Source organism: Alosa sapidissima, chromosome 20 (assembly GCF_018492685.1).
Source record: "Alosa sapidissima isolate fAloSap1 chromosome 20, fAloSap1.pri, whole genome shotgun sequence".
Taxonomy (NCBI): domain Eukaryota; kingdom Metazoa; phylum Chordata; class Actinopteri; order Clupeiformes; family Clupeidae; genus Alosa; species Alosa sapidissima.
Genome location: NC_055976.1, coordinates 12,831,590 through 12,903,678, shown reverse-complemented (window position 1 = coordinate 12,903,678; position 72,089 = coordinate 12,831,590). Strand labels below are relative to the sequence as shown.

Sequence of the window (72,089 nt, the reverse complement as noted above, 5' to 3'; positions counted from 1 at the left end):
GTGTGTGTGTGGCTGGCAGTGTTGAAGAGACCATTGTAAGAACACAGGGGTCACGGCGTTAGCGGGGTGGGGGGATTGAGAGGGTGGGAGGTGTGTGGGGGGAGGGGGAGGGGGAGGGGCAGATGAACGAGGGACACATCTGTTCATGGAAAGAGGGAGTTGGAGTAAAGAAGAGACAGCAGAGAGCAGAGGCACCGTGAAGGGAGAAGAGTGTGGTACGTGTATGTGCATCATACCTTTGAGATGATTTAAAACATGCTGATCAGTACTAGCCTACAAAATCTGTTTTAAATGTTCTTTCCCATAGGGAACAAGCGTATGTTTGTTTTGTGCGTATTAGATTAGAATGTGGTCACACACATGTCTCATGTCGTACAGCGGATTTGTGGTTTGCATGCACTGTGGGCCCATCTGTGTGATCTCTTCGCAAACATATGCACGAGCATCCATTAGTTTTCTGCTGGTTAACTTCACTTCTGAGGCAGCATTAGTTGTTTGCATGTTATAAATGTACCATTCAGAAGACTAACTTTTGTGCATGTTGTTAAATTTTTATATTCTTACAAATTGAATCCCTTTTATATTCTTGGAATTAGTGCTTTGTTATTGTCTGTTTTTTTATATCTATGTCTGTCTATGTTTGTATGTATGTGTGTGTGTGTGTGTCTGTGTGTGCGTGCGTGCATGCGTGCGTGCATGCGTGCATGTGTGTGTGTGTGTGCATGCCTTGGTGGGTGTGCAGAATACTCCTATTAATTTTTACTACCACACCGCTATTAATGATAGTTGTGAGGATGACCCGTAATTAAACCCATTACACACACACACACACACAGAGAGAGAGAGAGAGAGAGAGAGAGAGAGAGACAAACAAGTGCCTTGTTTTGTTACATACTTCTGTCTTTCTTTCCTTTTTTCCGACCTATACTCAGTTTCACCTGAACTGTATGCCTCCATTTTAATATGTGCTAATAGCATGTGTCTTTATGTCTTTGTGTTGTCTGTCCCGTCTCCCGTTTTATCACTACACTTTTACTCACAGTCCCCCTGGGGAGCTCTGAAGCCTCTCAGTTTAATTCCATTACTGTATAGCTCTTCGGTTCGTCCTTCTCTCACACACTCGTTCTTCTGTCCCTGTTCTCTGTGTCCCCCCATTCTCTCCAGCTCCACATAAACCAACGCTGCTAATTTAATTAAAGCTCCTCTCATCCTCTCCTCCTCCCCTACTCCTCCGGCACCCCACTTTGGTTTTCCCAGTGAAATGAAATGCATTGCCAGTGTCAGCCTCGTCGCCACATCTTATATGCTAATCCCATCTCCTTCCCGCTCTGATCCCACTAACACATCTCGCCTCTTATGCTAATTGTCTCTGCTCTGTCCCAAACATGCGTACACACAGGTTCATACACACAGACACACACTCACACATCCTCACATCTACAGTAGTGCATACACATATTGATACTACTTTTCCCCTTTCCCATCTGTCTGTTTTGAGTTGGTCTTATTGTTACACCAGTTACTGCAGAAATCTCAATTCAGGCATGTGTCATGTTCTGGAATCATAATCGTCATCTTCCTAAAATAATGGCACAAGTCATTTTTTGACAATTTTTGTTTTTATATTTTTTTGCCTAAATCATCATCATTCAATTTTTGGTCAACTTTTTTTGTCTTTTCTGAAAAACCTGAACAAATTACTTATGCCATTATTTTAGGAAGGTGACAATATCTTAGCTGTAGTGTTGCCAATTTCAAGTGGAAATGCAATTTCTATTTTTAATATTTGTAATGATTGGAAATATGCATTCAGAAATCAGTGTATGAACAGGAATTCGGTGAAGATATGCAACTAGAAATGTTTATAAATTCAACTAATCTACTTGCAGACCAAAGCAGTTTTGAAGACCTACATGTACATCACCTCCAAAAATGAGGACCTCAAGGCTTAAGTCTCGGAACTGAGGACATATTTAGCAATCTCTGCGCTGGACCCTCGCTCTGCTTCGAACCACCACACGCTTGTTTAGGAGGGACTATGTGTGCGGGATGAGGGTCCACTTGTGGAGCGTCCTTGTCCTGTGTGTGTGTGAGCCTGTGTGTGCCGCGTCCCTCGCCGCTGCCACCACCGCCACCACCACCACCACCCTGCCACTGCCATCCTCGTCTGGAGGCACCTCTCATCAGCCATCAGCCACGCCAACTGAGGACGAGAGCACTCAGTTAGTGGTGAGGGAACGAGGGGGGTGTCCTTGAGCATGAGTGTATTGTGTTGGCCTGCATGTGTTTGCATGCTACATGCAATGCAATGATGAACATTGTCTGTGTGAGTGTGTATGTGAGTGGGCATGTGTGTGTATGAGTGGGCATGTGTGTGTGTGTGTGTGTGTGTGTGTGTGTGTGTGTGTGTGTGTGTGTGTGTGTGTGTGTGTCTGTGTGTGTGTGTGTGTGTGTGTGTGTGTGTGTGTGTGTGTGTTAGTTTGTGTGTGTCTGCATGTGTGTGTTATAACAGAGGGAATTGTGGGTAACCATGTACAGCAAAACAACAGGTGGAAGTGAAGCAGGATAATTAGTTTGATCTTTAAACAAAGACATGACTTTAGCGAGCTTATCATCGTCTGATGTTTGAGACATAACATGAGCAGCACACTGATTGTGTCCTATTAATGTATTATTGTTAGTGAAGAATGCTATTAAAATTGTCTCCTTAATTCCAAATGGAGACACAGTTGACCGAGTAGATTCCAGTGTAGTTAAGTACACCAAAAGAATGACATACAGAAAACCACTAAAATCTAACATTAGTTATAAAAAACATTCTAAATAAAGATCATTAATGCATTAAAATCTGATGCCTAATATGGCGGCAATTCCTTCTTTTCTCAACTCGTTCAGATAATGAATTTACAGTATATACATGCTAGGAACATATGACTACTGATCTATTTAAATCCATCATCATATTTATGAATTCATCTCAACACAGGATTGGCTGTCAAAGTATGGATACCTCCCACCTTCGGACACCTCTACTGGTCAGCTCCAGACATGGTCAGCTGTCACTCAGGCTGTGAAGGCCATGCAGAAATATGCTGGTCTGGAGGAGACAGGGATTGCTGGTGAGAAGTCTAAAAAACACGTGGTCCAGCTATTTTTTTAATCATTGTTTATTTAATAAATATTAATTCATTCTTCTGTTGCTGTTTTGCTTTCATAAACACACACACACACACACTCAGATGACGAAACTGTCCGCCTGATGCACACCCCTCGGTGCTCCCTTCCTGATGAGGACAGGACAGCCAATCAGCCCGCAGGCATCCATGTTAAGGGGCGTGGCCACAGGATGAAGAGGGCAGCGGTCTCCTGGGCACGGCGCAATATCAACTGGAGGTACGCACAGTATACGGAGTGCCAGTTACACAATTTAAGTTATTTCACTTATTTCCTTTTTCATGCAACCTCTTTCTCTGTCAATTATAAGTTATCAATAACAGCTATCAAACATATCTTGTGAAGTTTCTTATTCAACATATTCATGGTTCTATATCTATTAGTAGATATCAACATGTGCCAGTTTTTGTTTGTGTTTTCTCGGGATTTGACTCTCATGTGTTGTCTCATATTTGTCAGGTTGAGCTCATACCCCAGCTCCTCTGCTCTGTCCCATGAAACAATCCGCTCCCTGGTGTTCTACGCCCTAAGGGTTTGGGCGGAACCAACCACTCTGGAGTTCCATGAGGTCAGTCCCCATGCGTTCCCTAAGACATACAGCAGCTTCTCTGTCTATGTCACATTTCTTTTGGCCATTTATTTATGAACACACTGTGCACACACTCTCATGTTACATTTCATTGTCAGTATGGACCCTTTCAAGAGAGTTCCATTATCAGCATCATAGTTGGCCCCACAAGACTTCCTTTTGAACATTCCATATGTTATCTTAATGCAGAGGAAGTAGATTGGGGCCCAAATAGAATGTTCAAGCATTGTTTTTGTTTACCTTGTTGAAAGGGTCTATAGCTGTTAGAGATTAAGGATTAAGGATTAAGACCTCACTTGATTGTCATCTTCACAATGCATGCATGGATTGAATGAATCTGACTTCAAGTTCCTCACTGCTTGCCCCAGGTAGGAGGTCCCGAGGCAGCAGATCTTCAGGTGGACTTCCTTTATGGTCCCCATGGTGACGGGTACCCTTTCGATGGGACAGGGGGTGCTGTGGGCCACGCCTTTTATCCGTCTGACCCCGACAGGGCCGGAGGAGTGCACCTGGACGCAGAGGAGGAGTGGGCTTTCAGGCAGCCAGGTTAGAGGCTGTTGCACTCGCATACATAGAGACATAAACACAAAAGCACACACACAACACAAATACATGCATGCACTCTTTGTACGGTACGTATTCACATGCACATACTCAGTCTCTCACTTTCTCCCTCCCTCTTTCCCTCTCTCTCTCTTTCGCACACTATGTGTGTGTGTGTGTGTGTGTTTGTGTGTGTGTGTGTAGCTTCAGAAGGCACAGACCTGTTCACCGTGCTGATTCATGAGCTGGGGCACGCACTGGGCATGTCCCACTCCTCTGCGCGTCGCTCTGTCATGAGGCCCTACTACCAGGGGCCCCTGGGGGACCCACTACACTTCAGACTGGGAGCCCCGGACCTGGAGCAGATCACTTCCCTCTATGGTCAGTGTGTGTGTGTGTGTGTGTGTGTGTGTGTGTGTGTGTCTGTGTGTGTACGTGTATGTGTGTATGTGTGTCAGAGAGAGACTCTTCGTGCATGCATGTTTTTTTTTTGTAAAGGAGCAAAAGTTGACTTATCTAGTAGTTAAAAATAGCTTACTCTAGGGTGCAATTGTTTTGGATTGATAAGGTAAAAAAGATAAGGTATTCTAGTTTATAATAATATGTAGTAGCTAGTATTTAAGCACTACCCTAGTTCAACTTAAAAAGAGCTCTGATCAAATGCTACAGAAGAGGAAGGGCGGAGAGTGAATGCTGTGCGTAATTTCTCAGAAATAATGATGAATCTGTACATTTGCTTTTTTCAATTGGTATTTTATAATTCCATGGTATTCTACGACTTTCACATACAGTAAGTGATGGCTCAAGAGAGGATTATTGTGCAAGTCAAGTTAGAATTTTCCTGGCAATTCTCTGTAATCAAGTTTCTTCACTTAACTGAGATCATCTCCTCTCTGCACTCCCTTTCTCTGTCAGATGTTATATTTAACCATTTAGCATACCATTTGAAAATTTTTGAACATGGGGGGGGGGGGCATGTACCCTCAAAGTATATTATGATTACGGCTTTATAGTAGGCTATAGTATAACATAGTATGTACCAATGTATGTGTTTGTGCAGCCATTCGCTTCATAATAAAACTCTTCATTTGTGTTTGATCAGGGAAGAGGAGTAATGACCTACCACCAGATGACACCAATGAGGCACGAGAACCTTTGCTGAGACATCCAAGCAAACACACACACAACCACCACCACAGACACACACATGGACACTGGCATAGGTACAGAGAAATTGTTTATTTAGTTCAGACTTTAGTTCAGAATTTCCTGTAGGTGACCAGATGAAACAAGGCCCTAATAACGCTAAGTAATGAACATATTCTGTAAATTACCATGGTAAAAATCAGCTAAACTGTGTTAAAGCAAGTGAAATGTTGATGTTGGAGATAGCTACTACTACTACAAAGTGACTGTTGGTTAACTTTTTCTATATCTTTCTCTTTCAATTACAGCCATGATGACATTGATCGCTGTAACACAAGTTTTGATGCAGTGGCAAAGATTCGAGGAGAAATTTTTTTTTTCAAAGGTGAAGTTTTCATTTTTCATTGTGTTTGTGTGTGTATTTATGTGTGTGTGTGTGTATGTGTGTGTGTGTGAATTTGTAACTTTTGCGGTCATGACAGGACTGGTGCTGGTGCATTAATCAGACTCTGTCCATCTGGTCATCTCCCATACCTCCTTCATGTTTTCTCCCATTGCTTTTGCCCTTCCTATCTTTCTCACACATCCTCAACCCCCTCCTCCCCTAATGATCATATTGTGTTTTATGGGTGCTTTAACTGTCCTCTGTCTAAGCCAGTCTTCTGTCTTTTTCAGTCCTTTGTCTGAGCCTGTCTTCTGTCTGGGGCCAAATCCTAATCAATCACCTTGATATGGCAGCAGAGTATTGAATCTTGAATGTTGAATCTTGACTCTCTTTCCTCCTCCCTTCTTCCCCCTTCTCCTCCTCTCCCTCTATTCCTCGACCCCGTCCTTCATCCTCTGATAATCATGATCTGTGTCGCTCTCCCTCTCCTGCTCTCTGTGCCTCTGTTGCCCATCTCAGGTCTAAGCATGTGGAGGGTGAGTCGTGGGGGTCTGGTGTCGGGCAGGGCCGTGTCAGTGCGGCGGCTATGGGGGGCTCTCCCTCCCACCCTCACCTCGGTCAGCGCTGTGCTGGAGAGACACTCAGACCACAGCATTGTCTTCATCAGTGGTGAGACACACTCTATTTCTCTTCTTCTTTCACTCTCTCTATGCATGTGTGTGTGTGTGTGTGTGTGTGTGTGTGTGTGTGTGTGTCTTTCTAGTTTATGGGTCTTATTTTGCATACCTGACCAAATATTCAAAAAACTTGTGCAACATTTACATGTCTGTTCTGCTTTCTGGGTATGCCTTTATGTGGCTTTATTACCATGGCTCCATGTAAGCATGTAAACAATATTCAAACTAAAACAACTAGACTCACAACAGGCATGCCCAGAAAGCAAAACAGACATGCAAATGTTGTGCACCCAAGTTTCTGGAATATTTGCTCGACTTATTTTCTATACCAATGCACATTTACCCATCCATCCCGCCCCGTCCAGTCCAGTGTTGACTCCATGGATATGGCCTTGTAGTGGACAGTGAGTGAACCTCCATGGCTAAAGCCCTCAGTGCTGGGATGTGGGCCCAGGTGCCTACAAGGTCACAGTTGATTAAAGAGATGAGAGGGGGGCTACTCTATTTCTTCTTTCTTTCGTGGAACCCTCCAACCACTCTGTCATAAACCTAAATCATTCAATTTAAGCAATAAACAGAGACATACTAAACACATACAAGCAAAGAAACACATCACACGGTGTAGTTGGCGCCATACTTTCAAGTCCTGCGTGCATGAGTGAGCTGGGCTGTTTTGGTAATGGTTTTGTCTCTCTTCTCTTGTGTTGTCATGCAAGACTCACAGGTCTGGCTCTTCAAGGAGCTCTCCCTGCAGGAAGGCTACCCTCGGCCCGCGTCCGATCTCACCTCATCAGGAGAGGGCTCCTCCGCCGGGAGGCAGGGGCTGCTGTGGCACCAGAAGGAAGGAGCTGTGTGGGGGGACATGCCAGGAGAGATAGAACAGGACACAGGAAGAGAGGGAGGAGGAGAGGGAGGAGGAGAGGAGGAGGAGAGTGAGACGTGGAGAGAGCTGATCCGAGGAGGGGTGAATGGAATTATCACAGAAGACGACGGTAAGACCAGGGAGGAGGGTGTGTGTGTGTGTGTGTGTGTGTGCATCTGTGTTGTTCTACCAAAAATCGACAACAACTGAAGCCAATCTTAAAGACCTTGAAAGTCTCATGGAGCCAGGGGCTGGGTGGGGGGTTTGAAACATGCCAAGATGTTGTTTCTATTTTGACAGGTTAGCCATAATATTTAAGGAGAGCACACAATTCTTAGCGATATCCCTTACATATGGCCTCATTTTCTGCAACAACCAATTAAAAATCATGCCTGTCGCCCACACAAACCACGCTTAACTCATTGAGTGCCAAAAACGTAAATGTAAAACAAAAACACTCTAACACACCTTATATGTGATTTTGGGAACTCTGTGATGAATGGAAATGAAATATATGATGATCGAAAACTCATGAAAACGCACAATCTGGACATTTTATCTGGACTCGGTTGCCGCTTTGGGTCGAATCAGTGACACATGCACGTCAGCTCAAAATCAGGCCATTTTCGTGGGTCTATCACTAGGTGGCAGTCTCACCAGGTCTCGCTAGGTCACTTTCCGGAAACTTTACAGGCAACACTTCATATTTCATGAAAGACGTTATATCTCCATTTCTAGAAAAAAAAACAGCGATTTTGATGAAAACTAGCCACTGTTTAGCTTGGGATTTCTCAGGAACAGAGGCGTGTAGAAATACACGGTTTGCACCCACTGAGAGCTTAAAGTCTCACCTTTCAAACGAGCCATTGTATGTGTTCATAGCTATAACACAGAATATGCTGTGGCTGTACAAAAATCATCAACAATGGTCTAGATTGCTGGCACTCTAGGACAAAGCTTCCGAAAACAGCTTGGCATTTTAATCATTTAATTTTCACTGTACTTGTTTTAGGATCTACGTACCTCTTCAAAGAAAGCTCCTATTGGAAGTTCACCTACCCAGGCTCCGCCCCTGAGGTGGGTTATCCACGCTCTCTGGCCACTGATTGGCTGGACTGCCCTGCTCCGTCCTCAACACTCCACAACCAGGACGACCTCTCCCTGACCCTGCCCGGCGACCGGCAGGAGTTCCGTGAGCGGCATGAGGAACGTGGGGCCTCTGTGGAGGAGGTGGACAATAGAGACAGCGCTGATCAGATCCGACTGAGGGGCAGACACAGACACAAGGGCAGCCACTCGGACAGAGACTTGACCAGAGATAGCCCGCTCTACTGGACCTGTCCTTGCTTGAACAGGGCACCAGGGCGCGCTGCAACACTGCAAATGATGATCCAGAACCTCCTCTGGGTGCTATGCGTTGTCACTCTCGTCTAGTGATGGCCAGGCTGACCTTAATGTATTTATGGGAGAGTGACGCCTTGTGTAATTTTCCGTATCTCTCTCTGGTTTCACACAAATGTTCAGAAACACATGAAATATTTGCATTTTTCAACTCCCCCCCCCCCCCACCACCCAACCATTAGAACCATGAAATCATTTCTCCAGTTTATATCAATATTTATTTATTAGTAAGCCCTGGATTTACTGTAAACATATACACATGTCTCATGTAAATAAAAAAAAAATCTCTTTAATATTACTGTTTATTATAATAAGACCCTCAGTGTGTCATACTTATTTGCACACATACCGATGCAGACTGTGAAAATATAGACATATGATATATACATCGCCCTATTAGTTTATGAATGAAAATAAAGCCCAACATTTGTTCATTCCCAACATTTAAAACATTTACAGAAGGCATGTGCCATGTTTTGAGTGTAGAAATGAATTCATTAGCTCTGCAGTCAATTGTCACTGCAGGTGTGTATTGGGTCACAGGTAGTCTGGGATGCAACAGAACCTCTAGGGAGGCTCGGGGTCTTTCAGATTAAAGGAAATTTTGCATTTCATTTGGAAATCAAGGTCTTTGAGTCTGGAGGAAGAGTAGAGAGGCACAAAATCCAAGTTCCTTCTAGTCTAGTGTGAAGTTTCTAGCCTAGAAATCTAGGCGCACCCTAGCGGCAGCAAATGTAATTCAGCAAATGTATATCACATCGTGTATAGAGACGTTACAGTAGGCGTAGGGTTGCCAACTTTTTGATATGAAAATAAGGAACAAGGGGGTGGGGGTGGCACACCTCAGTACACCTGCCTACACTTCAGTCAGTAGAAGGGGGGGGGGGGCGGTATGGATATAGGCTATGTGACTTAGATACATGATTTAACTGATTTCTTCATAAGTCATGAAAAATAGCTACACATGATTGGTGTGTAATAACAACCACAGTAAATCAAAAACAAACCATCATGACAATCAAAACAAGAGCTAGTAAATCAAAAGAATATATTTGGTCCACCTTTTCAGATTATCAACCAATTTAGAGGCATCAGGACATAAATCACATATAAAAATTTAGCCAGTAATAGGTAAAAGTTCTGAATCCAATACTCTCACCACTCTCACTGGCTCGTATCGGGACATTTCTCCTCCACATAAAATTAGAGAAAAACTTTCAGTGACTGAAACTCTCTCTACACAGGAAACCACTGTTGTACTGGTCCCCGCTGTGTCTCCTACCTACTCTGGCTGACTGTCTAACCAATGTCACGTATGATTTTGGTTTGCACGTAGCTGAAAGTACATTCACATATGCTGCCTGACAGATGTCACGTACATCATTCTCAGAAACTGTTTAAATGTGAGTACAGTGACATTGTCATCTCTCATGGCTCTTGTGCTGCTGCCTGCAGCAAAAGCTGTGATATCTCAGGAAGTGGGATATCTGTCAAAACAAGATAGGCCTACATGCTAGCCTACTATCAGCGTAAGCTACGTCGTGACTCACAGTAGCTGTAACGAAAAGTGGATTCTCTGTTGGGATAGTGATGACAGACAAACCGAGAGGGGTAAATGACAGCAGCAAGGTTTCGCATTATCTAATAATCGTGTATTCTTTGTTCATAGTCTAACATATTGTAACAAACTGGAATGTTTGTCTCAGAATGGTTTTTATTGGTTTAACACACCAAAACACACGAAAACATAATGCCGGGCCAGACCCAGCCCTTATGCCCCAGCACTTATGCCCCAGCACTGAACATCTGCCCTAGGCTGCATGCAAACACACACTAGCCAAACCTGGCTCTTAACACTCCAACTCACTGTAGAACATAAACACGACAGACATGACAGACATGATATACCCGCGTTTTTCGGATGCCCATGCGCTGGCAAACCTCAGTGAACACCTCTGCCTCGAAATTCCGCCCTTGGTCGCTGTGGAGCTCTTCCGGTGCCCCGAACCGGCAGAACATCTCAGTGACCAGTCTGTCTGCTGTCGTCTGGGCGCTCTGATCTGGCACTGCATATGCCTCAGGCCACTTAGTGTAATAGTCCATGGCTACGAGCACGTAGCGATTTCCCTGCTCTGTGACTGGCAGTGGGCCCATGACATCGACAGCTACCCGCTCCATGGGAGCCCCGACTGAATATTGCTGCAGCGGAGCGTGCAAGCGTCGTGTGGGGCCCTTCTTTGCTGTGCAGGTGTGTGTGGCGTCGGCTGAGTGTGGCGTCCTCTGATTGTGCCTTCCAGATCTCCTCTCTTGACATCACGTCCACCGGCGCCTGTGCGTCCGTGGCCCCGGCTGCCACTCTGCAGTGCTGCGTTGTAGCGTTGGGCTGCGGTGGGCTGTCTCTGGTCTCTTGATCGCTGTAGCTGACAGTGGAAGGCGGCGAGACGACCTCGGGGTGCTGCTGGCGAGGGTTGACTCTCTCGCTGGCGTGAAGCTGGCGAGTGGTGGCTCTCTTGTTGGCGCGGCGCTGGCGAGCGGTGAGTCTCTCGCTGGCGTGACGCTGGTGAGCGGTGAGTCTCTCGCTGGCTTGCTGCTGGCGAGCGTTGAAAGCAGCAGCTCTCTCTCTCTCTGCCAGTGGTGATGCAGCCTGTAGCCGACGAGCGGGCTCCGGTTGAGCCGTGGCCAGGCTCCTCTCCTCCCTCCGGTGGCTGTGCTGGCACTGGTCTGCTGCACACGGACGCCTGGACAGAGCGTCCGCGTTGCCGTGAAGGCGACCCGCCCGGTGTTGAATCTCCATGTCGTAGTCCCGGAGCGCCTTCAGCCAGCGAGCCAGCTGGCCCTCTGGTTCTTTGAAGTTCAGCAGCCAGGTGAGTGACGCGTGGTCCGTTCTCAGCAGGAACCATTTGCCGTAGAGGTAGGTTTGGAAATGGCGCACTGCCATCACCACAGCCAACACTTCTCTGGCACCGGTGAAGTCTGTTGCATGACACAGGATGTCGTCCAGGTAAACCACGCAGCATGTTCGTGGAATGCCCACCAGGACACGCTCCATCAGCCGCTCGAAGTTCAGTCCACATAGTGTCCTCTTGTTTGGCAGAGCCGGCCCAGCCGTATGCAGTCCATAGCCAGGGAGGTAGTGAAACTCCCTCCCGCCGTGCCACCTCCTTCTAGTTTGACTGGGGCGCGATGTGTCCCGGCTCGCCACACCGGTAGCATCAGTCTTCGCTGGCCGGCCTCTTCCACTCGCGTGGGCGGCGTTGTGGTGGTTGTACTGTGGTCTGTCGCGTCGTCTCCAACTCCTCCCCGTCTTCTTCCATCGATGTCTGGCGTACACAATGCCTCGACTCCACAATGCCTCGATGTTTTCCACCCGTTCGGCCTCTGCGAGCGCCGCGGACAGCGAGCAGTGGGCACTCAGGCGTTCTCCCAGCCGCTCCGGGTGGATGCCTTGCACAAACGCTTCCAGTGCCATCACTTCATGTAGACTCTGGCTGTACGTTGGGTAGCCCCGCCGGGCATTGTACAATTGTCTACAGTTTCATATTGTTTAACTTGGCCTGCGCAATACAGTTTATCCATATCGCACCGCATTATGATGTCATGTCAGTGACCAACAGTGTTGGGAGTAACGAGGTACAAAAGTAATGTAATTACTGTAATATATTGCTTTTTGCTGTAACGCGGTAATGTAAGGCATTACAAAAAACAATTGGGTACACTCTTAAAAGTGCTGGGTTATTATTTTAACTAAAGCACTGGGTTAATAACATTTTTACTTTTTATTGGGTTATCATAACCCATGCTGGGTTATTGTTAAGACCCAGGTGCTGGGTTAGTGGCTGAGAGCACAAAAAATCATGTAATGCACCCAGTGCCTGGGTAATTTTAACCCTGTCATTGGTCATTATAATATAGTCTTAACAATCGCAAAGACATGAAGACAACAGTCTTGTACCCCTGGAACAGTGTTCTAGAATATTTGATTGCAACCGTTGGTCCTCCACATCAAGCGACAAGCCGGCAGTGAAAGCTCGAAGGTATGTTGAACTTGTGTAAAATCCGTATGCCACAATTTATATGATGATGTATGATATGATATTTGGTAGAATGCATAGACTAATCCGGTGTAGGCTAACTTTTTGAAGATAGTAACGTTATATTAAGGTTAACATTAACAGTGACGTTAACGTTGCTACACAAGCTATTTTTCAAGCTATTTGGTTATGTTAGCTGCTAACGTTAGCTGCTAACTTGCATACTGTAGGCCAACTGGCTAACTTAGGATAACACATAAGTAAACTCATTGTAGAAGTGTTTTTAATCAGATACTGTATTCTATGACGTCTGTTGTGGTTAGAAAGTGCTTTAACGGGATGTGTTTTCAGCAAACGTTAGGTAGGTAGAAGCTAGCTAGTTAGCGTTAACGTTAGCTTGCCACTTCGCTGGCCATTGCAGGGAGTCATAGCAGAGGTGAAGTTCGGCACTTCTTTTGAATCTGAGGGACTAGAGGTGACTACATATTTGGCATTTACGTTCAATTTAAACAGAACAGAAACAGTAAAGCGGAACTTCAAGCGTAACTCTGCCAAAATGCAGCCTAGGGTGTTTTGGGGAATGTACCTGAATCAAACTTTAGTTTAAAACCATAATTACGTCCATTTTTAAGCTTCTATGACTTGTCGTTTTCGGGTGGGGTGGCCTTTTGAATGCACTACTATTTTGATACATGATCGTGTCAAAATCTGTATTTTTAAAACACTAAGAAGGCTCAACACAACTTGAAACTTTGACCGAAGTATTATCAGTGTCTATACACATGAACTCGAGCATTGAGAACATTGTTCGTGTACACATAGTTTACTAAAATGAAAGGGTTTGTTTTTAAAATAGCGCTAGCGATTTGATGCGATCATGTATAAAAGTAGTAGTGCTCCTATCATCAAAAGGCCATTTCACCTGAAAACGACAATGCAAGCTTAGAAGTGGCGCTTCGGACGTAATTTTGCTTTTATGACATCCTCTACATTCACATTGCACAGTAGCCTAGATCACAATCTACATATTTGTCATATAATGTATTGATAACAAGGTCCTCAAATTGTCTATAAACTAATGCTCCGTACATGATTATCTGTTCCACAGGCAATGTTCAGCCCCACTCATATTCGAGATCCTGCCCAGTTTACAGCTGCAACACAGGTACACAGTAAAACCTTGACCATCATCACCCTAGCATCTATAATTTGGTTCTTAGCTGAAGTTCACTTTGGTTTCAGTCATGTGAAGTTTGTCATCAGGAACACAATATATGAGCAGATATATCTAACTAGCCTACTATTCAAACATTGCCTTACATACTGAAATCCACTGCTTCATCAATCCCTTATTTAATCAAATATATCCCTGTTTGTTCCCTACATTTACTATGTGTGTCTGTTTCATAGCCATGTACAGTTACTCCCAACAGCAGCAATTTTTTTTTACTTGATGTATTGTACAGCTCAGCTGTGCTTTTGCCGTTTTCGTTGCTGTGCTGCTCAATAATGGAATAATAACCATAATTTAGGTCAAAATTGAAATCACAATTATTTAGCCTAAACCAGGAGTTCTCAACATTTTCTATCCCATGGCCCACCTAGACATACTTGTAACAAAACAGGGCCTGGTAAATAGCCTATTGTTAACATACTGTATGTGAATGTTAGCCTCTTATATTGACCTGGGTTAAGATGAGTTGCATGTGTGGCAATTACTCAGCCCACTGACTTTAGTTTATCTAATTGTGATAAACTTGACGTACTGTTCACTCCAATAATTTAGTTTTTCTTTATTTTCTAATGACACCGGATAATGACGAAGGACTGTTACAGCGACCTCCACACCACCCTCTTCCAGAGCTCCTTCAGAAGACTAACGATAGTAAGATATTTTACATGTAATGTATGTTATCATTTCATAGTGACAACTGTTAATTGGCAGAAGGAAGCCAAATATGAAGGGCTGGGCTCTCCTGAACGTAAGCTATTTAGCATGCAGATGGAGAACACACTGACACAGGCACACACACACAAAATACACAGCACAGTCCTATTCAAAATGGAGAATGACAAAAATTACAGAAAAAGTTTGAGAACCACAGGTGTGGGGTCACTCGTTTAGCTCTGTTAGTTGGACCTGGGTGATGCTGTTATTTGTGTAACGGGCCCTTTTTCTGTATTTCCTAGTGGCACAAGATGATTGGCAACAAGAGACACCCAGTGATGAGCTCTCCTGAATGTAAGTTAATTAACACGCAGACACAGAACAGAGTCTGTAAAGCAACTTTGTAAGCAATTAAAGCTGTGTCACTCACAGACACTCATTTCGGTTACATTACCTGTACAGTCTAGTCTGTTCTCCTGCAATCAAACTAGCTGTCTTAGTCTAAAACTACATACAGTCAAGTTAGTTTGACCCGAGAGCATGGTGCCTAGCTAGCAGGTATCTTTATATTAAAGACAATGTTTCTACTACTAGGCTGATAGAGATTCCACTTGGTAGTCACTAGAGTAGCTGGCTGCCTGTTTCAGTTTTAATTTTGGGTAGGAAGAAAAGTCTCTCTCTCTCTCTCTCTCTCTCTCTCTCTCATAGGCTAGGCTGTGCAGAGTCCAAAAAGGCTGCCCTCATTCATACGTCATTCTGACTGAATCCGATATGATCTGACACTGATTACCTAAAAGAATCATTAATCTTTGTTTTAACCTTTTTAATCTTTGTGTTTCAAGTGTCCCATCTGTCCCGTCCAGACCTTCCACACAGGATCCCTCAAAGTAAGACATATTTTAGTGTATGATGTGTTTCATGTGTCTATACTTTTTACTCTGTGTTATGGTAGGCTAGAGGCTGAGAGAGGGTAGTCACTAGAGTAGCTGGCTGACTGTTTCGGACAAGACACATTTCATCCATTGTATTTTTGTTAACACCTATATTTTTTCTGTTTTCCACAGGTCAAAGATTTCCCAGATCAGCTCCTGCAGGATGCACAGGTATTTTGGACAAGTTCTCTCTACTGTTGTCACTACACTACTGTATTATGAGCATTGCTAGTTAATTGTTTTTTTGTTTTTTGTTTTTTGTAAAATGTTTTTTAGATTTTAGTAAAATTGTTGTTCAAAATGAAATGAAACAGTGTTTGAATGAAATGAAACAGTGTTTTTTACTTTTGTACTGTAGCCCATTTGTGGCAATCAATAAAAAATATAAAAATTAATATAATGTATTCTCCTATGTCTATTTCAGCTGATTTTTTCAGCCCTATTTCACCTTGATGTACATAAGTAAAATAAAGTAAAGAAATATGTTTTTGGAAATCCATAAGCAAAAAAACAGAACACCCAATAGTGGGTCAAATATATAACCCAACAGAGAGGTAAATATGAACCAGTAATGGACTGGTAGGTCATATCCATTTTTCTGGGTTATTTTGACCCATCATGTTAGTAAGAATGACCCATAGTTGGTTTGATAAAAGTAACCCAATTTAGAGTTAAAGTCACCAACCCAATGGATTATGTTATTTTAACCCAACATGAGGTCGGTCCAATAGTGACCCAGGTACCTGGGCTAGGAATAACCCAATTTGGGTTGTTTCCAACCCAGCATTTTTAAGAGTGTAATATTTTACTCGGTACAAACTTCAGTAACGCGCATTACAATGCATTTTAACCTGAAATTAAGTGGTGTTATGTTTTGATCACTTAGGACTTAGGTCGCAAAAACAGTGACTTCAGACTTGACTTGCGACTCCACTCAAAAGACTTCAGACTTGACTCGGATTCGAGCTTCGAGACTCCTGAACAAGCTGTATTTCATGCAATTATTGCTTTTTTAATCTAAATTTATTCATGTATTTCTATTTTATTTTACTGCTACATATACTTTGTGAAACATATAATGAGCGGCATGGCCCCTTTGCCATAATGTGCAATGTAACGCATGCGCTATGTGTGCACACTCACAGATATACACTCACTTTCGGTTACAAAAACTTTTGTGCACAGAGGAAATAAGCGAACAGCTACATGCAAGGTGTGTGGCACCAGGATAAATTATGCCTATTCAACAACGTCTAATTTCATCAGGCATCTTCAAATGTACCCAGATAGGTCAGACAGGCCTAGCATATATCGTCACAGGTGACAAGCTAACCATCGCACAGTGTTGTTCTAATCAGAGCCATAGAAAAAGAGAGTTGCGACCATAGACATAATATACATAGACGCCGCATTGGCTGCTGGAAACAAGAAATGCGGCCGCCATCTTGGACCGGTCATACTTGGACCGGTTGCAGCAGAAGACACAAGATGACAGCACTGTGCAGCATGTTCCTTCTCAAATCGGCGGACCATACTCGGGGGATTTACTTTTCACAAGTAAGATTTAACATAACCGTACTATTGGTTGTATTTTGTGAATAGAATATTACCAGAGAGCTGAGAAGGAGCAATCTTTGATATTACTGAATGAAAATCGTAGCCATCTAGCTAGGCTATGTTTACTCGGTGTTCACCCGGCTATGAACTGAGACTTGATAAGTCATATTCCATAACACTGACTTAGATTACAACTGACACAAGAAGGCTATTGTAGAAATAAATCATACTAGATTTGGCCGGCGAATTTTACACAAGTGGCACAGACTAGCCTATTGGGCAATCGCTAGCTGCTACTTGTAGCCTAAGTGTGTTGGTGGTAGCCTCACTATTTCCTGAATAAAGTAACTTTTCAATAGCTCAACTTCTTTATTTATCAAGTAGCTTAGCCAGACAAGCTACACTTTTCTTGTCATGTGAAATTAGCTCAATTTAAAGTAGCTTCCTATGTAGTGAACTAGCCTACTGCTGTGTTTGTGTTAGGCTACTAATACATTTGACTGGGTGGTAGTTTTGTGTAGTGTTTTATTCATGGCAGAGTAACTGATAGTTTAGCTCACTAAAATTTCGAAGTAGCTTGCCCAACACTGTATTATTCACATGTCATTTACCCTAACAAGAATAAGATGCCTCTCAAATTCCTTTTCATTCATTTATTTATTATTTTGTATCTCCAGAACAACTGCCTTGTTCAAGAAGACTGAATGAACTGAACGGTCTCCTCACACCCCTGGAACTGAGGAAGGTGCAGCTCTTCATTGCAGCACTGCAGGGCATCTGCTACACTGTGACTGAATGTTTGATTTATGAGCTCCACCTTCATCACCTGCATTCGCCACTCTGTGTCCCATTTTCCCATCGTCTGGTTGACTCAGTCCTCTTTTATGGAGTTTACCCAGTTTACTATGCCATCTTATTTGCCCACCTGCTGTCTGAAGCACTTTTGTTCTCAGCCAAAGTGTACCCAAGCAATTTTAGCAAGGTGGGAACATACAAAATGACATGCACCAGTTGTCGAAATCATAGAACCAACTGCATGACGGTAACTCTGTCTCACTGAGCCTGTGAAGACACTCCCTGATTCTTTACTGATTGCAATGAACGGGTTGATCTTAGCAGTTTCTAAAATGTTTCTTAATTCCTTTTTATTTAATCTCTTCATTGGGGCTGGAACCTTTCTGTGAACTGTAAATAACAGATGCTGTTGATGAACCCATTGACACTGTACAAGTGACAAGTCACCTTTTTGTCTTGAATTGATGAACTGTTACACTTACTATGCCAAACCAATGTCTGTTTTTTAAGGATCAGAAACAAACCTACAAACTTGCACTTTACGATATTTATGGAACTTGTCTAACAAATGCTGTTGATATTGAACCCAGTTACTCCATTTCCTTTATGCCACACCAATGTCTGTTCATCACTTTATTTTTGATGGCACTGAACTGAAAATGTTAATGGATTTTTTTCTGTAAATTTAACTCATTAAAACTTGTATCAAACCAGTTTTTGTCTATGCTGTCAAACGTGGATTAGTTATGTTCCCAGTTTTTATATTGGATGTCATCACTTTATAATATATCATATATCAGAATATTCTATTACTGTTAAGCCCACTATGAATATTAAAATACACACAACCATGTTTCCTGTATCATACAGCTTTTCTACTGGGAGGTTTACAACTTATTCTGAGTCAATTTACCCAAGTTTGTCACTAAACCACATAGGCCTACTTGGAATACCCCTCAGATGTCTGAATGGCACTGATCTCACTTAAATGTTTATGGAACCTTTCTGTGGACTGTGAATAATGCTGTTGATGGAACTTTTCTGTCAACTGTGAACTATATTTAACTCATTAAACTTGTATCAAACTAGTTTTGTCTATGCTGTCAAACATGGATTATGTTCCCAGTTTTGATATCGGACGTCAGGTCACTTTATCATATATCAGAATATTCTATCACTGTTAAACCCACTATGAATATTAAAATACGCGAAATCGTGTGTCCTGTATCATAGCTACATGTATGACCTTTGCAGCAAAAAAAACCGCGTGAGAATCTGTTCGGTATTCAGTGAGATATGATTAATTAAGTGCGCTGACAGCTCATTGCACCAGCCAAACAGATTACACTGAGTGGAGTGGATGACCGGTCCAAGATGGCGGCTCCAAATCTCGTCAGCGTGGTCAGCGTTAGTAAGGAGTAGCGGTCGATGCGGCGTCTATGTATATTACAAGCGGCAACCATAGACATAATATACATAGACGCCGCATCGACCGCTGCTCCCTACTAGCGCTGACGAGATTTGGAGCCGCCATCTTGGACCGGTCATCCACTCCACTCAGTGTAATCTGTTTGGCCGGTGCAATGAGCTGTCAGCACACTTAATTAATCATATCTCACTGAATACCGAACAGATTTTCACGCGGTTTTTTTTGCTGCAAAGGTCATACATGTAGCTATGATACAGGCCACATTGTTCGAAAATACAAAATACAACCAATAGTACGGTAATGTTAAATCTTACTTGTGAAAAGTAAATCCCCCGAGTATGGTCCGCCGATTTGAGCAGGAACATGCTGCACAGTGCTGTCATCTTGTGTTTTCTGCTGCAACGCAATGAGGAGTATGACCGGTCCAAGATGGCGGCCGCATTTCTTGTTTCCAGCAGCCAATGCGGCGTCTATGTATATTATGTCTATGGTCGCAACTCTCTTTTTCTATGGCTCTGGTTCTAATGCTGGGAACAGGCAGGGATGGGCAAAAATACAGAATCAGAATGTATTTCAAAATAAAATACCTAACACCCTCATTTTTAATGTATCAAAATAAACTACAAAATACAGTATTATGTATCAAAATAAAATACTGTATTTTTGTATTTAGAAAATACTCAAAATACTTTTTTTAAGGAAGTATGGAAGCACTGCAAAAAAAGCTTTTTAATATCCCAAACATTTAGCCTATTAAAACTATATAGTAAAAAACAATACAATTTCGCCCGTCATACCAAATAGTATACCGTATGCTAGTCCATGTAGTGTGATCAGAAGAATAATTCAAGAATTTACAATTACATTTAATCATCTAGCTGATGCTTATCCAAAACGACTGACAGAGCTTTCAATTAACCACATTATAATTAATAGACCAAAATCATAATTGTGTATCTGTGCCGAATTTCGTAATTCAAGTCCAGTGCAGAACTGAATAAGAAAATCATAAGCCTATGTATCTTGAAGTCCCAGTATGTGAGAAACTTGATATGCCTTAATATCTCCAACCTCAAGTATGCAGCTAATAAGGAAATATAATTGTGAACTTGTCCCCAAGGATGCTAAGGAAGGGAATTCAAACACACTCAACACCTTACCATCTATTGATGTCATTGTGGTTCATTGAGATATCTGACATTTTTTCTGTTAAAGATTGGCATGGAGACAATAGGACATGGTTGCCTTTGTCGGTGTCCTTATGTGAACTTGCACAGGTAAACTTGCTCATCTTTACTTGCGTACGACTTCACACCAGTGCTTCAGACCAGAGCTGATGCTTCAACAATAGCCGTCACTGAAAAGCTGTGAGTGTCTTTGAACACAGCTGTTCTCACATTAGCTGATTGCGATAAAAATAAACCATTGTTGCCTAATTACCAATTATTCATTACACCTGTGTGTAGTATCTACTTAGAGCCATTTCCTTCAACCCAATAAAATACAAATGACAAAATACTATTTTGTATTTGAAATACACATATTACATGTTTCAGAAATACCCATCCCTAGGAACAGGCAGATTACATCTTTATAGTTGGCCATATGATGACATACTTAGGTTAATACTGTATTTCACCAGTTAGGGCACCAAAATGGCCAGCAGCGGCACTGTGTAGCCTATCTTGACAAGTTTTGGGTTACAATATACAGGTAGTGGGCTCTCTGTTGATTTTAATGAGTAGGCCTAAGCCTAAAGTTACAGCATTTCTATCACAATTTACCAGACTTCGACCTTTTGTCTGCTTTTAACAAAATTCTGGCTATGATTGTTCCTTGTATTGCATCATGAGCCATCACTGCGCCTATTGCATTCTACTGTTGTTAGCCTTAAGCCTAGCTCAGTCATTATGTTATACCACATCGCCCTCCATTAGAAGTGCAATGAGCTGCATTGAGCATAATAAACTGCATTTAGAATTCCAAATCCATATTTCTAGATATTTTGGTAAAAGTAACATTACGATTTTGAAGTAACTTGCCCAACACTGGTGACCAATCGTCTTGCGGCAGTCAGCAGGAAGCATCAAAGATTAGTCACACGAGTAAACGAGTTTAGATAATGAATGTTTTTTTAAATGGATGTACACAGATTTCTGAAGCATCAACAACATTCCTCCTACTGATTATGACAGAAAACGGCCTTGACTACAAGCCCAACATGAGTGAGCTCCAGAAACAATACAATTGAGGTTAATTTGGTCCGCAGTAGATTCATGTCACCTAAGTGCTTTTAAGCAAGTCCCTTCACTCGGCATCCATATTGCAACGGTTTTTGGGCACTCATCGGGCATCCCTTTTGGCAGAAATGCGCGTGCGCAAGGTTTCACGACACCAATCTTGCTCCAGCGGCGACATCCCAACACATGATTTGCACAATGACTTCACAACACACCACATGATTGGCTCAATGTATTCACAATACAACACATGATTGGCTCAATGTATTCACATGTCGACGTTTTGCCGCGGAAGGGGTGTGATATGTGTAGACAACTCGTTACAAACTAACCCCATGCATTTCTATGGAGGATTTTTTGAGTGCTGTGTCTCCTCATTAGAAAGTCTCTGATGTCACTGAGGTACAGTGTCGAAATGATTAGGTTACTTCAGACACAAATTTGCACGTCACCTCTACCTTTTTCCCATTAGCTAATGAATCAAGTTCAGGATATAAAGTCAGATACAGTAGATAAGATAACTGGTTGTTATCATATGAACAACTCGCCATTGACTTCTGACCAGATTTAGGTGGTGTATGATAGCGATTTTTAGACAACGCCCCAGGCCCCTCCCTAGGTTGTTAATTGCCACACCCCTGGGCGCAATTTTTAAAAAATAAACATGCAAAATACCGAATTAAACTTTGCGCGGGTGGAAAACGAACTTTACGCCATGCGCTGGTGCCCAAAATACAGCCCTTAGTGTTTATAATGCTACATCTCAGACATAATACAGTCCTTAGAGAAACCATTATAAGGTGGTTCCATTCATTCTTAGATCACAGCAAGTTAGAATAAACAGCATGCTATCTGATGCAAAACCCTGCAGCATAGGGGCAGTGAGTTCACCCATCCTGTTTACGCTCTATAGCCTACTAATGATTGCAGGAGCAGAGAAGAAAATAATTATATAATCAAATATTCAGATGATACAATCATATGGAGTGAGGATTGTCTGAAAATGATTTAAATATATATATATAAAAGGATATATATATATATATATACATTTATAAATATCAAAATACAAAATACAAATATAAAAATGTGACATAAATAAATAAACAAATTTATATAAATAAACGTGTCTTTGTAAATATATTTTCGAGATTTGAAAATAAATATGCTTGACTTTGTATGTGGAATCTGCATTTGTGACATATGTTTATGGCTTGGTCTTAAAATATTATCAAGGATGAGTGGTGGCCACCTTTAGGCTATTTGTTCAAAATTAACTAATGAACAGATTGAATGCATTGATCAAACTTACTTGTAACATATAAGCTGTTACTGATCGCCATTTATATACTTATTTGCTAGATGTTTATGGCTTACTCTTAAAATTGTCAGAGCTGTATGTGGTCGGCTTACATTTAGGGTGGCCACCTGTATCTCCTCAAAAGAGCTGGAGAGGACACAGAACACATCAAAAGCCCACAGTAACATAGGATACAAAATACATACATTTCGACAATGTAAGTTCATTATACATGACGGGAGACAGGTAAATGAAGGATCCTAAAGAAAAGACAACAGTAATGTTGGAACTGCCAAACAATAGGCTACTGTAGAATTCTGGGGTATTCTGATGTGTTCATATGTTAGGCTACTTCTGTGTGTAGTAGGCTATACATCAGGGAGTAGATAAGATAACTGGTTGTTATCATATGAACAACTTGCCATTGACTTCTGACCAGATTTAGGTGGTGTATGATAGCGATTTTTAGACAACGCCCCAGGCCCTTCCCTAGGTTGTTAATTGCCACACCCCTGGGCGCAATTTTTAAAAAATAAACGTGCAAAATACCGAATTAAACTTTGCGCGGGTGGAAAACTAACTTTACGCCATGCGCTGGTGCCCAAAATACAGCCCTTAGTGTTTATAATGCTACATGGCTTCACATTTCAGACATAATACAGTCCTTAGAGAAACCATTATAAGGTGGTTCCATTCATTCTTAGATCACAGCAAGTTAGAATAAACAGCATGCTATCTGATGCAAAACCCTGCAGCATAGGGGCAGTGAGTTCACCCATCCTGTTTACGCTCTATACTAATGATTGCAGGAGCAGAGAAGAAAAGAATTATATAATCAAATATTCAGATGATACAATCATATGGAGTGAGGATTGTCTGAAAATGATTTAAATATATATAAAAGGATATATATATATATATATATATATATATATATATATATATATATATATATATACATTTATAAATATCAAAATACAAAATACAAATATAAAAATGTGACATATAAATAAATAAACAAATTTATATAAATAAACGTGTCTTTGTAAATATATTTTCGAGATTTGAAAATAAATATGCTTGACTTTGTATGTGGAATCTGCATTTGTGAATCTCCTTTTTGCTTTCATGTCGATGACGTAATTTTGAGACAATCATTCTTAGTTTATTAAAAGCAGGTGACAGTCTCCTAACATATTTTAATGAAATCAGCTCCTTTCGGGACTGGTGTGAGAGAAATCATCTCGAACTTAATACAGCTAAAACCAAGGAAATGGTCTTTGACCCTAAGAAAGTGGGATCCAACAACCCTGTAGTAATAGGAGCCATAAAGCAGCGCCCTATAAGTACCTATAGGAATCAATCAATTAAAATGGAATGTGCAGAGTGTCTCTGTGCCTGGTTGGGCCAGAGACCACACTTCCTACGCAGGTTGAGACTGTTAGTAAGACTGTGGTGTAAGTACCAACATTATACTATTCTACAATGCTGTATTGGAAAGTTTAAAGGGCCCTGGGTTGGCCCACTCACAGTACAGCTCAAATCTAAGGTGGAGAGATTAGTAAACACAGCAATGAAGGTAAGGAATAGAATAGATCACCCATCCCTTCAATCTTCATGACCCAACTCATAAGTATAAGTGTATATACTCTTTTGATCCCTTGAGGGAAATTTGGTCTCTGCATTTATCCCAATCCGTGAATTAGTGAAACACACTCAGCACGCAGTGAACACACAGTGAGGTAAAGCACACACACTAATCCCGGCGCAGTGAGCTGCCTGCAACAACAGTGGTGCTCGGGGAGCAGTGAGGGGTTAGGTACCTTGCTCAAGGGCACTTCAGCCGTGCCTACTGGTCAGGGTTCAAACCGGCAACCCTCCGGTTACAAGTCCGAAGTGCTTACCAGTAGGCCACGGCTGCCCCGTTTAAAAATAAAAAGGCAACCGTTTTAAGCAGTCCTTCCTCCCTATGTTGGTGGCACTATTTAATTAAACAAGGGAAGGAAGGAAACATACATTTTAGAAATCTATTTATCCTGTTTTTATAAACCAAGTGGTTCCACTACACAATTTATCTATATATGCCTTCTTACAAATTTTGAGGGCTATTTTTCTCCCTGTATCAGGGTCATGTCCTGCATGTATGTGATTGTTGTCCTGCTTGTATGTGATTGTTGTCCTGTATGTATGTGACTGTTGTTCCCGGTGAAGGCACTTTACAGCCCAAGACAAATTTCCCCTTGAGGGACAAGTTTATCTTAACTTATCAATAGACAAATGTATCTGTGATGGACTTTGTAGACACACACACACACACACACACCCACACGCTTACTTACTGAAATGTTCTGATTCTCTGATGTTCTCACTGTTATTAGTGGCAATAGGCAAATGCATCTTGTTAAAGTGGTTGCACTGCCCCTTGTTTGCTCAATTTAACATTGTTGTATTTAGCATTCAAAATAAAGTTTTTGTACCAAATCAAAGAAGTGGGAAATCATTGGGATACAGTAAGGGTTTTGTACTGAAAATTACAGTAGGCCTAATGATAATGTTAGCTACTGTTAAGAAGATACGGTAACTTACAGGCAACACTGTAGCCAGAGACATTACAGTAATGCAGTGTCTTTAGCGATAAAGGCACACCATACCACTAAAGACACAGTTGCATTACTGTAACATGGCCACAGTGTTGCCTGTAAGTTACTGTAAAAAATGCAACAATAAGTCTAACAGTGTAGGCCTACGCTCCGTTCTAAGATCTTTGATTCTATTTTTTTGAGGTGCACCTGTAGCCTATCTTGATCAATTATACAAGCCGTAGCCTAGGCTACCTCGGCATTGTGCAGAGTCCAGATCAACTGCTTTAACCACTTCAGTAGGCTAGGCTTGTTCAATTGGTAGAGAGAGGAAGGGAGGAGGAGGCGTGCAACTTTGGGATTTTCTGTAGGCTGGTCAAAAGGAAGGTGTCATTGGTTTACAACATGACATTTTTAAGACACTCCTGTCTGGACCTATTTGTCGTTTTTTAACTTTGTTGTCAGTAGCCTAGATCAACTTATCATTTTTTTCAAACGAATGATGTTAATGGATCTTTGGAAGTTGGACATGGAAGTTTAGGCTGTATTTGGTTTATTTTGGCTCCTCGAATTAGCCCAGGAGTTAAATGCTAAAAGACATCTGAGTTTCATTACGCACGGGGAATGAGATGAGGCTCAGCCATGGCACATTGCTAATTGTTTTCTGTATGGGAAGTTTATTTGTGATCTCTTGGCACTCCACGGAAAGAGGTGAGTACCGATTCCCAAACGTTCTGACATGAGAGATGTGTTCTTTGTCGCAACATCCGATTCAGCTGGAGTCGCTGCCAAAACTTTGTTATAGGCTTGTTTTACTGTTTTCATTAAGCATGACTTGTTAAATCCCATTTTTGCAAGTCTCCTAATACAACATAGTTTTAGGCTACATATAAAATGTTGTCTTGGCACAGGTGCACACACAGGCACTTTAACTAGGGGAGAACCGGTGTTGTGTGCCTTCTGGTTTCTCCACCTACTGGTTTCCTTGCGCGTGCATGCGCTGCAGCAGTTGTCGGACATTCACAAACAAGTTGTTTTAGGCGGTTTGAAGTCGCTTTTCATATAGGCTACGCCATGAGCGCTCGGCTACATTACAGCCACTCTTACAAAAGACATGTAAAAAATATATATGTTTTGAAAACTAGCATTAAACTGGCCAACCTGATTCCCTACTCATTGAGCCAACTGTTATGCGATACAATTAAATATTGTAGGCTACCATCAATTAATAACGTAGGCAACACCCAAGTAACATGTTGTAGGTTCGAATCCAGTTTAATGCTATAAAGTATTTTACATGTATTTTCTAGGAGTGGTTGTAGTGTAATGATCATGGGATAGATATAAAATGCGACTTCAAATCCGTCTAAAACAACTTGTTTGTGAATGTTTGACAACTCCTGCTGTGGTGAGCAACGCGAGCACGCGCAAGGAAACCAGTAGGTGGGAAAACCAGAAGGCACACAACACCGGCACAATTGTAACACTTTTTTATTTTTCCAATTCAAACTCGATTTAGGTTACACAAAGACGATAGACTTGAGATATGTGAAATTTGACCAGAACAGAGTCGTACATGTCTACTCCATGAAAGTTGAAACATAATTAAAAAAATATGTTATAGTTTGTCAATAATTTAACTTAACAGCAACATGTACCTTTGTTACAACCTTGACGCAGCCATAAAAAAGTGCGGTACAGTTTGCCATAGAGACAAGTGTTACAACTGACCCGCACAGGTCATGTTTTTATTTTCATTTAATTGCATTTGCTGTGACTATATAAATCAAATGGCACTCATGTTAACTTGTAGCCTAACAGAGGGACTGAAGATATGAATGACATGTAATTGAAGTCCACACGCTCAAATTTCATGAAGCAAACTTAAACAGTTGCGGTTAAAAAATAAATAAAACACGTGATGCTTGAATTTTGCACCTTTTTGCTTAATATCTCTGGTCGTATTTGTAGTAGACCATTCATATTTGGATGGCTGTAAGATTATACATAATTACATGATATGTGTCTGTTTACGTTTCCGTAGCTACACCATTGGTAGCCTATACTACGAATCTCGATTAGTGGGTTAGCGAGGTATGTTGCGCTCAAAGCCAGGGTATGCTGTGACACGAAAGTGGATTTGTTTTAGTGTCGCTATATCACCATGGCATCTTATGCTGTCAACCAAACCTGGTCTGGAGGAGGTTATGTGCTAAATTATAGCTCAAATCGTGTAATCTACCGCCCACGTACTGACCAATCAATGTCTTAATAACCGTGGCCCACTGGTTAGCACTCTGGACTTGTAACCGGAGGGTTGCCGGTTCGAGCCCCGACCAGTGGGCTGCGGCTGAAGTGCCCTTGAGCAAGGCAACTCCCCGAGCGCCGCCGTTGTAGCAGGCAGCTCACTGCGCTGGGATTAGTGTGTGCTTCACCTCACTGTGTGTTCACTGTGTTTCACTAATTCACCGATTGGGTTAAATGCAGAGACCAAATTTCCCTCACGGGATCAAAAAAGTATATATACTTATACTTAAAAACGAAGTTCTCACGTGTAGGATTCTGTCATATATCTTACAGGTGGAGCTCCGCCTCTTATAACATTTTGGATCTCGAATGCACTAGTAACCTGACAATAGCCAGATGAATTTCGCTCGGCGGAGCTAAGCGGAACGACATTCATCTGGCTATTGTCAGGTTACTTTAATAGTGCTGTGCGTGCAAATATCCCACTTTGGACGTGCATACCATACAACAACTGGTGACAATTGATTTATTTGATGTTATAGGTTAGACACAAAAAATGACCGCAGTGTAGATTACACCAGGGGTTCCCAAACTTTTCAACCTGCGACCCCCAAAATAACCGTGCCAGAGACTGGCGACCCCCACTATCCCTGGATGTGACTCAAAAAATAAAATAAAATGTGCGCTCCGGCCATACGCACGAGGCTTATCCAAACACGGGCTTAACGACAACACCAAAGAACAGAGCAGCCTGTTATGATTTTACATATAGAACTTTACTATATGATAAAAGCAGAATACCGTAGTAAAAAAATTATATCCATGTAACATGAGTGCAACTTTGAAACATTACTTTAATTTCCATTTTAAAGCAACACCAAAGCACTTTTCCTGTCGCACGCACGCTATTTGTTTATCCAGCACTGGCTTTGGAAATAATGTCTACAGACAGAGTACGATGCATGATTTTATGAAAGTATGATGTATTGCGACATCAGAAGCAAGTCAAATTTGTAGTTTCTTGTGTCTCATTCCATCGAACTACAGATCCGCTACCCGATCTGGCAAACTTGCATAGTGCGGTTATAGCCGATAGAGGGTCGCGAAGAGAATGCAGTGCCGTTCACCCTGTTACGAGTTGATGATTTTGGAAACAATATTTTAATGTACAAAAAACTCTTTGGTGTTGCTTTAACAGAAGAATATCTCAGTCAGGGTAATATCCACAAACTGTTGTAAACATATATTGTTGCTGCGCAAATTTACATTTTGGCAACTATGTTTCAGCGTTAATCTCATCTATGGATGGAACACAGCAAGTCCATTCTTGGTTTAATTGTGGAGACAGGGAGATCATCTTCCACATTTAGACGCGATCTGTGTTTGTTTTTAATATATGTCAGTGCAGAGAAAGTCTTTTCGCACAGGCATGTGGAGCCAAACGGCGTCAGTAGCTACGTCCATCGCGGCCTTGGCTGTGGATATTCCCTCTCGACAGTGATGCCAGTAACGCGTTAGCCTACTTAGTAACGCCTTAGTCTATTTTGACCACTTTTTTCGGTAACGAGTAATCTAACGCGCTACTATTTACAAACCAGTAATCAGATTAAAGTTACTTATCTATGTTACTGTGCGTTACTATTTTTGTCATTTTCCTTAGTAAAAAGATATATTCTTTGCTTTCTTCTTGTCTTGGGGATTAATGTCATGTAGGCTATGCTCACGTTTTCAGCATGAGCAATTCACGTGTAAAACCACGCAGCGACACAAACGTAAACAACAATGGAGGGAGAGAGAGAGATGCACATTTCATCAGTCATTACTTTGAGTTTGTGTCAGCTAAACATGACAACATTAAGGTACATTGTACATTCTGTGCTGGCGACGAAGTGCTGTCTAGCTAGACATCCCAAGTCTCCAGAAGTTTTGGGAGTCTCCCACATATTGATAGCGGCTTCCTGACGCCCGCAAATTACATAAAATCTCCCGGAACCTAGAGCGAACAAGAGCACGCAAGCCAGACCGGACTTCAAATCGCTTGTGCATATGAGTTTAACGCGCACACAACGGAGAGGGAGAGCGAGAGGAGTGGTGCGTTTGTGCCTGAAGCGCATCCAAGACAGAGAGCATCCTGGGGCCAGTTTCCCGATAACGACGGAGACACGCTCTTACGAGGGTTTTCTACGATTCATCTTACTATCTTTCGTTTGATTTTCTGACTGTTTCCGAACATGCTCGTGTGCACTCCTCTTAAGATGCTCTCAAGGGGAGCTGTCCACGTTAATAGTTCTGAAATATTCTCTGATTTGACGGTGATGTCAGGTGACTGCACGTCACAGCTATAGGCCTACCATTTAAACTTCGGATCTAATTCACACCAATACGAAAATAGAAACACTTTGACATGTGCATGTAAGCAACCCAAGTAGGTTATATACCACACAGAGACATAAATAATTGTAATTATTTTAATATTAGATTGTTGCACCATGCAATATTTTTTTTGCGGTGTCACTTAAGAACACGTTTGAAGATAAGAAAGAAGTCGAGTAAGAAAGAGAGGAAATAGGCTTAGATTTTGATGCAGTAGGCTACAGACTAAACCACTAAACTAAGTTACTTTTTAAAGGAGTAATCAGATTACTTTTTCAAGGTAACTGTGGCAACACTGCCTCTCGACTGAAATCCAGAACTCAGCAAGCGTCTTGAAATTAAAATCTGTCTTTAAAGTGCGATCACATGACAGCTCAACCAGTGCGTCCTCCATGCTGGCTGACAGATGACTTGCGGTGGTTACAGTGAATGGTTATCTTATCCAGTCATAATTTTTCTGAATTTTATTTTTTTATTATATTTATTTGATTTATGGAAATTATTTCGCCACCCACCCCTCGCCGTCCCGCGACCCCCACTTTGGGAACCCCTGGATTACACTATCGCTCATAAATGTGGAAGTAATTGTCTTTTAATATAGGCGGTCTTGTGCGTCTCCACGTTTCACGATTGGCCAACGTTATCCCAACACCGAGAACGCGCACAGATCTGAGCTGAAAGCCTAGTTTGACAAATATATCACATAACTGCTATCGTAGTATCACTTAACGTATACCCCTGAGTTAAGGCTTTGTCAAGCCTCGATATGTCTACATAGTCTAGATATGTCTAACGTGCTTCGTAGTATGTCCCACAGATCTTGAGAATAAAACACTGTTACATTTGTACCGCTGTTACAATTGAACCAGTTCTGGATACATAACTGGCATGCGTAAGGTAGCCTAATGGTAAGGTAAAAGCAACGACCAAAATGCATTGTTGAAACATGTGTATGAAACGTATTAAATATGCAAACACAGATCCGGTATAAACACTGACACCCCCCCCCCCCCGAAAAAAAATCTCCCGTTTTTGGAAAGCTAAATGTTGACAGGTATACGGCTAGGCTATATTATGATGTAGGCTCTACTATTCTAATCTATTATGTCATCCTTCTGTTGGGGTGAAAGATAAAACAAAATATTATTTTGGTAAACAAGATATTATTTGTTTTAAGCATGTTGATGTGTCTGTTAGATTCATGTTCAGCCTGCAAAAGAGCCAGTGTGCTAGGCCTACACAATTAAACTAGCTTGCTCATACTTTTTTTCTGTAGGCATTGTCTGTTTTGTAGGTATTTGCCTTTTCTGAAGGCTACTTTTACTTTCTACAAGTTTAAGTAAGCCATCAAACAAATGTACTAATCTATAAACTATTCTCTACTTGTCCATAAACCCTCCTTTTATCTTTGTGTAGACCACACGTCAAGACAGGTGGACTTTGCCGGACTGTTTGAGCGACTGCAGCAAGCGGAGCACCGAGCAGCCGAGCTGACTACTGAGCTCACTTCAGTCCTGTCGCGTCTCCATAATGTTAACTCGAGCACCAACACTAACTCTAGCCATGCTAAGGGTGAGGACTTGTCCGCAGGGTGCTTGACTGTTCTGAGACCCAAAGCCGTAGGCAGCGAAATAGGTTCAAATTCCAAAGTAGCTTGAGATGCAGAGCCGGACAGTAACGGTGTAGGCCTACATTTACTTGAGTACAGTACTTGAGTACAATTTTGAGGGATCTGTACTTTACTTGAGTCATTTTCGGGGAGTACTCATGACTTTACTCAAGTACATTTGAGAAGCAACTATTGTACTCTTTACTCCACTACATTTCTATCCATAACCGTGAGTACCCGTTACTATTTCTAAAAAAAAAGGAAAAAAGAAAAATCTCAGAAACCCTCAATTTGTTGTTTCCCTCTCAAACGTGATTGGATTGTGCAGGCGCCACTGATTGGGACAGCCTATCAGCAATCACCTTCAGCTTTCCGCCAAAGTCAACTCCATGGTCAGATTTAGGTAAGAGACAAAACCATGGACGAAACGATGGATGAAGACGCAGCAAGTCCATCCCGGGAATGTACCAACCTGTTGCCCCACCTCGCCAGACTATTTCAATTTTCTGAAGTTAATGATAGTTTAAGCTTCAAGTATTTCAATTACAAAATAGTATTTTTGTATTTGAAATACGTATTTTAAATACATGTATTAGAAATACTGCCCATCCCTGGCAACATGGTAAAAAGATGAAAATGACTTGATTTTACTTCCAATTCATTTTACATTCTCCAAGGTATTAACATTTTTCATAACTCTAGTTAGGACGTTTCTGTACATAAATGTAAGCACTGTGGCAGTAGTAATGCAATATTTAGAAAATGTAGGCTACTCTTGTACTCTTGATACTCAAATACTTTTAAAAACAAGTACTTCAGTACTTTTACTTAAGTAGACATCTGACTGTTGTACTTTTACTTGTACTTGAGTAAAATTTAGCAAAGGTTATCTGTACTTTTACTCAAGTAATGAAGCTGTGTACTCTGTCCGCCTCTGTTGACATGAGGTTTCAAGGGGAGTTGTTGGTTGTACGGTGGTTTCATTGCTTAAGGGGGCGAGACTTGCCTTTGGAACATTTGGAGCTTTCATATAGAAAGAGTGTAATTGTAACTGCCCAACCCCCCCCCCCCCCCAATCGGTGTCCCTTCCTAACCTCTTATGAATGAAAAAAAAAACTTTGCTTTGCTTGACAAACATGCCTCTCATTGTTACATCTCTCAAATTCCATACAAATGCATACAGTTTGTTTTGCATCCTCTAACTATTTTTCTTGCCACTCAACTTTTTTCTTGTAGATAAGGAGATAAAAGAAGATGTGAATGCGTCGAGCTGTGTTGCCATTAACGCCAACACCCTTTTTTATCTGCCACACCTACAAGAACAAAAGAATGGCCTTGTGCCAAATGTGTTCTTGGGAAAGGGTCGTTCTGGAGGTCAGTGCAATTACAGCACCACCAACAGCAATAACAATATTAGCAATAATAATACTGATTATCATTTATGTTATTTCAAAACACCAGAATTATTTCCTCTCCAGTATAATATATTACACATTAAGTAATTTATAGCTTTCTGTATCTGGCTTGACATGGCTCCACTATCTGAAACGGTGTGCTGTACTGTAAGTCAGATGTAGGGTGGTGCCTGTTCCTTATACTGAGGTCTGTGTAGAGATAGATAACCCTTACCCTAAACTGCAGATATGGTGAAAGTAGGACCTCCACACAAAGGTCGATGCTAAAGAAGACTACGTATTCAACTGAAAGACATCTGCCGAAAATGTGCAGACCTTATATGAAACAGTCATTAAATTACTCATAATTATTACATGATTTGTAAGTTATATACAATGATCCTATGACTTGGAGAGAGAGAGACAGAGAGAGACAAACATGTATACATAGCTCTTACATTAGGCTAAAAGTATTTTGAAAGTGTTTGGCAATCATACAAATTGCTCGACACAGTCCTCTAACTGTGAGATCAGTGTATGTTCTCCAAAAAGTTGTCCTGGCTCTGTAGGCTAAAAGACGACCAAGCCAGCGCCTTAAACTATCCATTTCACCCAAGATCATGGACCGGAAATTTGATCAGTTGTTGAATGAAATGAAATCAAATCGTAACTTTCAGAATTGTGTGTCTTATCAAACATCTCTCTTTCTCTCTCTCTCTCTCGTGTTGTGTTACAGTGTCACTGGTGTTGGGTATCCCAACAGTCCGCAGACAGAAACAGAGTTACCTGGTGAACACCGTAGCTTCTCTCCTCTATGACCTTTCACCCCAGCAGAAGGGTGACATGGTCATCATCGTTTTTGTGGCTGAGGTAACTAACGGCACGTGCCTGCGGCAAAGTAATGCAGAATTTCAACATTTCACATCTGTTTCAGTCTCTTCATCACCTCTGAATATTACATGTAGTGTGTGTGTGTGTGTGTGTGTGTGTGTCCCACAGTCAGACCAACAATTTGTCAGGGGTGTGGCTGATGTGATACAAAAAAAGTAAGTGTTTTGTCGTTTTGAATGTGTTATCAATGTACTGTTGACACCCTTATACAGCATGAAAAATCACTTACTTGTGTGGGTGCGACACGACACACAACGTGTGTAAGTAAGTGTGTTAGGAGTGTGCTTTATATGTATTTAACACCTGTTTAAATCTCTCAACAGTTTCCCAGAGGATGTCCATGCTGGGCTCGTGGAAGTTGTCTCCCCACCTGCCAGTTTCTATCCGGACTTCTCTGTGCTTAAGACCACCTTTGGGGACTCCATAGACAGAGTGAAGTAAGAAGCTGCTGCACTTACATTACATATATAATGCACAGGAAGCAAAAGTGAATTCAATGCGATTCCTTAACAGAATTTTTTATTATTTTTTGGGGGGTGGGGGGTCTCACAATTCTGCCACTGGTAAATTTGGTACTTTAACGCAAATTTATTTTTACATGATTTATTTACAACATTATTCTGTTTTTTTTCCTTTGGAATACACCCCCCCCCCCCCATCAATAAGACATCATTGGTAGAGGTAATTAAGAGAAAGAAGAAAAAATGTGTGTGTGTGTGTGTCAGGTAATGTCAGGTTTGTTTGTTTTTGTTCCTAGGTGGAGAACTAAGCAGAATTTGGATTTCAGCTTTCTCATGATGTACGCACAGCCAAAGGGAACCTTTTATGTTCAGGTAAGGAAGCTGATTCAGTATCATCAATGATTAACCAAAGATTAGAGTCTCCCTATCTCCCTCATCAGCGCCACCCTATTTACATGTGGTCATCCCAGCACAATCCCAGCCTTGCTGCGTAGACACTAGGGATGCAACGGTACAATATGCCCACATTTCAGTATGTATCACGGTTTGTGGTTTGTGTTTTTTATTATAAAAAAAACCCCTCTGATCTAAACAGTTACCTATATTTTGCTTATAGACAAAATATGGTAGTATGAGTGACTGACATGGCTTAGGCTAACTAACTGATTTGTTCCAACTGTAAGAGCTCTGGCGCCCCTGTGTCAATCTATTTTAAATTTCGCTCAGCTGAACTATGGGACCTATATTCAGAAAAATTATGAACTGTAGTCAATGGAGAAAGAGAAATAATTCAGTTTCAAGTTTCATAGAATTTAAAAGTTGCGTTGCTCCCTAAATGTGCAGGGACATTACTGATATTACTGTTAACTGTCTAGGCGTAGCCTATGACATGACGGAATCCTGAGTAACAAATGTGAATCTCCAGCTTGTACTGGCCCAGCCGAATTCCCATGAAACGTGGGAAGAATGGGCCGAAGGAACCCATTAAACTTCCTAGTTTCTCTTTAAACACATTTGAAGACGTGTCTTGGCAGCGAATAACGTTTATTTTTTTTATATTTTAATCGCAAATTGTTGTTGACAAACGACAGTGAGCGAAACCGTTGTCGCTTTACTACACTAGCAGGAAAGCACTGATAGGCTGCAGAGGTGAAAGGACCCATGCACTGGTTCTGATAGGCTGCAGAGGTGAGAGGACCCATGCACTGGTTCTCTGGAGGTGTTTTGTGAATGTCTAACTTTCATGTAGTTTGCAGCACAATGATAAACGTTTGCAAATCATTAATGACAGATCTACCGACTTAAATCATTTTTAAATGTTTATCTGCCTTGCCTGTGTGACTGTGCATGCTTGATGGTGAATGTCTACTGATATTTGCATGTTTGTATCTGGCTCTGTTTGTTTGTGTAATCAGATGGAGGATGACATTGTGGCAAAGCTGGGCTACTCTGATGCAATGAAGACGTTTGCTACGGGGTTGTCGTCACAGCAGTGGCTCTACCTGGAGTTCTCTCAACTGGGCTTCATAGGTCAGTGTGCTCTCCTGTTCGCTTCCACCCAGCTCCATTTCTCTTATGGCCAACTCTGTTCTCTCCCGTTCACTTCCACTTCCAGCTAATATTCAGTGCTGTCTGGCACCATAATCTCATATATTCTCTCTTTTGTTCTAAACTTGTTGTCAGTAATGGGCAAAATGGTAGTTGTGGTAGTAATCGTGTAGACAATGCAACTCATTCTTTGTCATTCAATAATGAGACAACAACTTGTCTGTTTTGCGCAAGGACAAAAAAACCTGAACACTTTTGGTGACGCTGAACGGAGGTGCATTTCCCTTTAGTTATAGCCCATGTTCCACATTAATTGTAGACTATAATAGCAAGGGCATGCCAAATGTGTGTGTTTTCTCCAAACTGTATGCCATCACACATGCACAGACAGCAGACACTGATCAGCTTAATTAAAAAAAAAAGAAAAAGGCGAAGGAAGCAAAGATGAAAGGTTGACAGGAAAATAGGCAAATATACGTGAGGTAGAGAGACATTTGTCAACTGTGTGAGTTGGCAACCTTGGTGTCACTGTAGCCTTTCCATTGTCCCTTGTGCATATCCTGCTATTGAATACGCGATGGCACACATGTTGCTAGTTTTTTTTATTAACAGTGATAACTGATAGCGTAGACATAGGCTACTGATGGATACTTTGGAGACCTAGACACTGGCTGTCTACTTGGCTGACAAAGTAGGCTATATTGAGCCAGGCTCTTTCTGGACTGGCACTGGTTCTGGACTTTTCCAGAATGTCCAGATTGCCAGTCCGCCCCTGCCCTCAGATCTTTTGCTTGATGATGCTCCAAAGGTTCTCAATAAGGTCAGGGGAAGATGGGGGCCACACCATGAGTTTCTGCCGTTTATGCCCATAGCAGCCAATGACCCAGAGGTATTCTTTACAGCATGAGATGGTGCATTGTCATGTATAAAGATGATTTTGCTACGGAAGGCACGGTTCTTCTTTTTGTACCACGCAAGAAAGTCAGTCAGAAACTCTACATACTTTCCGAGGTAATTTTTACTCCGTCAGGGACCCTAAAGGGGCCTACCAGCTCTCTCCCCATGATTCCGGCCCAAAACATGACTCCGCCACCTCCTTGCTGACGTCTCAGCCTTGTTGGGACATGGTGGCCATTCACTAACCATCCATTACTCCATCCATCTGGACTAGGGTTTCTCAACGGGGGCGTTTGTACAACCTAGGGGGGCGCTGGGAACATGAGAGGTTTTTTTTTTTTTTTTTTTTTACTACCGTCCCGGCTACATTTTACTGTTTATCTATGCTCAGTGGTCATACAGTGCAGTTCGGGCCTGCACACGCCCGGACTCACGTCCCCCAGCCTCAGCTATCGTCATCTCTATAGTAACATTTAATGTTCCTATTGATTTAAAAAAAAAAAAAAAATCATTACAACTAATGCTGATGTGAGTTTTTTTTTTTTTTTTTACCCAACCAGTCTCCTATTGCTTCTAACAGTGGGCTAAATCTGCTTACAGTTTTTTTTTCAATCGCTAACAAGTGCTTACCCATACTTCAGATACTTTTTCTAAACTCTTAACACAGACTCACACCTACAAAACACAATTGGCCAAATGGATCATTTTCTTCTCAAAAACATTTTGTTAAATATATAATAACACATCTTTCTCTGCACACACTAACTTTACCAAAACACTGGAAATCTGACTCAAAATGAAATTATTCTGTCAAAGAATAACACTTGATTTCACTTCACAAGGTACATGCAGTCAATTAATCAAAGTACACCAGGTTTCAAAATACTGGCTATTGTTGACATTACAAAAACTGCATAGACTTTTATGTTTCAGTTTTACAGGTATTTGCATGCAAAACATGCTATCCACCGTTTTTACACCAAATTTCTTTGTTGGGAGGTATAGCTTGTCTGTTAAGAAAATGTAAGCATTGTGGAAATGTGTTCACTGACTGCATATTGTGTGAAAACGACATTAAATGTGTGAATATGGCCACAAAATACTGATGCTGTGCTAATTGTGTATAGAGTTTTGAAAATGTGACAACTGGTTAGACAAACGCTTGTTAGCGACTGAAAAAAAACTGTAATAATAAAATAGGCTCATAGGGACATTTTCTTATAACTCCAGAAGAAACCAAAACAGCACAGAATTTTTTTTATTTAGGCAATATAGCATGAGTTTGTGTGGCCTATAACCTACCCAGGGGTGTAGTTTTTTTTTTTTTTTTTTTAATTGTGTGTGTGTGTGTGGGAGAGGATCAAAGTAAGGTCAGAGTGGGCGTTTGCTCAAAAAAGTTTGAGAACCACTGATCTGGACCATAGGGTTGCACAGCTCATCCGTAAACAAAACTGTTTGTTTGAAAATTAGTCTTCATGTATTCCTGAGCCCAGTGCAACCGTTTCTGTTTGTGAGCATTGTTGGGTGGCCGAATAGTAGGTTTATGCACACTTGCAAACATCTTGAGGATCCTACACCGTGAGGTTTGCGGGACTCCAGAGGCACCAGCGGCTTCAAATACCTATTTGCTGCTTTGCAATGGCAATTTTCAAAATCCTATGAATTTGTTTGGCAGAAACCTTCCTTATTATGCCTTTGTTTGTATGAACCCACCTGTGCTCTGAATCAGTGATACATTTCTTCACAGTATGATGATCACAAGTAGGTTTTCGGGAAATATCCAATGTTTTCATACCTTCTCCAAGGTAGTGCACAATTTCACTCTTTTCAGCAGCAGAGAGATCCTTTTTCTTTCCCATATTGTATGAAACCTGTGGCATGCTTAATAATGTGGAACATCCTTCTTAAGTAGTTTTCTTTTGATTGGGCACACCTAGCAAACTAATTATCACAGGTGTCTGAGGCTACGTTTATACGGTGACGATGAAAAGAGAAGACGCAGAAGTGGCGTCTCGTCTTCATTTTTTTTATTCGCGTTTAGACGAGCATTCTCAGGGGGAAATCTAGGAGCATCTCGCTGCAGCCTGCGGGAAGGTGAGGCTTGACATCAAGCCCCGCCCACATCCAACTCAGCCATGTTTTCTTTGCCTATGTCACTCCCCATACGCTTTGGCTTTACTACCGACAGCCGCTGCCCGGTAGCTAATTATATAGTATATTGTTTCATATTAGATGATAGAAACTGATGATGTAGGCTAAACACAAATGACATTTCATGCAACAGTGATTTTTTTTTTTTTTTTTTTTTTTTCATGTATGCCTAGGCTATTTACTGTAATTGGGTTCGTGTACTTTTTCGTTCATTCGATTTCCGGTTTTTAAACAGTAATACCATTGGTCATAATGTGTAATGTGTGTAGTAGAGACGTGGAGAGGTGCATGCCTTTGTTTCACTCCCTAGTTCTAATCTTTAGGCGCCTGTGTGGCTACACATAGGATTTACCATCAGAAAGGTCTGCCATATTCCATATTATTGTACATAACTGTGCCTTAGGCCTGTGTACCAGCAGGAAGGTCATACAGGCCAATGTTTAGGAACATCCAGGTCACGGCACCAAATGTTGGATTCACGATCGTTTTGCATTGTGTTTTAGTTCTGATGTCTGTATTGAAGATGGTCAATAAAGCTTGACTGCTGGATCAGGATCGGTGATCAAAATAATTTATTGTAGATAGTACAACACTCACTAACTGAGCACAGGCTAAGTCTCAAACAGTAAAACTGCACAGAGTCTAACAGGTGTGGTAGTTAGTAGAAGCGGGCTGCTGTTGAGCGTCTTGGCATAAGATGCTCCCCGAGTCGCTTCCTCGATCCGTCTCGAAGTCCAAACCTGAGACAAAGCCTGTTATACTAAAATCATATCATCGTAAATCATGCCAACGTGGAAGGTACCAGCCATAGCTCAAAAATAATAGGAAGATGGAAAAGTACTAGCCCTGAAAACAGAATAACAAGGTGATATCTTATTCTGTCCATGCTATCACTAAGGCCATGAACAACTGTATGCAATATGGCAGTCTGACCTTTCTGATGGTAAATCCTATGTAGCCACACAGGCGCCTAAAGATTAGAACTAGGGAGTGAAACAAAGGCATGCACCTCTCCACGTCTCTACTACACACAAAAGTAACACAGATGAAGACATCAGAATACATACAGAAATACCCTAGATTTCTACAAAATGGAAAATGAGCCATATTTCATTTAATTTAGCCCTCAAAAGTAGAATGGTGTGTTGTTTCATTATCATGGACTATCAATTTAACAGCAAGAATTCTCCATTACAACCAAATGTAGCCTACAAGGGGTGATTTTGCTTTATTAACAACAGGTGAACCAGAAGCATGCATTGTGTAACGTTAACCGGTTAGATCAAGCTAGACATATCCTCATCTCAAATATAGGCTACTGCCCAGATAGCAAGCAGATATCGGACCACCGGTAGATAGGCTACTTGTCGGCCCAGCCCAGCGGTAGAACTGATGTGCAAAAACTCAGCGGTCCACCGGCGGCAGCGAAACTGGTGGGCCGCCGCCAGCCTCTTGCCATCTGGGTGGTTAACTTTGCTGGCTAGCTAGCCAGCTAGCTATCGGAACTCCCCATATTACCGTCGGTCCCGTATTTCCACCGTCTTGCATGTATGTGTCACTTAATATCAATTTCTATACAAACCAAGACGGCAGACTCCTAAAGAAACGCAACCACCCACACCATAGGTGTATCTAAATTAGCTATGTACCAAAAATGACATTTTACCGTGACTCAAAGAGCTGTAGACAGTGTTGTAAGGCTGCGTGTACACAACCGCTTGGAGCTCCAGTGGAATTTTAATTTCACGACGAGAATTCTCGGTCTAACCGTTCATGTGCTGTTGAAACGGTGTAAATAGGCGACCCATCAGGCCAGCACTATAACTCCGAGCGTGGTAAACAAAATCGGATATTTCAGGCAGTAAATGCTCCCGTTAACAAACAAACCAGATTTTGTTCAAATCTACACACCTATGGCTACTGAAAAATGTCAGGTTAATTTAGCAAATGTTATTTTGAAGTGTTAAAAAACATCGTTGTTTTAGAATATCTGAACAAAAGTGGTGATAATTGGGGGTGTTACGAGTAGTTCCTATCTGACGAACGAGTAGTGTGACAACGGCGTTCTTATGGAAACGTTGGTGCTGTTGCGAGTTGTTGTACTGGTTTGAATCCACAGTTTACGTGTTGAATTACACAATAAAACGTGTTTTGCAGTAAGTTGCTGGTTTATAGAATGTAGCAGCTCGTTTAGTCTCGTTGCAAATCCTGTCTCTGCCTACTGCCTCCCTCTCGCCGCCAGCAATTTTAAACTGCGTGACGTAATACAAAAAAACATGGCTGACTTGGATGTGGGCTGGGCTTGATGTCAAGCCCCGCCTTCCCGCAGGCTGCAGCGAGGTGTACTTGGAAATCTATGTTTATATGAAGACGCAAGAGTATAGAGCATCACAGTCCCGCCCACAGGAGTTTTCGGAAGTAAGAATTCAAAGCAATTTCTCCATTGACAATTCAGGTATAAGCCATAAAAACTTAACTGCACATGGTAGACTCAAAACCAGCTACGGCTGTACTAAGCGATTGTATATGGTCATATAGAGGGCGAAAATTCAAGGGGCACTAACCTTGTTTTGAAATAAATTTTGAAATAAACTTTTAATCGCGATGTCTTGGATAAGTACTTCATTACCCACAATCCTGAACAATCCCACATGATGCCTCTGATTGGTGGAAAGGCCGTTATGATCATAGTTTGAAACTTTATCAGCGAAAATTATTGCCTTTCAGACATTATAATAGTCATTATAATGCTGCTAGCATTAGCCTACATGCTGCAACACAGGTATGAAATATAATGTTTTAGTGACCTTGTTGTTTCTATGAACATGAATTGTTGTTTATAGGAAACATCAACTTAGTCGAGGCATAAAAAGCCCTGTATATCCTCATTTAGTACTTAAACTTTTGAACTAGCTAGCTAGCTGATAGCACATGCAAGCTGGATGCTACCACCGGCTAGCAGCTAGACACTACAGTAAAATGGTTAGCAAACCGTCCATGCCCCCGTAAATATTTCACTGTTTCAAGGACGAAATCAAGAGTGTCCAAAGGGGTGAAAACCACTTTAAATCGAGTCACATTATTGACTGTTGTGTGTCAGAGGGTTAGCTTGTGGTTTTTGTAAGGGCCAGCATGAGGGACAAGATCTACAAAGTTGTGTGGTGAGTTTTGCAGGGAGGTTGGTAATGCTAGTTAACATTAGCTAGGCTACTGTAGCCTTCATACTGTACGAGTCGTATCATTAATCATTAACCTAGAAATACTTCTTCGTACATTTAATGAACATTTTGTGTAATAATTCACAGCAAACTGAATATGGTGGTCCAAGAGCAGACCATGCACCAGTCCATGCATCAGGATGGCAGTCAGATAGGAAGCATTGCACAATGTTGCTAACGTTAACGTTAACCGCTTTCACACACACACACCATATAAAATACACGATGGTAAATATAACATTCAATACCAAAACACTATTATTTGCACGATTACTCCTGAAATAACTGCTATTAACTGCACATTCACTATATAAAAATCAGTGTTTGGAGGAAAGGGTTCGCCTGCTGTCGCCGGTTGGAAATGATTTCGCGCTGGTTCGTGCATTGCTTATATATTATTCAGTGAGGCGTGGTGGTTTATGGGATGAGTAGTTCCTTCGCTCGGAAATGAAAATATGTACACAGTCTTGTACCTTTGACTTTTTTTGGACTTTCTCTTCGTTTTTTCACTCGAAATGATATGTTGTATGCTTATGAGTTACTCCGTAGCGGATTAGCCTAAGACATGCTCTAAAACTCTTTAGATACGGATTTTTCCAAAACGTCAATGGGAGAAATGAATGGGAAATTTACTTCCGGAAACTAAGCTCTCTCGGAGGAGGGGCGGGACTGTGATGCTCTATGTGATATTCGATTGGATATGCATTCCAGACCGCTGGGTGGTGGTGTGATAGAACCCCGGTACGTCACGCGCAGACATTCTAATTTAACAGTTTAGCCAGAGAAGGATCTTTGGTTTAGCCGTTTAGACGGAGACGCAACCCGGGTCGTCTTCAAAACTCTACACTCTGGAAAGAGTCTTCAGATTTTTGCGTCTTCAAGCCCCGATGGCGGGGTCGCCGTGTAAACGAAAGGCACTAATGATAAAATATTTTGTCGTCTTCCTTCGCAATCGTTCTCGTATAAACGGCCCCTGAGATTGATTTCAATGATCCAAAGAGTCCTGAGATATGGAATGTTTTTTTGTGACAAAATTAAATAAATAAATGAAATATGAAATAAATAATTAAAAGTTGAAAAAAATAAATAAAAAGTTAAATAAATAAAATGTGAAATAAATAAAAGATTAAATGTAAAAAACATATATACATTGACATTTACATTTACATTCCATATGCACGGTCATGCAATGTGTATGAAATATATAAATACGTCAGTCACCCATCAAGGCGGGACCTAACCACTGATTGCTGCCTGAAATAACACGAAGTGATCCAGCTGGGTCATTCCACGTCAATTCAACCAGGGCCGACGCACTTAGGTCTCAAAAAATTCTGAAAAAATTACCAGGTGTACCATGTTACCCAGGAGACGCACTGTAAAATTACTCTTATGTAAGATCAATACTTTCCAAGATACAGCCAGTTTCACAGGGGGAGGGGGGTGTAGATTTTGTTCGGCCTCTTTTTTTTGTCAAAGTTCACAAGCCCACAGCGCAAGAACTAAACCACTCTCTCAAAAATAGCGGTACGGTTGGGGTACATTTTTGTTCTTTTAGGTACAACTTTTGACCCTGTACTTTAAAGGGAACAAAATTGAGCCCCTAAAGTACTAATATGTACAGTTCCTGGATCATTAATGTACCTTTTCACAAAGGGACCATATTTGTATCTAAGGGTACAAAAAGTACATGGCCTGTCACTCAAAAGTTGTTGGGGGAGGAGATTCGGGACGGGAGCAACCGTTATTTTTCCCCTTAACTTAGTTCATCTCACTCACCAAGGAATGGAGCAACTTTCAGTGAGGAGCTTGGTCAAAGATTGCGATCTTTGGCTTGGTGTGAGAAAACACATGTGCAGGATGGAATAATATTTGTGGAAGAGGAGGCAAAGCTATTCAGAGGTAAGGTGTAGTTGCAATTTATCGAAATTCGGTTTGTAAATTGTAAATAGCCTACTGTTACAGTAATGGAGTCAGATTGTTGGCTTAAAGGCTAACATTAGCATTCGCTAGCAACTTAGCCTAGGTTAGCTATGAATTCAGATATTTTAAATGGAGTTCAAACTCCTTCAATAATGCATGACTATCGTGATAAATGGTAAGGAAATGATTTGTGTGTGTGTTTTATCTACTTTCCCATGTCATTTCCCATGTCAATGTTAAGTTTTTGTGGAAGCCAACTTTCACTAGCAATCATTATCCTAACTAGCTTAGCACAAAGATATATGAGCATATCCTAGCACTGTTAAGTATAAGTACAAGTATATATACTCTTTTGATCCGTGAGGGAAATTTGGTCTCTGCATTTATCCCAATCCGTGAATTAGTGAAACACACAGCACACAGTGTACACACAGTGAGTGAGGTGAAGCACACACTAATCCCAGCGCAGTGAGCTGGGATTGCATGCCTGCATCAACAGCGGTGCTCGGGGAGGGTTAGGTGCCTTGCTCAAGGGCACTTCAGCCGTGCCTACTGGTCGGGGTTCGAACCAGCAACCCTCCGGTTACAGGTCCGAAGTGCTAACCAGTAGGCCATGGCTGCCCCCATACATAGCCATACATACTTGCTAACTTCCCTGAAAGGCTGGTTTAATATATAGGCAGAATATGCCACTTGGAAGTAAGCTTACCTTTCCTAAAGGATCTAATGGCTACGTAAGTTACCCAACTTTGTGTTTTTTTTTGTAATGGTATTTTTCTTATTGATGTTAAATACATATAGAAAAGTATTGCATAATAAATTATGCAAATTATAATAATACAGATAACTTTTAGATTTTTTTTTGTCCAATAGCAATGTATATATTGGTTAAGATGCTAATGCTTGCCAGTGTTGGGCAAGTTTCTTCAAAATCGTAATGTATTATGTATTACTTATAACTGACATTTCAAAGTAATTCATTACATTATAATATTACTGTCTCTGAATTGTAAGGCATTACACTACTATTGTATTACTTTTAAGTTACTTTTACCAAAATATCTAGAAATATGGATTTGGAATTCTAAATGCAGTTTATTATGCTCAGTGCAGCTCATTGCACTTCTAATAGAGGGTGATGTGGTATAACATAATGACTGAGCCAAGCTTAAGGCTAACAACAGTAGAATGCAATAGGCGCAGTGATGGCTCATGATGCAATACAAGGAACAATCATAGCCAGAATTTTGTTAAAAGAAGACAAAAGGTCAAAGTCTGGTCAATTGTGATAGAAATGCTGTAACTTTAGGCTTAAGCCTACTCCTTAAAATCAACAGAGAGCCCACTACCTGTATATTTTAACCCAAAACTCAAGATAGGCTACACAGTGCAGCTGCTTGCCATTTTGGTGCCCTAACTGGTGAAATACAGTATTAATGTCATCATATGGCCGACTATAAAGATGTAATCTGCCTGTTCCTAGGGATGGGTAGTATTTTTGAAACATGTAATATGTATTTCAAATGCAAAATAGTATTTTGTCATTTGTATTTCATTGGGTTGAAGGAAATGGCTCTGTATTTCGTATCAAAATACTTTATTGGTGTGTATTTTTGTATTTTAAAAATACGGCAAAATACTATATGTGAAAAACACAAAAAAAGTAGATACTACACACAGGTGTAATGAATAATTGGTAATTAGGCAACAATGGTTTATGTTTATCGCAATCAGCTAATGTGAGAACAGCTGTGTTCAACAACACTTACAGCTTTTCAGTGACGGCTATTGCTGAACCATCAGCTCTGGTCTGAAGCACTGGTGTGAAGTCGTACGCAAGTAAAGACAAGCAAGTTTACCTCTGCAAGTTCACATAAGGACACTGACAAAGGCAACCATGTCCCATTGTCTCCATGCCAATCTTCAACAGAAAACTGTCAGATATCTCAACCACAATGACCTCAATAGATAAGGTGTTGGGTGTGTTGGAATTCCCTTCTTTGTAGCATCCTTTTCTGTATTCCACAGTGGGGAGAAGTTCACCTTGTTTAATTAAATAACAATTCTATTTCCTTATTAGCTGCATACTTGAGGTTGGATATTGAGGCACGTCAAGTCTCTCACATACTGGAACTTCCAGTATGTGAGAGACTTGACGTGCCTCAATATCCAACCTCAAGTAGCCGTGTGATTTTCTTATTCAGTTCTGCACTGGACTTGAATTACAAATTTCGGCACAGATACACAATTATGATTTTGGCCTATTGATTATAATGTGGTTAATTGAAAGCTCTGTCAGTCATTTGGATAAGCATCAGCTAGATGACAATGTAAATGTAAATTCTTGAATTATTCCTAATTCTGATCACACTACATGAACTTGCATACGGTACGACAGGGGCCAAATTGTATTGTTTTTTACTATATAGTTTTAATAGGCTAAATGTTTGGGATAAAAAACGCTTTTTTTGCAGTGCTTCCTATACTTCCTTGAAAAGTATTTTGAGTAGGCTATTTTCTAAATACAAAAATACAGTATTTTATTTTGATACATAATATTTTGTAGTTTATTTTGATATATTAAAAATGATAGGTATTTTATTTTGAAATACATTCTGATGTATTTTTGCCCATCCCTGCTGTTCCCAGCATTAGCACAACACTTTGCGATGGTTAGCTTGTCACCTGTGAAGATATACATGGATTTCTATGCAACACAAAAACATGCGTGCGCAACCAAGAGGCAGAAAGCACCATAGAACAGCATAGAGCAATGCAAAAAAGCAAAAGAATAAAATGAGTTTTTGTGCTGAAAACTGCACCAATTTGAAATCACGATGGTTAGAGAATGCATGTCTTCGCCAAAAATGACAAAATACGATGTTACATTAATAATGCAAATGAACGGCAAACTTTGAAATATAGTCTGAAATTAGATGTTATTATCATTGAGACAACAGGGGTATACAATAAAATCCGATTGTAGCTTACAGCAGCCAACTATTTAGGTTAAGTTTATAACGTTGTGGACGGCCACCAAGCGTCTTCTGCCTCACGGCTGCGCGCGCATCTAGTTATGTTGGTAAACGGGAAACCCGTGTATATGCTAGGCCTAAGTGACTGACCTATCTGGGTGCGTTTGGAGATGCCTGATGAAATCAGACGTTGTTAAATAGGCATAATTTATCCTGGTGCCACGCACCTTGCATGTAGCTGTTCGCTTATTTCCTCTGTGTACGAAGTTATTGTAACTGAAAGTAATGATAAAAGGCACAACTCCGGGAGGACTTCTTGTCACCATGGTCAATGCATTTTTTTTTAATATATAACTGTGAGTGTGCGCACATAGCGCATGCGTTACGTTGTACATTATGGCAAAGGCAAAAAATTCACAATTTCGTCGCCGTTTTTAAAAAAAAAAAAAGTGCATTTTACTCCGGATAATTCCTTTAACATGAACTTGAAAGCATACAAGGTTTGTTGGAGTGATTACTAACTCAAATATTGGTATTTTATAGATCATATAAAGGTGTTATTAGTGCTATCGTGCAAATTAATATATTTTTTTCCTTCTGCATATAAACACAATGTGGCTACAAAGGCAAAATATTGTAAACCAAAGTGTTTTATTATTTACACTTACATTAAGAGTCATAACATGTTTTACGTGAATATGTATATTGATATGATATGCTGGTACATAAATAGGAATAGTATGTAGCAAAATCGTCACATTTGGTCTGGATAATCCTGCATGGTCATAGCTGTCCCTCAAAGTTGATACAAATTTTATTGGAGTTTTTGTCTGGGCTCTGTTAAAGCCTTCAGAAGACATATTTGTACTCAACATAGGCTCTTGATTTATTTTCCTTACAGAGATAAGTAGAAACACTCTCACAAAAAACAATGAACAGAAAATAAATCCCTTCAGGGTCTGAACAGCAGACCTTACAAATCTAAAAAATCATTTTGGTTCTCATTTTCAGAGCACACAAACACAAATCTTTCTTTTTCACTTTCCACCCTGAACATGGGCAAAATGCACCATTGACATCAATATGTTTTGTACAGAGCTACCACAGGTTACTCTATACAACCACAGATGGCAGTGTGGTGACTCTATATAAAACATATTGATGTCAATGGGGCATTTTGCCCATGTTCAGGGTGGAAAATAAAAAAGAAAGATTTGCATAAGACAAGTCAAATTGGTGTTTTCAAAAAGAAGGGATCATGGAGAATAAAGAAAAACATCTTTGTATATTCCCACAAGGTGTTTGGGTGCTCTGAAAATGATAACCAAAATGATTTTTCATACTTGTGAGGTCTGCTGTTCTGACCCTGAAGGGATTTATTTTCTGTTTATTGCTTTTTGTGAGACTGTTTCTATTTGAGTGCAAATATGTCTTCTGAAGGCTTAAACAGAGCCCAGCCAAAAACTCCAATAAAATTTGTATCAACTTTGAGGGACAGCTATGACCATGCAGGATTATCCAGACCAAACGTGACTATTTTGCTACATACTATTCCTATTTATGTACCAGCATGCAAAATTTGAGCCTCCTACATGGTCTAGTTCTTGCGCTGTGGGCTTGTGAACTTTGAAAAAAAAAAAGAGGGCAAACAAAATCTACACCCCCTTCCCCCTGTAAAACTGGCTGTATCTTGGAAAGTATTGATCTTACATAAGAGTAATTTTACAGTGTGTCTCCTGGGTAACATAGGTACACCTGGTAATTTTTTCAGAATTTTTTGAGACCTAAGTGCGTGGGCCCTGGTTGAACTGACGTGGAATGACCCAGCTCTGAGTCAGACTGTACTGGCTTGCTACCTGTGAACCACACTGGACTAAGGAGATAGCTCAGACTTGTATCATAACTCACGAAACATACAACAACAAGGATTTCATTCTAAATTCATACTTTTGGGAAGATATCAGGTGTGAAAGCGTTCGGTCATTTGATGGGTCTGTTTGCTGTGTCTCAGGGGGTTGATAATACATGCTATGTGCACATCTAGAGCTAGCTAACAGTTAGCACAAGCGTTAGCTAGTTATCGACATCTACAGAAAGCGAACTTCTATCTAAGGCAAACGACTTTGCTATTGCTTCTATTTATAGTAGGGTGCCCAGACGTCCCAGTTAACTTCACTTGAGCTGAATTCACCTCATTTGTTATATGATACATAAACAATAAAGCTTGAAATGCCCATGCCATGAACTCTTATTATGTAAGTGTCAGTGCCAGCTTGCTACATTGCCCAAGCAGTGTCCACAACTTTCCAGAGACTTTTTAGTTCTCAATATGAGGGTATAACTCAGCAGCCGACAAGGATTTTTGACAGCACTAGATGCTATGCTTTTACGTCCTGATAACTCACAGCCAAGAGTTAGCAACATAGAACACACAATCTTTCTGAATGAAAATGCCTAGGTTATGGCTGTTAGCAGTAGCACTAGCTTTTAGCTTCTATCAATGACTTTATTCTGATCAGCCAGTCATGCTCACAAAGTTTTTTTTTTTTTCAGGCAGCAACCAATCAGCGGCTAGATCCCGCCTTGATGGGTGACTGACGTAGAACTATTTATTTATTTCATGGCACATTGCAAGACCGTGCATATGGATTGTAAATGTCAATGTCAATGTATATATGGTTTTTACATTTAATCTTATTTATGTATTTCATATTTCATTTATTGATTTCATATTTCATTTATTTATTTAATTTTGGCACAAAAAACATTCCATACTGAGACACAATACTATCCATGAGTTTAATTGAAAAACAATGACACTTAAATCCAATGCATAATAATTTGGAACACGGTGTAATTGTTCGAGCTAGGCAACTAGAGCTAAGTAAAACTGAATGTTTTTGTTTTTTTCCCCGTACCGACAGTACTCATGACCTTGAGAAACTGAGATCTATATGAAAAATTGCTGGATTTCTCCTTTTAGAAGTAGCTTATAGAGTAGCTTGTAGCTTTGCTCACTACATTTTGCCCATCACTGCTTGTTCTCTTACTTGCCGTTCTCACATTAGTGCATTTTGCGCTGTTTTAGAGACTTTTTGACTTTCTGACTTGAGGGTTTCATAATGAAACATTGCCAGTGACGAGTCACAGTGTCCGGTTATGGTGTCTGGCAGTGTGTGTTTAGTAACATTGCTTCCAGCAGATACAAATATTTCCCTGGCATTTTACACTAGATGTAGTGTTGTTTTCAATAGAGAGCTTAGTTACACACACACACACACACACACACACACACACAAATACACATTCAAAAGAGAGTTTAGTTATACACATACAGATCAGTCACTCGCATGCATGCACACACACATGCTCACAAAACGCGTCTTGGGTGTTGGTCAGATGAAGTAAGCAGACACCATGTATAGAATTTTGACTTTTTTTATAATGAATCTGTATTGACCGCTGGGGCAGTAGGTGAAAGGATGTTAAATTACATTTGTGTGGCTTAAACAGCAGGTGTTTAAACACCATACGTTCCCAGACACATATATCAACGTGTGTGTGTGTGTGTGTGTGTGTGTGTGTGTGTACACCTGCTGCACAAGTACCTGTGACTTGCTGTACTGATTTGCTGTCTGCAAAATTCAACCTTTGATTTGAACTACCTCTTTACATCGGTATTTGTATATTGTGTATATTCTAGGGAAATTGTTTAGGGCCTCTGATTTACCAATGATAGTGGAATTCTTCCTGATGTTCCATAAAGACAAGCCAATAGACTGGCTCTTGGATCACATTCTGTGGGTTAAAGTTTGCAACCCTGAAAAGGACGCAGTGAGTATGAACAAAGTCATTTTTTCAGTTACTCAAAATAAAGTTGAACTTTGTCTGTTGAAAGTTAATTCCTTTATGGGACTTGCTATTGTTGTATTGTATTTAACTGAGGGGACTTGATATGCTTTCCTTCCTTGAGGCCCACTGCAACACAGAGAAAAACAAAATGAAGAGGAGGCATAAGCCATCATTGTTTCAGCATGTTGGACTTCACTCTTCTCTTCCAGGGAAGATCCAAAATCTAAAAGTAAGTGGAACTGCTAGGCATGAGTAATCCACCCATATAGCTGATGAGCAGTTTTCTGGAAGTGCAAAAATTTGCGCACTCAAGGCAATCATGCTGGGGAGTGTCTGTTGTGTAACACCCCATTCCCCCTCCACCCGCCTTCCTACACGCACAACCAAAGCCTCATCACACTGTCACCCATACACACCCAAGATCACTCACAGTACATGCATCCTCACACAGAGGCACTCACATTTATACAGACCACACCCACTCACACACACACACACACACACACAGATGCACTCACATTCATACACACACACACACACACACACACACAGAGATGCACTCACATTCATACACACCAAACCCACCCACCCCCACACATACAGCCGTAGACACAATCCCACACATTTTACATATTCTCACTCAAACCCACACATGCTTTACATATTCTCACTCAAACCCACACATGCTTTACATGTATTTCACATGGAAACACACACACAAACACAACCTAACTTATGTTGATCACACACAAATGCAAAAAAAAAAAACAGACATACACACACATACTGTATCGCTTACATAAATGCACACACACAGACACACACACATTCATAGTCATGTTTGTATGCCCTCATTGCCCTGTTACAAGGATAAGGACTTTGGGAAGCAGCCGCTGTTTACGCCGCATGAAAACCCCCAGGCAGAGCTGAGCAGCAGCCTGAAGCACTACCAGAGCCACACGCTGGAGAGGGCCTACCGAGGACAGGACTTCTTCTGGGGCCTCACGCCCGTATCCCAGGACTTCGTCCTCATTCGCTTCCACAAGCCGCAGAGAGTGCAGGGGTGGGTGAGGCTCTACCGTACACGTATGCCCGACACGCTGTGCTACACATGCGTCCAGTTTAGAGAGAGAGAGAGAGAGAGAAAAAGTGGGCAGCCATGTGACTCAATTGTATCATGTGTGGAGGGAGGTACGCTAACAGCAATGTGCATGTGATGTAGGAATGACCTAGTAAACTGATCTGGTTTCTTTCACTGATATCATCAGGACCTGCTGTAAGGCTATCGTCACTTATCGTTGTACATTATCTGAAAAGTATTAGTTTGTCTTCCTCTCCTATCTCTCTCTCTCTCTGCTTTGCAAGGGTAATGGTCAACATGGCCTAATTCGAAGTTGTGCTACCTAGCAACGCCCCTAGGTGTTGTAAATTCAGTGTAACAGCCTCTGGGGGCTTATTGCTTAAATATATTTATTTCCAGTTAAAAAAATAACGTTTCTCAAGATCAATAGATACCATGTTTTAGGTTATAATAATTAATACAGTCATTGGAAAGTTGATAGTTGTGTGGTCGAGAGATAAGTAAATTGAGTAACAACAGAGAAGGAATTATAAACGATGAATCATACAATTGATGCCTGATAGTTCCGGCAAAGATTCTAGAGCGCTACATTTCTCATTGCTGTGCCTTTTGTTTTATGAAATCTTGTCAGATATCTTGAATTTCCCCTGGGGATCAATAAAGTATCTATCTATCTATCTATCTAGATATGTAGTAAACATTTTCGAAAAGCAATAAGCCACTCGAGTCCGTAGGTTACACTGATTTTACAACAGCTAAGGGGTGTTTTAGGTACTCCGCTTGCGTGTCGTGCCTAACAACCCCCCCTTAGCTGTTGTAAAATCAGTGTAACCCATGGCCTCTCGGGGCTTATTGCTTAAGTTACCTCAATGGTAATAGTGGGTTGTGAAAGTCGTCAACCCCCTTGCAATTCATCACCATTTTCATGTTTTAAAAAGATACATACAGATATTGGCCCAATCGGTGTTATTATTGTGAACATTGACATTTCTGCTATTTCCGGGGGTTTTGAATTCCAGATGATAAATTATTCACAATAAACAAGATATTCAGAGTTACATTCTGTCCCGAGACTGAAAATCAGACAACCAATCAAAAATACAATCGAGAGTTGACTTGCATAAAAATTCACTTCTATCTCCAGTGGTCTTTTTTTCTCTCTGTCTGTACTTCTTTGTTTTTGAGGTTGCCTTATATGGACCCTTTCAAGAGAGTTCCATTATCAGCATCATAGTTGGCCCCACAAGACTTCCGTTTTAACATTCCATATGTTATCTTAATGCAGAGGAAGTAGATTGGGGCCCAAATAGAACGTTCAAGCATTGTTTTTGTTTACCTTGTTGAAAGGGTCCTAGTTGTGTTATCTGATTTTAATACCAGGTACTGTTTATTCCCATATGGGCACCTTTCTGTCCCTATACTCTAGGTACCTTTTCCGGAGTGGCAACATTGAGACGAATGGAGACAGGTTCAACAACACCACAGTGGAGGTCCAGCCCAGAAATGTAAGTGTTAGAGAGAGAGATTCACCCCCCCCCCCATTGCCATTGTTATTGTACGCTGTTTTCATTTGTGCCTTGACATCACTGTACCTACAGTCGTGCTAATAGAGCAACGTTGAATTAAGAGAGAGAGATATTTGAAGGCATACAATTATAGCTGTTATAGATTTAATTTGAAAAATTTCCGGTCCATAAAGTTGAATCTAATCTAATCTAATCTAATCTAATCTAAAAACTCTTTCTCAGTTATTTCAGAAAACATTAGTGTGGTATGACCATGTGTATTTATGGATGCCTCATGTCATCATGTTTTGTTATTGCATATTTTTGTGGTGTGTTCTAGCCCGGGACATAGAACTGCATAGTGTCCTGGAAAGACTAGTGGGAATTGTGTGTTATATCTGCCGTTCATATGACCAAATATGGCATCAAAATGATTTTAAAGTTGATACCAAAACTAGTTTTCTGATAAAAGCATACCTTAAAAGTGGCAACTTGTTTAATAATGTTGCTTGGTTGATACTGATTGTGAAAAAAGAAAAATGTATAGAACAAATTCTCTACTGTTATACTGTATCTGTGTGCTTTGTACGTATGTCTCTCTAACAGAGTTCTGTGGTGGAGAAGGTTCAGAAGCAAGAGCTGCCTCAGTACCAGCCTTCTTCAGATGGTTTTGTTGTCGTTGGTGAGTTTACATACATGCTTTCATAATTATTTCTGTATTTCCTTTCATTCTTTCTCTGTTGGAGCATAAACACAGATCTTTTCATATCCTGTTTTACAAAAACTTCCTCTATTATGTGATTTACTGTACATGATTAAGCACCTGTGTGTGTCTAGATAGAGAAGTTGTTGTGTGTCTCTAATTTCACAATTCTAAAAACCAAATCCAGATATTGAGCACATAGTGAATCAGTAAAAACATACAGAGGAATACCTGGATATTGTTAGGGTACAAGGTATCCTTCAGCAAACAGGTAATGCAATATATAGATCCCAAAGTAAGTCAAAGCCGTGAAGGTATGTGGAACTACTTGTTCCTGCCCATGGATAAGAATATGGAAATATCACATTACAAAAAGAGTGGTTTCAGAATCAGTATGGTTACACACACACAATATATTAGAAGCAACCGTCACCTTGACTGCCATGCAGTTGTTGTCATTGCAACAGGATAGTACTGACACTGACATATCCGTGTGTGCACATTAACTAACATTGCTGTGGTGGCTCTTTTGTTGTGAGCACAAAAGCAGGCTGTTTTTTTGCTGTCATTAAAGGGCATGGAGATTCAGGTTTTTAGTTAGTGACAGTCAGGGAATTACACATATTTTACATTTAGGCCAGGAAATCTAACGATGCTATAGGAGTAATGGCTGTATACAGATGATTTTTGAAATGTGATAATTTGTTTCTTTTGTTTTCTTGGTGCCAGGTTCTTTTGTGAATGGGGTGGCACAGGGGACACTAGACGCTGCTGTACAGGAGGTGACTGCCATGCGTCTGGTGGTCCACAAAGACTCTGATGTGTGGGTACTGCTGAGTGAGGTGTGTGCCATACACTCCCTTTGTTAGTCTCTTCCTCACAAACACACACACACACACACACACACATACATTCTCTCCCCCTCTCATTCTCTCTTTTTCATTCACTTACTCACACACACACACACAAACCTGTTTGCTCTCGCCTTATCAGCACTCTGTCCCATTATTGAGCACAGATATGAGCACACGTGTGTCGGAACACACACACATGGCCTTGTGCACCACCCACTGCTAGGTGTGTTCAAGGACTTCAAAGGGAAAGTGAGGGCTTGTCCTTTTTCTGAGCGTCTCCGGCTCCTATAACAGGATCCCACTCTCTTTGGTTAACACTCACTCTTGTCTTTCCTGAGCCCACCTGGTCCTAGAGGTGCACATCCCTTGTGTCTACAATGGTCTGTCTACAATGGACTGTCTACGAGACAGTCATGCTGAACACTAAATCACTAAATGACGGTTAAGTGTAATAATAGTTTTACCTCTTGAAATGTTTTCAGTATATTTTTTGGCCCTTTTTTGCTTTTATTATGACAGGACAGTGAGAAGGCAGACAGGAAGTGAGTGGGACAGAGAGAAGGGGTGATCGGGAAATTACCTGGGTCAGACTCGAATGCGGGTCCCCGTAGGCACATGGGCCTGTATGTGGTATGAGCCATAGATATTAAATTCGAATAAAGTCGAATTCTATTAGATGGCATGCGTGAACGCAACCGCCATATTGCTGGGGGCAAACACCTTACTGTCTATGGGCAACACTTGCCGACAATCAGTCTGATTTCCAGTCAGTCACATGTTTCTTCATTGCCCTCCAGTGATTGTTGCCCCCACCAATATGACGGCACTATTTACGTACGTTCTGGAGCCCAATGGGGTATCTGGCTTTCTAATTTCTATGGTATGCAGGGCTCTACAGTGCGCCCATTTCACTCGCACATGCGAGTAAAAATGATGCCATGCGAGTGCAAAAAAATATTTAGACGCACTGGTGTGAATGACTTCTAACCATGTCAATGTTTGTCTACAAAATACACCGCAACATCGAGAAACATTACTGGTGCAAACCATAGAATCACGTCGCGAATGCAGCATAAAAACTACACCTCCCATCAACGTTAGCAGTTTTGCGTTGTGACACACTAGTAGTCGCTTCTATCAAGTCCAAGAGCGCGCAGAAAAAGCGGAAAGTTAGACTAGCCAGCCAAGATGCAAAGATGGAAGAAATTAGTTCTTCTATCCACCGAATTCATTGGATATAGGAGGAACAGGATGAGATTCTGAGAATGCAGTGAGAGAAGGAAAGGTAACCTAACATGCCTTTTAGCCCAGTTGACGTATTGGCTGCAATATGCAATATAGCTGTAGCGAACCGGCACAAAAGTAGCCTCCCGTAATACTCCCATTTTATTCAAAGGTAGAACGCTACTGACAACTCCAGGCTTCCACGCATGCTTGTTTGTTTACACCGAATACAAGCTGAAGTGCAAAACGAAAGTAGGCCTAACGTTTGCCTACTGCCCCTATCAATGCAGATATTTCAAATAAAAACTAAAAGTATAAAACATATATCCTTGATTAGCCTATGTTGGGTTTTGTGGAAGAGAAAATGGACTGTTTTAGTAGTAGTATTAGGCAGTATGCAGTCAGATAGGTCATGGGCATATTTGGTTTAGCTATAGATGGATTCACAAATAAATAAATTAGCCTACATTTGGCAGGATACTTGATATACAGGCTAAATGCAAATATGGCAATGTATTATATTATTTTACATTAACAAAATGTAGGAAAATAGAACAGACTGACAATAAAGTAGGCACTGATCTTTAAAATCCTGTTTCCTGTAGCCTAAATGTTGTCAGTCATTCTTAATATTCGCAATTGGTGCACTGGCATGTTTTGGGCACAGAACTGACTGTGCGCCCAAATTTTTGTCTGTGCTCCTAAATTTTTTAACTTGGGCGCACAAGTGCTCCTGAAAAAAAATGTTAGCGTAGAGCCCTGGTATGAGCACTGTAGCTAGTTGTGCCTCAGTGCCCCCAAGAGCTCCATGCTTGACTGAATGAACAGAAGTTACATCACTAGATTTAGTGGATTGCTAAAATGATGGCTAAGTGTAATAACTCTTACAGATGCAACCTCATTGCCCACCGTCTCTGTGACTATTTGTGTCTGAAGGCCAATTTGAACAGCTGAATCCTGTTTGCATTGTTGGCAAAAATACACAGTGTCTCTTCTATCTAGTGTCTTTACTCTGCAAACATTCTTATTGAACACCATAGCTGTTCTACATCTGCTTTTATAAAAACGTCCCACAAGGAGATGCATACTCTGCGAAGACCTACAAAAACCCCTTTATGACTATGATTTTTGCTTACAGCTGCGAAGGATACCCTAGCTTACCCACAGTCTCCAGCTAACCATTTACTAAATAAGATAATGCTTCATAAAGCCTGTTTTATCGCTCAAAAGTATTTGCATACAAACATTGGTTGGTGAGTATGTGTGCATCAGAACTGTAGTGGCCTCTTTCACACTTGGCAGGAAGAATCAATATTGACTATATGAATATACAGTATGCAAAATACTTTCTTGGAAAGAAGTAAAACAGATAAAACAGCAGAAATTAGCATGGCTTATTTTAACTAATGTTGTGGCCTATCAATTTGCGTAATGTGAGAAGTGCACACATCCTTGTTCCGGTTGTTAAGGTTTGGTTAACACTCGCTCTTGTCTTTCTCTCACAGATATACATTAAGGTTTCATGAGGAGTCCGGTTACTGAGTGGGGAGAAACCAGATAAGTTACTCTACTCTTCCAGCGCTTCTCCACCAACATTCATGGCATGCCCTCTAGTGGGTGACTGTGGAACTGCAATGCACATTGACATTTTCTGTTATGTACTGTCTTCAATGTGTTTAAATATGATGAATGCACCTAACATTTCCATCCCTTTACAAGAAAACACATCAGCCCCATTTCCGTACACCATTGTGTTCCAGAAATACATTGTGTCAAAATTTGTAAAATAAACAAAAATGTATCAAACCTACAGACAAACTCTCTTCTTTGATTTTAGTATAAGTATATATACTCTGTTGATCCCGTGAAGGAAATTTGGATATCTGCATTTATCCCAATCCGTGAATTAGTGAAAGCACACACTAATCCCGGCGATTTATCATTTTCCCCATAACATTTCTTTAAGAAGCATGCAGTTGGAAGGCCAAGTTGCGTTGCTATATTACATGTCAATGCAAATGTGTTCTTAGAAAAATACCTACACTTAAAACAAAGCAAGTATCCAAATGACAAGGGCAATGCTGCTAGAATTTCACCGATGCGACGGCTTATTCATTCATTCATTCATTCATTCATTCTGTGTAATAAGGAGGGGGGTGAATCCAGCTTGACTATTTTTTTCATGCCAACCAAGGACCAAGTATGGCCCTGAAACTTCATGAAACTTGAAATGTAATTCACATAGTGGCAGAAACAAAACCTTCCCATTTTTAATGTCAAAACAAAAACCTTCCAAATTGTAACATCAGTTATGATGGATTCGTTCAGAAACAGAATAGGACATGTAACTCACAAACAGTGGCACATCAAAAGGATGTTTATTATTACCTTAATAAAATGTGTCTAAAATGTTGGACACAGGAAAAACCATACATGATGTGGGACAACAACAATAAAGCGCAACAACTGACATTAACTGCATAAACTTCTTGAACCTAATTAATTGTAAATAGCTTTGTTTGATTTTGAACCATCACCTTTGCTGGTAATAGAATATGCATTTTGAGACATCACAGATTCACAGGTAACAAGATCTTTGAGAAAATAAGATCAATAGTGGAGAATGACTGGTAATGACAGTTATTACAGTAGTGCTTGCACCAACAGAGGCACCAATTTAATATGAAAATGACAAAATATATAACTTTTAATAATGTCAACGCAATATAAATAGTAAAAAAACAAACACCTGTTTCGGAGTCCAGCACAAAAATGTTGAACCACTGCAATAAGTCATGAGTCTATTCTGCATAGGCTTCCAGATAAACAACAACAGCTGTGTCAAACAGTATTCCCTGATACTAAACAAATGTAAATTATGTAAACATTAATGTAACATTTTGACAAAAGCTACAAAATACAATGTAAGAACTTAAAACAATTGCATTAAGGTGCAGATGTGAATGGAGAACTAGGAATCCGCTCATTGAAATCACCAAATATCAGTGTTCAAGTCAATATTATAAGTTCATTAAATAAAGTCTACTGCAAAAGACTGCAGTTACTACTGCAGTTCTGTGTAAATGCAAACAAAGGGGTTAGACTAGGGGTTGATCCAGGGGTAGGGTGGAGGGGGCAAACATTCAGAAATTTTACTTTGTCCGTTTGTTCCTAGGGTCCGTGGTCTGAAACACACTGGAGGCCGACATGAGGTTCTCAATGTACTGACCCAGGACTTGATTCTCAGATTTCAGCTTTAGGTTCTCCTCTTTCACAGCATCCACACGCGCTGAGAGGTCTGCAGACAACACAGGAAGGAGACAGGATTTGGATGGTAGGCTATGAGTGTGGACTTGTGTAGACTATATAACATGACTTCAATGTCTTTCTCTTACTAATTGTTTTTTTTTTTTGGTATACGAAAGGAATACACAATAATGTGTTGAGCATCATATTTTCACACACATGGATTAACATTTGAATGCATATGGCTGATCGGTCAACTCTCACCTTCTAGTGTGTGTTGGAGTTCCAGCACCTGGTTTATCAACCTCGTCTTTTCCTCCAACTCCGCCTGGTTCTCCAGGTCACCTGAGATAAGACAAGAGAGTATTTAACTGAACCATTCGCCCTTGGCTGCCATAACCTTAATGAAGACCTATCATGCGGATAAACCAGTAATTACACAGTTATTTCTTGAATTTTGCTTACCGTCGTCGAAGTTCATAGTGAAATACTCGTCTTCCTTTTTGGAATGCAGGGCTGCGACTCAGTGGGCACTTTTCACGCCAGGGTGTTAAGTTGCAGGTAAGGTAAAGTAAAACACATGGGTTGGTTTGATTACGCCTCACAGGGTACCATTAAAATACGTTATAGTAAACTCTCTCGTAAGCATGCCGGCAAGGAACCTCCAAAGCCGTAGGCAAACAAGACAACCATGTTTATTGAAACGATTATGTACATTAAAATAATTCAAAGTTGTTCGAAACAGCTGGTGCTGCAATAGAAGCCAGGCCTACGTAACGTTAAAGTTCCGCTGTTTACCAGCATTAGCCTACCGCCGAAACGGGCATTGGCTTGCTTTATTTCAGAACGCTAATGTTAATGCTGTCGGCCTGACATGTTTTCTTCTGAATTATGTATTAGAGCTAGCCTACTTATCTCGCAGAATACACAAGGCAGTTCGCATGTTAACGCTCATCTGACGAAGGCTAACGTAGTTAACTCGACTTTATCAGCTAACGCTTTTGGGTGTGATTCGGACACAGCACGGTATTCATTTGTATCGTTTCCAGTTTAATAAGGACATCTAGATTTCTGTCAAATTGATGTGACGAATCCAGCAGTGTCTAACTTTCTTTCCATCTAGCTAGTTGGATAGCATAGCCAGGCGACATCACATAGGCCTTTCTTGTAAGTGCCCACTCCCCCTAACAAATGAGATAATGAAATAATGAATCCAAGAATAAATTATCGCCAGCATTATTAGGCTACTACTTACCCCAAATGTACGAAATATGCCTGCTTGTTTGTAAAAGAAAAATACGCTGTAGCAGCTAGTCTCTACTGTCTAACGTTTACGTTCCAGATGGACATCCCAGAGTGACGTCAAACATATTCCCATTTTACCGATAGATGGCGACATAGCCTCGGATATCTCATTCATACATGTCAATTTTGACAACGAAAATTATTGCCTACACTAATCCAAACCACACCTGTTTTACTTTTTATGTTGTTGCTATGGGCCTACCTAGCCCACATATTTTCAGCATTTTCACAGAAAATGTGCCATCCTGCGCCATTAATTGGACTGAATCATACTTATCAAATAGGTCACAGTTTGTCCAGTGAAAAACCATCAATCACCAGAGGCGTACACAGCTTCATTACTTGAGTAAAAGTACAGATAACCTTTGCTAAATTTTACTCAAGTACAAGTAAAAGTACAACAGTCAGATGTCTACTTAAGTAAAAGTACTGAAGTACTTGTTTTTAAAAGTACTTGAGTATCAAGAGTACAACAGTAACCTACATTTTCTAAATATTGCATTACTACTGCCACAGTGCTTACATTTATGTACAGAAACGTCCTACATGGAGTTATGAAAAATGTTAATGTTAATACCTTGGAGAATGTAAAATGAATTGGAAATAAAATCAAGTCATTTTCATCTTTTTACCATGTTGCCAGGGATGGGCAGTATTTCTAATACATGTATTTAAAATAGGTATTTCAAATACAAAATACTATTTTGTAATTGAAACACTTGAAGCGAAAACTATCATTAACTTGTTCAGAAAATGTAAATAGTCTGGCGAGGTGGGGGCACAGGTTGGCACATTCCCGGGATGGACCTGCTGCGTCTTCATCCATTGTTTCGTCCATGGTTTTGTCTCTTATCTAAATCTGACCATTCAATTCAATTCAATTCAATTAAAAAAACTTTATTTATCCCCGAGGGGCAATTTTCTCTATGCAGGCATAGTGACATATAAGACATAACACAACATATAAGACAGGACAGACAGACAAAGAAAGAATAGGACAGACAGGAGTGTAAGGGGGGGGGGGGGGGTTAGTCCCAGGAGATGGAGGAGGAGGGGGCTTGGATTCAAGTTCAAAAGGCGAATAGCCTCAAAAGTAAAGGTGGCCTTACTCCTGTTAGTCCTAGCCAGAGGTCAGCGCAGACGCCTGCCAGATGGCAGCCATTCAAAAACCCTGTGTAGGACATGGATAGAGTCTTCTAGGATGCAGTTGGCTTTCCTTAATGTTGCCTTGTCGTGCAGTGATGTCAGAGACTGAAGAGGGTGGCCAATGATTTTAGAACATGTGTTCACAATGCTCTGGAGGTGTTTCTTATTTTTGACTGAGAGGGAGTGAAACCAGCACATGGATGAAAAGGTCAGTATACTTTCAATAAAGGAGGTGTAAAAAATGCTAAGAATCTTCCTGTTCATTCCAAAGGAGTAAAGCTTCCTCAAGAAATACTGCCTCTGTTGACATTTTTTCATAATCACCTCTGTATTAGAGTCAAAACGCAGTTTGTCATCAATGATAGTGCCCAGGTATTTATATTCATGTACAACTTCCACTGGTTCCCCATGGATTGTAGTTGCAGTCCTGCTTCCTCCACGCTTAGTGAAGTCAATGAACATCTCCTTGGTCTTTGTAACATTTAGCTCCAAAAATGAGCTATCACACCATTCCACAAACTCACTGAGGACAGGCCCGTGATCTTGGACAGAACCATGTAGCAGGGAAAGGAGAACAGTATCGTCAGCAAACTTCACTAGGTGACGATCAGCATGGCGGCTTCTACAGTCATCTGTGTACAAGATGAAAAGTAGTAGTGAGAGGACAAAACCTTGGGGTGAGCCAGTGGACGTGTATCTGATGTCAGAGAACCTCTTGTTGACCAGCACCGTCTGTGCTCTTTGGGTCAGAAAGTCTGTAATCCACAGAATTAGCTGATGATCCAGGTTGAATTAGTCCATAAGTTGTTTAGCCAGCATGTGAGGTTGAATGGTGTTAAAGGCAGATGAGAAATCTGCAAATAGGAGCCGGGCAAAATAATTTGGTCTTTCTACATGTTCATGGATGCCATTCAATATGTAGATTTTGGCATCATCCACCCCTCTTTTGGCACGATATGCAAACTGAAGAGGATCCATTTTTGAAGCTGTGGCGCTGATAATGTGAGCTTTCACAATCCTCTCAAAGGCCTTCATAACAAGGGAGGTGAGGGCTATGGGTCTTAGGTCATTCAGGACCTTAAGGCTGCTCTTCTTGGGAATGGGAATGTTTGTGGAGTGTTTCTATGACTGTGGGACATTGGCAGTAGATAGAGACCTCTGGAAAATTCTTGAATTTCCCCTGGAGGATCAATAAAAGTATCTATCTATCTATCTATCTATATCTGCTGGAAAACTCCTCCAAGTTGCTCAGCACAGTATTTCAGTGTGTAACCGCAGATGTGATCTGGACCAGGAGCTTTCTTGATCTGTGTCCTCTTCAGACATTCCACCACAGACTCAACAGTGATGGTGATGGGGTCACTCGGGGTCAACCTACTGATGATATCCGCCAACTGAGACTGGTGATCTTTCTCAAACCTGGTGTAAAAAGAGTAAAACTCATTGGGGAGGGATTCCTCACTGTTGCCAGCCACACACACAGGTCTGAAGTCAAGCACAGTATTGATTGCTGTCTTAATACCCTGCCAGGCCTCGTGGAGATTACCTTGTGTGAATTTCTCTTCGATCTTGCTTTTATACTCTGCTTTAGCTTTTTTGATGGCCTGCTTCACCTCTCTGTTGACTTGTTTTTTCTCCAACATAGATCCAGTGTAGAACAGTCGTTTCTTTTTGTTCAGGATAGCTTTAAGTTCTTTAGTGACCCAGGGTTTATTATTGGGAAAGATTGTGATTTCTTTCGTGGGGATGATATTATCTACACAAAAAGATATATAAGATGAAACACTGTCAGCCTGCTCATTTAGGGTGAGATCAGGTTGTAAAAATATGTCCCAAGATGTACACTCAAAACATGCCCTTAGTTCATCAATACTTTGCTCAGTCCACTGTTTTATAGATTTAACCACTTTCTCTCTTCTCTTGATAACTGGTGCGTATTCAGGTGCAAGGAGGATAGAGTTATGATCAGCATTTCCCAGAGGAGGGAGGGGTAGAGATTTATAAGCCCCTGATATAGAACCATAGCACTTATCAAGAACTCTGTCAAAACGTGTGGCACATGTGATGTATTGCTGGAATTTTTTCAAGCTGCACCACGTGGTCAGAAGGTCGACCTCCAACCTGTATTGAGTCTCGTCGCACTTGGTGATGAGACCCACCAGAGTTGTGTCGTCAGCAAATTTCACTATGTGGTTGTTGCTGTAGGTTGCAGTGCAGTCATGCGTCAGCAGGGTGAAGAGCAGCGGACTGAGCACGCAGCCTTGAGGGGCCCCCGTGCTCAGTGTGATGCTGCTTGAGATATTGTTGCCAACACGTACTACTTGAGGCCTCTGACAGAGGAAGTCCAGTAGCCAGTTGCAGAGGTAGGTACTGAGTCCCAGTTTGTCAAGTTTGCAGATGAGTTGTTGTGGTATTATGGTGTTGAATGCAGAACTGAAGTCTATAAACAGCAATCTCACATATGAGTCTCTTTTTTCCAGGTGGGTGAGGGCTGGGTGGAGGGCAGAGCAGATTGCATCCTCTGTGGACCGTTTGGCTCGGTATGCAAACTGGAAGGGGTCCAGGGTGGGGGGGAGAATGGATTTGATGTGTGACATGACAAGCCGCTCAAAGCACTTCATGATGATGGGTGTCAGTGCCACGGGGCGGTAGTCATTGAAGCAGGATGGAGCAGTTTTCTTCGGCACAGGTATGATGGTGGCAGCTTTGAAACATGATGGGACGATGGCTTGCTTCAGGGAAGTGTTAAAGATGTCTGTGAAGACATCCTTAAGCTCCTCAGCGCAGTCCTTCAGCGCACGACCTGGGATGTTGTCTGGGCCTGCTGCCTTACGGGTGTTGATAGCAGCAAGTGTCCTCTTCACGCTGTCGGCAGAGAGGCACAGGGGCTGCTCGTGTGGAGGGGGAGGGGTCTTCTGTGGGCAAGTGCTGTTTTGTGCTTGAAAAAGCGAGCAAAGAAGCGGTTCAGATTGTTGAGCAGAGGGATGTTGCTCTCACAGCTCTGTGGCGCGGGCTTGTAGTCCGTGAGGGCCTGAATGCCCTGCCATAGGCTTTGTGCGTTCCTGCTGTCTTTGAAGTGGGTGGTTATCTTGTGAGTGTATTCCTTTTTTGCTTCCTTGATGCCACGGGACAGGTTGGCTCTCGCTGTTCTCATGCCAGCTTCATCCCCAGCTCTGTAGGCTTTGTCTCTGGCCCTCAGCAGCCTGAGGACATCCCCTGTCAGCCATGGCTTCCAGTTAACCCGAGTGATGATGTCTTTTGTGTGGGAAGTGATACAGTGATCTTTGTGCACAGCAGCAGTGCAGTTCAGGCTGCAAATCAGTTAACAAACTTGATGCAACATATCACTGCATGGTTAAGCCAAAATTGTTTACAATTGAATGTATCCAAAACCGTGTGCATGTTTTTTAGGAAGTCAAAAAAACATTTTACATAACCTGATGTATTTGTGGCAGGGGAGAGACTGCAAGTAGTGTCAGAGTTTAAGTGTCTTGGAGTGCTTATTGACAATCAGCCATCATGTAAACCTCATATAAAAAAGGTTTGTCAACGAGTCAAGTTCAATCTGGCAAACTTCAGACACATCTGCAATTGTATGTCAACTGAGGCTGCAATCATGTACATGCACTCAATGATCTTCTCCCACATTACATATTGTTTAACAACCTGGTCTCAGGCATGTAGGCTACCACTTCCTATACCTCTAACCAGTCACTGTACAAACAGACTCTTAAAGTCCTTGATAAAAAGCCCAGATATCACCAATTTTTTTAAAAAAGATATTAAGTTGGGAAAATCTGGTGAAATATACTAACTCCTGTTTAGTGTATACGATCAATGGACTGGCTCCACCAGTTCTAAATCAGTTTGTAAAAACAAATCCACCCACTTACAGATCTACACGTATCGCAGTTAGAGGAGACTGTGTAATTCAACTGAGAAAAAGTAGTTTTGGCCAATCTGCTTTTTCTATTAGAGCTGCACATGATTGGAACGCAATACCATCTGAAAGTGTTGTGAATCAGAATCATTTCTGTAAATGTACATACTGTGTACTTCTTATGGTCATTTGTGATTTTTGTACCCATGTGTACCCTGTGTATGTCTTTGGTCTGTATGCAGTGTAGAAAAAGTGTGGTCTGCACACTGTAACTGCTACAAAATATAAACTTTATTAATTTAAAAGCAACGTTTCGATCCCCTTGGATCTTCGTCAGGCATGTGGGTAACAGGAAGAGTGTGGCCTATATCACATGACCATTCATTCAGCACCCGCCTAGGCAGGGCACCCAAGGGTGCCAATCATCATGACTGACAGGCAGCTCGGCCTATGTGTCAATAATAAAGAAAAAAAAGCTATATCAATCAAATATTGTATCAATCAGCATAGGCCTATGTGCAAAGTCATAGTGGCAGAGACTAATATATAGATACAAATATACACATACATACATACATACATACATATACATGTACACACACACATACAAACACACATATATATACATACACACACACACACACACACACACATACATTGCATACACATACATATATACAAAATACAGAACAATACATAGTCATCATACATAGTCATTATCCAAAAAGAGAAATCACAGAAAAGGCTTGAGATCAAAATACATATTAAGCCCCTTTGGTGACATAGTGTTTAAGGTGTATATATAAAAAGCCTCTCTTCTTAGGAGTAAGTTGTCGACATCACCACCCCGTCTAGGAATAGTGACGGGGTGGTGATGTTCGATGTGACTGTTCGATTCCGATATACTTAAGGGTTGCGAGATTGTGTTTTACTGTATTAAAATGGACTGCCATAAACATATGACATATTCAAATCCAATCTAAAGAAGTGGCTAATCAGCAACCAGACAAAACATTGACCAAACATTGAACAAAACAAACACAATAACACACTGCTAACGACTCTGCTTGCCAGTTTTACCAGGCGACTGCACACTTACCATCCCTTCCCCATGCTCTCTCTTCTTTTCTTTTCTTTCCTTCATTTTATTATGGTAGGTTAAGCTTATTTTCATTTGTTTTCTATTATTTATTTTTTATGTGTAAAGTGTTATTTTATCTTTTAGGTCTGCAATGATGTGTGTAGAGTTTCTTTTAGGCACATCTGGCCTGTTAACAATGGCCCATGGACAACAGATGCAAAATAGCCATGTTGGCTAATTCTGGCACATTTACATTTTTATGTTCATTAATGTGCACTGTCCATGTATAAATAAACCTTAAATAAAACTAGACTGCATTTCCGGCGGGAACTGCGAAAGTGTGCTTGCCCTGGTCCGGTCACCAACGTGAGCAGACAGTGACATACGCTATGCTGAACCTGGCTTGATCCAAGCATTCTAACAGTGCCTTTCAGTGTTGGAGCAGTAGCAATACCTCAAAAGCTCTATTCAACTATTGCCTTGCGGGGTGAATGCGGTTCATTGGATTTTACCTGTGGCCTGCCTTCGAATTTAGCTTCTATGACTAAAATCAAATCAATAAAATAAAACAACAGCAGTGATTGGCTGCAAAAATAAATAATGTCACGCATCTTGCACCTCTCAAACTGGGCTATCAGGTAACCTAGAGAAAAAAAATGAAATTATGAAATATGATTAAGGCATTAAAATGCTGCTTGTTTGTCAGGATACTTTTTCACTTATTTATTTTAATATATTCCATCCCCTAATTCTGTTTTACTGGTTTATTTGACAAATAATCTATATGGATTTGCTCTATGAAAGACCTTATGTCTGTTTGGGATTGTTTTGAGAGCCTATTGATGTATCTCAGAATAAAGGAATGTCCACAACATTAGTAATGTTTTTTTGTGTGTGTGAATGTATTTTACTTAACTCATTGAATGTAGCTGGATACTCATGAACGCATGTCTCTAATAGCCACAATAGGAGTAATTTTAGCAACACCGTATTTTGTGTGGCCCAACGACCCAGTGGATCATGAAAATGTGCCAAAATTCACATTCCTTGCTTGTTGTTGGTACATTAATTCCATTCAGATTGCCACTTACCTGTGATGTAAGAGATCAGTATAGGTTTAAAGGAGAATTCCGGTGTGATATTAACCTAAAGTGTGTTGAAACATGATACCGAGTGTGAACGTATCTCTCATAGCCCATCTCGGCTTGTCCCCTGCACTCCAAAATCTGGCGCTAGTGTAAACCTTGATATGTTCAGGAGGAGGTTCTCTGGATAAGGATTCATGTACAAACGAGTTCGAACTGAAAAGCGTGTTTATTCACCAGCCACCACGCCAAAATCCCCCTTTTCCTCTTCAACCTTGCCACCTCCTCTCTACCCCGCTAAGCATTCTGGGCCTTGTAGTTCTGGCCAGGTATTACAGTTCTTACACTACTTCCCCCCTTCTGAAAATAAAACGTCCTCGTTTTAGATAATGCACATCAACCCTTCACACGGTCAAAAGTGTAACAAGTGAACTCTGTTTACAAACAAACACACACAAACCACAACAACAACAAAACCATCCAACAGAATGCAGTTATGCTGTATTCTGCCATGTAAGTAGGCTATACCTCCTGGTCCATAGTGTAGTGTACCTATACTCATCCATACCTATTTTCACTATATCAGCTGGGTCAGTGAACAATTTAAGCGTAAACATACACTTATTTAACAAACACTTAATCCAGTAATCGGCACACTCCATCAGCTGAACAAAATACATGCCATATACTGTATGTGAACATTCAAAACAGTTGTTTTACAGAGAGTATTTAAGTGTCAACTCTAAAGCGTTGAGGAGGGCGCACCATGCGCCCACATCTGGTTCTCTGTTCCTGAGGGGCAATGACCGGTGTGTTTGCCACCAGGTCAAGGGCACTGTCCACTGTTGAGGAAGACGTAGGTGTGTTTGCCACTGGGTCAGGGGCACTGTCCACTGTTGAGGAAGACGTAGGCTCACTTGCCACAGTCTCACAGCTCTGATAGACATAGGGCCGTGAAGCTGAGAGTGCCGTGAGCTGCCGGTTGTGCACAGGAGTAGTGGCCAAGTTACAAGTCCATGGTGAACGGTAGGGCTTCAGGCGATTATAGTGAACCACCTTTGTCTTTGCCCTTGGGTCCAGTTGGTCTTGTAGGTTGTAATCCACCCCAATTTCCCCTGGGGATGGGTCAAGGCGTTGCAGTACTTTGAAAGGTCCCGTCCATCTGGGAGACAACTTGTGTCTGGCAAGTGCTGGAAGATTAACCCACACAAGGTCACCTGCTTCATAAGCATTGTGCCTCATGTGGCGGTCATAGTAATACTTCTGTTTAGCACCTGCGGCCGCTATGTTGTCTGCTACCATATTAAATGCAGAATAAAGTCTGTGTCTCACAGCCGTGGCGTATTCACCAGGCGTTCCAGGTGTAGCATTTGTCGCTGTTGGCAAGTCCCCAAGAATGATATCTGCCGGCAAACGAGCTTCTCTACCATGAGTCAGAAAGAAAGGAGTGTGGTTAGTTGATGAATGCACACTTGTATTATATGCAAACTCAACATGGCGTAGATGATCATCCCATTCACCCCCTTTGGTGTAGAGGAACTTGGCTAACTGGTCTTTAATAGAACGGTTAGCTCTCTCTACCATACCATCTGACATGGGATGATAGGCGGTTGTCCGTGTCTTGTGGATTCCTAGGTGTGTGCATAACTCTTTGACCAAATCTGAGTCGAACTGGCGTCCCTGATCTGTGTGCAGACTCAGTGGTACCCCATGTCTACTAATGTAGTCCTCAAACAAGCATTTCGCAACGGTCGTTGCTTTTTGGTCCGGTAGAGCAAATAAATCCATGTACTTTGTGAAGTAGTCCATTATAACTAGTATATAACGATTGCCCTTGTGACTGAGTGGCAGTTCCGTCAAGTCAGCGGCAATCTTTTCAAAAGGCTTAGTTGTCATTATGTTTTGCATTGGGGCCTGCTGGTGTGGAATCTGCGGCCTGCGTGCCTCACATGCAGTACATTGGAGGCACCACTGAGTAATGTCCCTGCTCATGTGTGGCCAATAACAACGGGTTACTGCATTTTGTAATGTTCTTTTGCAGCCAAAATGTCCAGCTAGGGAATGGCCATGTAACATCTTAAAGACTTCATTCTGCAACCTAGTCGGGACCACCACTTGACAGACAGGGTCACCTGGTGGGGGTCTGACCCTACGACATAATATAGAATCCACAATGACCAGTCTGGGAAACTCTTTCCAGTAGTGACGTAACTCAGGCAGCTCACACTTCAGCTGTGAAAAGGGTGGTCTACTGTCACTCAAGACCCATACGGTGACTGTTTTCAAGACAGGGTCTTCCTTTTGAGCATCCTGAAGAGTTTGTCTGTTCAGGTCAAACCAGAATGATTCACTGGGTACAGGATTCGCCACAGCAGGCTGTACTGACAAAGTCAACGCGGTAGGTTCTGGTGATGACTGACAATCTGCAGGACTGACAATCTGTGTTTGTGCTGAAACGAAGTTCACATGTATGGTTTCTCTTATAGGCATACTGTCTTCACCCCGACATGGACGCCGCGATAAAGAGTCCGCATTGCAGTGTTTGAGACCTTGCTTGTGTTCAATTGTCCAGTCATATGGGTCTATCTCCAGTGCCCATCTTGCCCTGCGTCCAGTTGGATCACAATCCAAGGCCATTTTTCTCAGTCCTAGGAGAGGTTTGTGGTCTGTAATGATTCGGAATGGATGGCCTGAGAGATACTGGCGGAAATGTCTTATGGACCACACAATGGCCCACAGCTCCCGATCAAATGTTGACCATCGTCTCTCGGTGGATGTGAGGGTATGACTACCATAGGCAATGACGTGTTCCTTGCTGTTCGCCTTTAGCTGTGACAGCACACATCCAATAGATATATTAGAGGCGTCAGTGAAAAGCAAGAATTCTTTAGAGAAATCTGGATATGCCAGAATGGGGGTATGTGTGAGGGCATGGCGGAGAGTGTCAAATGCTTTTTGTTCCATATCAGTCCATGAAAAAGGCTTTCCTTTCTGAGTAAGGACATGCAGAGGCTGTGACATCTTGGCAAACTGATGTATAAAACGTCTGTAATAAGAACAGAGTCCTAAGAATGCCCTAACCTCAGTAGGATTCTCTGGTGTTGGCCAATCCCTCACTTTGTCAATATTCTTTGGGTCTGGTTGCACACCTGATGCAGAAACAACATGCCCTAAGAATGTCACATGAGATTGTGCAAAGTCACACTTTGACGGTTTCAATTTAAGGTTTGCGGCTCTGAGACGTTCAAACACCTCCCTCAAATGCAGCAAATGAGCAGAGAAGGATTTACTGTATACAATTATATCATCAAGGTACACTAAACATGTTTTCCAAGACAATCCCTGTAGTACCAGCTGCATAAGATGTTGAAATGTTGGGGGTGAATTGACTAATCCCATTGGCATGACTTTAAAATGATAGAGAGAGCGGCCAGTAGTGAATGCCGTTTTTTCTTGGTCTTGTTCGTCGAGCTGAACCTGCCAATAGCCTGATGACAAGTCCATGGTACTGAACACAGCAGAGCCGCCCAGTGCATCTAGGGTGTCATCTGTTCTGGGCAAAGGGTGTGCGTCTTTGATTGTGACTGAATTTAGTGCCCTATAGTCTATACAGAACCGCCAATTTCCATCTTTTTTTCGCACCATCACCACTGGCGCAGCCCATGGACTATGGCTCTCCTCTATTAAGTCTTGTGCCAACATGTCTTCCACTTGTGACTGAATCACAGATTGCATGTGTGGAGAGGTGCGGTAGGCGCGTTTTCTGATGGGGGAAGCTGAATTTGTATTGATTTTGTGCTTAACTAATCCAGTTCTTCCAAAGTCATTTGGAGTCTTGCTGAACACATCCGTGTATGACAGTAAGAGACATTTAAGTTCAGAAAACTGAGAATCTGAAAGACTGCCACACTT

At 41.3% G+C, this 72,089-nt stretch overlaps 4 protein-coding genes across 6 annotated transcripts; 2 read left to right on the top strand and 2 right to left on the bottom strand.

The window, feature by feature from the left end:
- The first annotated feature begins 134 nt into the window (after window positions 1-134).
- Window positions 135-9,033, top strand: mmp17b (matrix metallopeptidase 17b). The gene is made up of 12 exons (XM_042074374.1): window positions 135-215; window positions 1,890-2,229; window positions 2,987-3,119; window positions 3,240-3,393; window positions 3,634-3,742; window positions 4,132-4,309; window positions 4,511-4,687; window positions 5,409-5,529; window positions 5,761-5,837; window positions 6,357-6,506; window positions 7,231-7,506; window positions 8,389-9,033. Exons 2-12 carry the CDS (start codon window positions 2,050-2,052, stop codon window positions 8,808-8,810), a joined length of 1,977 nt encoding a protein of 658 aa, XP_041930308.1. The 5' UTR covers window positions 135-215; window positions 1,890-2,049; the 3' UTR covers window positions 8,811-9,033.
- On the bottom strand, window positions 6,355-12,297 carry LOC121694287. 3 transcript variants are annotated; one of them, XM_042074377.1, is made up of 4 exons: window positions 10,686-12,297; window positions 8,400-8,595; window positions 7,152-7,362; window positions 6,355-6,972 (listed from the first exon to the last, which is right to left on the bottom strand). In XM_042074377.1, exon 1 carries the CDS (start codon window positions 12,244-12,246, stop codon window positions 10,864-10,866), a length of 1,383 nt encoding a protein of 460 aa, XP_041930311.1. In that variant the 5' UTR covers window positions 12,247-12,297; the 3' UTR covers window positions 6,355-6,972; window positions 7,152-7,362; window positions 8,400-8,595; window positions 10,686-10,863. The 3 variants fall into 3 exon arrangements, with proteins under 3 accessions (XP_041930311.1, XP_041930312.1, XP_041930313.1); XM_042074378.1 differs by having other exon boundaries at window positions 7,237-7,362; XM_042074379.1 differs by having other exon boundaries at window positions 8,436-8,595.
- Window positions 12,298-25,830: 13,533 nt separating this feature from the next.
- On the top strand, window positions 25,831-58,244 carry zgc:154054 (uncharacterized protein LOC777616 homolog). Its single transcript, XM_042074376.1, has 15 exons — window positions 25,831-26,239; window positions 31,565-31,720; window positions 32,994-33,131; window positions 33,888-34,021; window positions 34,151-34,197; window positions 34,366-34,479; window positions 34,800-34,875; window positions 35,919-36,033; window positions 50,919-51,049; window positions 51,189-51,296; window positions 51,937-52,130; window positions 53,575-53,653; window positions 54,260-54,335; window positions 55,086-55,198; window positions 57,940-58,244. Exons 1-15 carry the CDS (start codon window positions 26,158-26,160, stop codon window positions 57,958-57,960), a joined length of 1,584 nt encoding a protein of 527 aa, XP_041930310.1. The 5' UTR covers window positions 25,831-26,157; the 3' UTR covers window positions 57,961-58,244.
- A 549-nt stretch (window positions 58,245-58,793) lies between these two features.
- LOC121694288 (short coiled-coil protein B-like) lies at window positions 58,794-61,271 on the bottom strand. The gene is made up of 4 exons (XM_042074380.1): window positions 60,936-61,271; window positions 60,146-60,213; window positions 59,945-60,025; window positions 58,794-59,732 (listed from the first exon to the last, which is right to left on the bottom strand). The coding sequence occupies exons 2-4, from the start codon at window positions 60,159-60,161 to the stop codon at window positions 59,587-59,589; spliced, it is 243 nt and encodes an 80-aa protein (XP_041930314.1). The 5' UTR covers window positions 60,162-60,213; window positions 60,936-61,271; the 3' UTR covers window positions 58,794-59,586.
- Window positions 61,272-72,089: the final 10,818 nt, after the last annotated feature.

Bases quoted from the DNA above. Each gene is read 5' to 3' on its own strand.
- zgc:154054 (XM_042074376.1), top strand. From the start codon at position 26,158: ATGAGGCTCAGCCATGGCACATTGCTAATTGTTTTCTGTATGGGAAGT. The intron at 51,297-51,936 runs GTAAGTGGAACT...CCCTGTTACAAG, and splicing joins GGAAGATCCAAAATCTAAAA to GATAAGGACTTTGGGAAGCA. The intron at 54,336-55,085 runs GTGAGTTTACAT...TCTTGGTGCCAG, and splicing joins AGATGGTTTTGTTGTCGTTG to GTTCTTTTGTGAATGGGGTG.
- LOC121694287 (XM_042074377.1), bottom strand. From the start codon at position 12,246: ATGGCACTGGAAGCGTTTGTGCAAGGCATCCACCCGGAGCGGCTGGGA.
- mmp17b (XM_042074374.1), top strand. From the start codon at position 2,050: ATGAGGGTCCACTTGTGGAGCGTCCTTGTCCTGTGTGTGTGTGAGCCT. The intron at 4,310-4,510 runs GTTAGAGGCTGT...GTGTGTGTGTAG, and splicing joins GTGGGCTTTCAGGCAGCCAG to CTTCAGAAGGCACAGACCTG. The intron at 5,838-6,356 runs GTGAAGTTTTCA...TGCCCATCTCAG, and splicing joins AGAAATTTTTTTTTTCAAAG to GTCTAAGCATGTGGAGGGTG.
- LOC121694288 (XM_042074380.1), bottom strand. The intron at 59,733-59,944 runs GTGAGAGTTGAC...TGTTGTCTGCAG, and splicing joins ACTCCAACACACACTAGAAG to ACCTCTCAGCGCGTGTGGAT.